We start from the raw sequence: 72089 nt of genomic DNA, 5'->3' as shown, positions 1-72089 counted from the left end.
AGTAAACAGCATACCCGCTTTCAACTACATTAGAAGCCTATGACCCTTTCAAAAAAAAAAAAAAAAACCCTTTCAATGCCACCACAAATCTAACATAATTCATCAACTTTTGTCAAAAAGAAAGTTGGTCTAAGCACTCAAACAAAAGCATGAAATATCTGATAACCATAAAGAGGAAACACATAGGAAATTGAAAATATTAAATGTATATATAAAATAGTATAAAGCGTAAAGCAGAACTCAGACGCATGGGAATCAAATTAATTACAATTTGAAACAAGGAATTATAAGTAAAAATCCCAAATCTATGCTGATCAGTTGATAAAAAAAGTTGGGAAAATCCCTAACTCCCCAATCGATGCTATACACATTTGAGATCTCCTCATCTCAGTTCTGAGAGAAGATATCTAATCATATATCGCATACAATGTTATGACTCTGAAAAGCCAAAGCTAATGCAGTTTTTCAGACGTATCATGAAAACCAATGAGAAAGACATACGCTGAAAAATCAGCAGAACCAGTGGCAGCACGTAAAGCATTGGTGTCCAGGCAACAACTCCAAACTGCGCCTTTGTGACCTTCAAATGTACCAATCCAATCGCCAGTTTCTCCATTTCTGAGCATGGGATTGGAATCTGAATGGGGCAAGAAAAGCATATTTCAAAGGCAACCCATTAAAAATAAACCGTGGATCATGCTTCGAGCAGACAACCAAGACACATGGGTTTCAACAAATCTTTCATCAAGAAAGGCTAAAATAGCAATACCCACATCTAGCAGCACAACTATCAATTAAAGTCAAAAGGACTGACACTGAACAAGAATGATCAGAAATTCATAATTCATATCCAGAAACTTTCGCGATTAATAAATTCAAATCTAAAATGCAAAAGAAAAAGAAAAAGGAAAATTGATATTTTGAATCATACCCTTGCTGGCACTGATGAGGAAGAATCCATCGGGCGTAACAGGGCTATAACATAGATCCACAACCGGTCGAGAATGGCCATGGCAAACGAGAGGAATAGCCACTCTCTTCTTATCCATGTCTCACCAAAATTAAACTACACACTACAGTTGTATAAACCTAACCTAAAAACTTCTATAGATTTGTTCTTTTATTGATTCCGTTTAAAGGTGTATTTGAAGAACAAATAAAGGAAATCAAAACCCTAAAGCCGCAAATCTTCACAAATCCACAACCAAGTGTAAGCAGAAAGACGGCGATCAGTTAAATCAAAGGTAAAGCTGTTTGAATTGTGATCGAAGGAAAATTGGAGCGAGAAATGGCGGTATATGACACAGGTGATAGACGCTAACAACAAAGCTAACACCCACACACCTCCTAACCCTCTGAAATGGCTCTGGTAATATCAAATTCTAAACCTCAAAATTACAGAAAGACGAAAATTTTCAAAAAAGAAAAAATGAAGAAAAAAATTACAAAAACCTTAAAAAGGAAAATCTAACAAAACAGAGCTTCCTAGAGAAGGGCTAGGCGCAACCATAACTGGCTTCAGACCTGATCTTATATAACGTCAAATTACTTTTTTTTTTTTTTTCTTTTTTCTTTTTTCTTTTTCTTCTTTTTTTTGGGCTGAACTTCAACTTGAGGCCGGCCCATTAAGACGCTGAGCCCGTTCTGAAAAATTAGATCTAGCACTTTTTTAGTTTTTATTTTCAATAATAGACATATTATTAAAAAAAAAATTAAAATACCATTTTCGTCCTTATACTTTTAAATTTGTCCAATTTTAGCCAATAATACTTTTAGATGTTCAATTTTAGTCTATTTATTTTCAACAAATCTTAAATTTAGTCCCTTGAAGTTAATTTTTATCAAAATTGATTAAATAATCATAATAATTTGATGCAAAGAAACACAATTTGTGAACCGTTTTGAAAATTTATAGTAAAAACTCTAATAAAAATAAAGAAATAAAGAAAAAATCTACACTAAATTAGAAGTAAGGACTAAATTTAGGATTTATTGAAGGTTCGACGACTAAAATTGGACATTCGAAAGTATAGAGGCTAAAATTGAACAAACTTCAAAGTATATGAACTAAAATGGTATTTTAAAAAAAAAAAATCATAATGATAGTATCTCATGCCAATTGAGAGTAAATATTTTTCAATTAATAATTAGGAACCACCTGATGCACCTAATTCTTTTAAGATCATAATTGAGAGTAAATATGTTCCTCATTCTTTTACACAAAAACAAAATAAAAAATATATATCTTTTTTTAAAAAATAATTAACACATTGCAATTTTTTATTGGAAAGGTAACTAGCCTAGGCAACAATAAGCTTTTTTTTCTCCCCAATATACCAAGAATGCCCAAAAATAAGATCTTACTTCCAAATTCTGTTACATTGTATTTTTTTTTAATTAAATGATAAATCTAAATATCTATTTGTTTTTAAAATTTGAACGATTTTGGCTAATGCAAAACGCTAAAAGTTGTTGGTTTCAATACATGAACTAATTTGGAATAGAATATGAACAAGAAATAAATATTTGATAAGCACATGCATAAAAATAATCTTATAATGCATAGATAAACTAGAAAACCTGATATTGTTCATGCCTCTTGCCTCATGGAAAATGCTTACAAGGGAATCTAGCATATAAATTCATAATCTCTAATAAAATTAAGATTTTAGGTTGTTATTCACACTGTCTACAAATGGAGATTCTATTTTTCAAAAACAAAAAAAAGGAAAGGAGATTCTATCCCATCACATAGTTTGTTAGGATTATAAATGAGTGAAAATCGGTTTGAAGTATCGGTATGATTAGATTTATCATAATCTATTAACTTAAGTTTTTGGGTTGAATAGTGATATATCATGGTAGCTTAAAAAGAGATGGTCCTCTTCTCAAACCTGGTAGCTTAAAAAGAGATGGTCCTCTTCTCAAACCTTTTTAATAAATTTTCTCTCCAATTAATATTGATTTTATTTGATGGGTTTTTTTACCAATTTTAAAATTCACAATAGATGGAGAATGTTAAATGTTAAAGCAATGGTTTAATTAAATTTATCACAATTTATTAACATAAGCTTTTGACTTAATTAGTGATTTATGAAGCACAGAATACGGATATGATTGGATACGACGATTCCAGTTACACGATACGGATATGATTGGATACGACGATTCGTCAATTTCTAAAAAACTAAAATACGGATACATATAAGGATAAGTCATTTATATATATATATATTTCTAAAAAAACGAGGATACTATAATTTGAAGATACATTTTCTTTTTCTTAAAAAAATCTAGAATATAGATAAATTTAGTATAAATAAGAATAACATAAAATAGAATACAAACACTGAAATACAATACAAAAAAAGTAACATCTAAGATGCAATAGAAAAGTGATTCATATTATAAAGAATAAGAAGATTAGAGGGAGAAGCATGAAGATAAACGAATAACTTCTTCATTAAATTGTTGAAGATATCCAAATGGTTTATATTTTGGTGGACTTTGTGGGGACTCAAATGTGAAGATGTAGATTAGATGATTCTAAGGTTTGATCTTTTATTTATTTTTTTTCCTTTTAGTTTTGGACTTGGGTAGTGAGTTTTTTAAATAAGTTGCCTAGTTTTAGATTGTAAAAGATTAGATGAGTTGCTTGTCTTTTTTCTTTAAAAAAATGTATGCATAGATACGTATCTGAAAAGTATCTGATACGTATCTGATACGGATTTTTTATCTCACATGAAGTATCTGTGTTTCATAGTTAGTGATAGAAGCAACTTAGAATCTGAAATATGTTGGAAGAAAAGCCGTATATCTTGATCTGGTTTGCAAGAAATTTAGGGTCTGTTTAGATTGACTAGAGGAAAAAAATTATAAAATTATTTTTATTTAAACTCCTTTAATAAAATCAATTGAAAATGAACTTTGGAGATGTTTTAAAAGTTATTTTAAGTAGTTGTCAATCATTTCAATTTTTTCTAAAATAGTCCATTTTTTAAAATTAAACACTTAAAAAAATCCAAATCAGACTAATTGATGGTGATGAGCGGTGTAAATTACTCATGTTTCATAAATGTAACTATTTTATAATTCAACTTCTTATGTTCTTATCCTTTTTAAATAGTTATTTGAGTAGTCGTTTGGAATCGAGTTTGGAAGAGTAAAAAATTATTTTGAAAATAACTTAACTTATTTGGTAAATATGATTATTTATTAATTTATATAAAAGTCACTTTTCAATTTAAAATCACACTCATACAAGCTTTTGAATTAGCTTCCTTAAAAGTCTGCTTTTCTAACTCAATTTAGAAATTTTTAAATATGTCATTTTCTTTTTGTCATATACATTGTCTAATATCAATAAAATTTGGATTAATCCAATTCTTCTAACAATTTTTTTTTGTTTTAACTTTGATCAAATATTTAGATTAAACAGATTTATTTTCCATTTAAAGCATATAACTTTTTGAAATAATTATCTTATAATACTTATAATGATTTTGATATTAAATATTCATTTAAAAGTATAATGATATTAATCATTAATATAAAAATAATTGAAATAATATGTCTATTTTGTTCAATAGCTTTATAAAAAAAACTATATGTCTACTTTTATCATTATAGTTAAATCACAAGAATTTAGCATTAATTTTACGCTTTCTCTAAGTTTAAAATTGAAATTCACTCGATGTTATTTATAGCTGATTTTTTTAAAAGTACGACAAAATGTAATTATTTTAAAAGCAACGTCAATGTAAATTATATCCAAATATCTCTTCCTATCTTCCGCTTTGAATCTTGCAAATCTACAAATTTTTAAAGAAATCTTGGAATTTTTGTTCACCTGTGCAGGTTCATCTAGATGGAAAAATTATGTGAAATGGTTTCTAATTCTACTGTCATCTTTGGCAACGATCACTACCGGTAGTCAACTTCGACAGCCATCGTCACCGATAGCCAACTCTGACCAACACTACCACCAACGGCCAATTTTTCTATAACTACCTCTGACAATCACCACCACCAATTTCTGCGACTATTGTTTTAAATTATTAGTTCATGATATTTTATAAAATGAAAATGAATTTTTGAATAATATTTTTTTCTTTCTAGTCAATTCAAACATATTGTTAAATCTGTTAAAGTTACGAAAGGGCAATTCTCATCTGCAACCAAAGGTAACACAACATATGCAAGAATGTTGCTTTCTTAACTAAGTTGATCTTCATATAAACGTTGACCCTATTAAATATATATCTCCTTCACCATGTGCACTTCAGATAGAGCTATTATATGAACAACACAGGAAAAATATAAGGGCTGAACCTAAAACCAAAGTCGGAAAAGTTTATGGAGCTTTTAGGGACGATGAGTTGAGATATAATGTTTCAAATACATATATCTGTAAAGTTCATACATCTATGATTGGGATGCAGAGTTGAATTCCAGGATATCTGGGACAATTTTTTGAACTCTAAAACCTCATTTGGATCTTGAAAATTAATCTATTTTCTCTCTATTTCTTACCATGATTTTCATTTTATCAATTACGATTGTTGAATTCTTAGTCAAATTTCGAAAACAAAAACAAGTTGTTAAAAACTATTTTTTTTTAGTTTTCAAATTTTGGCTTGATTTTTTAAACTATTGGTAAAAAGTAGATAACTAAAGAAGAAATTTGGGAGTGGGAGCAATGTCTAGGCTTCTTGTTCAAAAACAAAAATAAAAAACCAAATAGTTACCCAACAGTCTAAATAATCTATTTTTATGATTACTATTTTATATATAAAAAAAAATTTTTATTTAATAATTCCACCCATTTTTTCTTTGAATAAAATATGAATTGTATTTTTTTTATTTTAAAAAGTTTTTCTTTCGTTCTATCTTTCTTTTTTCTTTTTGTAATAATGAACAACAATTAACCCACTACATTTCTTGCAGAAATATGGTTAGATATAATAAGAAGCTAAACTTTTTATTCCTAATTTGTCTCCATGAATTTCACATCTTCTTCTTGTTCTTCTTTTTCTTGTTGTTACTCTATATTTTTCCTCTGTCATTAACTTTTTAATTGAACCTTCCTTATTATCTTAGCAGCCAATGGAGTGCCACCAAATTTATTTTCAATTCCTCCAAATTTGGAGGATCATCAGAGAAGGAAATGCCACCAAATTTCAATAATTTCATGTTCAATTCCTCCAAATTTGGAGGATCATCAGAGAAGGAAATGCCACCAAATTTCAATAATTTCATGTTCAATTCCTCCAAATTTGGAGGATCATCAGAGAAGGAAATGCCACCAAATTTCAATAATTTCATGTTCAATTCCTCCAAATTTGGAGGATCATTAGAGAATAAATCTTTATCTTTTACTAATTCTTACCATCAAATATCTCATGAAAAAAACATCATTTATGGGTTTTTTTTTTTGTTATTTGTTACATATTTTTCAACTACAAACATACTTTTTAAATATTCTTAACACTAATTTGATATGTGAATTCAATCAAATAAAAATATATTTTGCAATTTTTTACATATAAATATTGCACTTAACGTTGACAAAATACTATTATTTATATAATCAACAACCCTATAACATGCTTTGACAATCATCGATTTTATAATCGTTGGAGGTGGTTGTCAAAGTTGATTATCGAGGATGATTTTTACCAGAGTTTATAGCGGACGTGATTGTCAGAGTCTGAGGTTGGTTGCATGAATGTGGTATTGGAGTTGGTTGCCAGAGTTTGTCGTCGAAGGTTGTTGTTGAAGCTCGAAGTTGGTCATATGAGTTGACCGCAGGAAGGTGGTTGTGGAAGTTGATCATCGAAGATGATTTTCGTCAACATTTGTAGTCGGAGGTGGTTGTCAGAGCTCGAAGTTGGTCACATGATGGTGGTATTAGAGTTTGTCAACAACGTTTATCGTTGGAGGTGGTTGTCAGAGCCCAAAGTTGGTCGTTGGAGTTGGTCATGGGAACATGGTCCTCGAAGTTGATCATCGAAGATGATTTTTTTACCAAAGTTTGTAGTTGGAGATGGATGTCGGAGACCGAAGTTAATCGCATGAAGGCGGCCTATTGGAGTTGGTCGCCGGAGTTTGTCATCGGAGGTGGTTGTCAGAACTCAAAGTTGGTTATTAGAGTTATTAACGAGAAGGTGGTCCTCAAAGTTGATCATTGGAGATAATTTTCACCGGAGTTTGTAGTCAGAGGTGGTTGTCGAAGTCCAAAATTGACACATGAAGGTTGTCCTGGAGTTGTTCATCGGAGTTTGTTGTCAGAGGTGTTTGTCAGAGTCCAGAGTTGGTCGCATGAAAGTGGTTGTCGAAGTTGATCATGATCATTGAAGGTGATTTTTGTCGGAGTTTGTAGTCAAAGGTGAGTATTGGAGGTCATAGTTGGTTGCACGAATGTGGTTATCGGAGTTGGTCATCGAAGGTGGTTGTCGAAGCCTAAAATTGATCGTCGAAGTTGGTAGCACGAAGGTGATCATTGGAGTTATCATCAGAGGCGATTGCCAAAGCCCAGAGTTGGATTGGAGTGTGGTAACGGTAGTTGTCGACAGTGGTCAATTGGTGGAACCATTGAAAACATTGAAAGAATGGAGAGTTGGGGTAAGTTAGTAAAATATACCAACCTAACTCCACCAACATTTAAAGTTTGTGAGCCAAACATTGAGTTGGTATATGTTACAAATTCGACTCATGTTGATGAGCCAAACACCCTCTATATCTTTAGATGAGTCAGTTTCATTGATTAATCTTAAACATATTAATTATTCAACAAAATATTGAATTTTGTGGCTAAATGAAATATTGAACTTTTCATCTTAGGTTCAAATAGGTTCATGAATTTTATAAAATAGCTTATGAGTGAGTGACTTATTAGACTGAGTTACAACTCCAAGATGTTGAATAAACATATATATAATTGAAAGTTTATGGACTTACTTAACACAAAATTTGAAGTTTAGTTCGCATCAGACACTTAAAAATCCATACACCTAGTTGACACAAAATTAAAAGTATAGGTCCATTTGGTAACTATTTGGTTTTTGTTTTTGAAAATTAAACCTAGAAACACTCATTTCACCTCTAAATATTTTGATTTGTTATCTACTTTTTATCAATGATTTTAAAAACCAATCCAAATTTTGAAAATTAAAAAAATAGTTTTTAAAAATTTATTTTTATTTTTTAAAATTTTACTAAGAATTTAACTCTCATAATTAAGAAAGATACAAATCATTATAAAAAATTGAGAAGAACATGCCTAATTTTCCCAAAAAAAAAAAAAAAAATAGTTATCAGACGTGGTGTTAATAAAGAATGCTCACCTTTTATATCTATTATCTATTACTAATTTGCACGTGGTCATGATTGATTTGAGAAAGAAACGTCCATGTATAGGCTATGAAGAGGACTATCAACAATAATTAATCATTGTTAGGTCTTATCAACAAATTATGCAAATAGAAATAATAAAGTTGGGCACTTGTTGGCAACAAAGAAGCATAATGATTCCAAATAGAGATTTGTTTGAGGCACTATTAGAAAACTTACTCAAGACTTTGAGGTGATGAAGAAGCATAAAATAAGTCCGATGGGACATGTAACTAAAATGCAAATTGTTTTAAGTTGTTAGTTTCAATTCATGGACTAATTTGGAATATAATATGATCAAGAAGTAAAGATTGGATAAAGCATACATAAAACAAATCTTACAAAGACATAGAAATTAGAAAATATGATTATGTTCATGCCTCGTCTTAAGGCAAATGCTTATACAAAAATTTAGCGTAGTTAAGATCTTAGTTCTTAACCACTTAAATTTGTTCTATCCTTAAAACTTTCAAGTTTATTCTAGGTTGGTCATTAAACTTTGAAAATGCCTACTTTAAGCTCTATAAGCCTTTGGAAAACTACCATTTGGTCCTTGCTATATATTTGTTTTCTACCTTAAATTTATTTTACCCAATGTTCATTTATAACTTATTTGACTTGAAATCATGCTTGTATTAACATACTAATACACATATTTAAAACTATATTAAAATGAAAGTAAGACCAAAATAGTTATCTTTAAAAGTTTGGTGATTAAAACAAATATTTTAAAGTTTTGGAGACTAAAATTGGAACAACTTAGAAGTTTAAAAACTAAAATAGACATATTAAAATTATAGAGATTAAAATAGAATAAACGTGAAAGTTTAGAATGCAAAATATGATTTAAAGGGTGAGTTGATTAACATTGGATAAAAACTAAGGTTGTGGCCTTTTATTCATCTGTGTAAGAGTGGACTGGTTCTATTATAGTATATTAAATCAGTTTCAAGTGCCTATCAGAAACAAAGATTCTTCCAAATTAGAAACCTACTGAGGTTGAGCATTGTTGAATAAGAAATTTCGGCTAATCACAAGTTGTCACGTTATCATAAGGAAAGTCTAAGTCCATTGTGGAAATTATAAGTTGGATGGGGTTGAGTAATTAAAGTTGCTCGGATCTATAGTTCAATAAAATTCAAGTCCATTGTGAAAATTTAGGCCAAAGGAGGCTTAATTTAGCCCAAGCCCATATAAGATCCATGGGAAATCTCTATAAATAGAGGTCTTACTCCCTTCATTTAGAGGTAAGGGGATTGGAAAAATTGAAGGCTAAAGCTTTGAGAGACTGAAATTTCAAAGTGAAACTTTAAAGATCTGGAGAACACAACTCCCTTAAAACTTTGAAGATTAGAAGACATACTAAAGCTCTGAAGATTAAAGCTATGAAATTCCAAAGTCTGAAGCCTCGCGATCTGAAGAATTGAAAATCGAAACTATTAGAAGTTTCAAAAATTAGAAGACTTCAACAAATTGACTGCACCTTCACAATCTACAAGTTGAAAATTTAATTTTCTCAAACTCAGAAAAAAAAAACTCACAAGTTGATTAACAAGTTATTGGGATTAGTTTATTAAATTTCGTGGATCTTGTAGTTTGTAATTTGTAAACACGAATTATTTATTTAATAAAATAAGATGTAATTTATCCGATATTTAGATTGCCCTAACTCAATCCAATGAACTAAGATCCGAGATTATTTAATGTAGCTTGAACGATATGTGGTAGACATACAAGTGGATCTTGTTCAATAACCTAAAAGGTCTACAGTATATGGATAATGTTGGGTGTCTTCTCCTAGTGACACGATGAATATGACCCACTTTATAAATGTTACAAGAATTGTAAGTGTTATGAATGATTTGATCCAAATCGTTCACATGGAGAAATGTGAGTGGAGGTATCATGTACAAAGAGTTTGTATAAGACTGAACCACGAAATGATTAGTCTCTCTTTATAACATAGTTAATTGAAGAGATTAACATAGCATAGGATGACCAAAGGTAACTCAATCTCAATTCTAAGTGAGATATGGACTCCTGTCTATGAGGCCAGTTCTTTGATTTGTACGAGTGAGAATGACCCGTGTAGTTGACTCAATAAACCTACCATTTTGGGGATTTAACTAAGTAGGGAGTTGGGAACATAGTTACACAAGATGGAGATCTCTCCTTCCCACTTTTAGGAAAGTAGATTAATTACTCCCTTAAGTGTTGATTATGTGATTTGAATAAGGAGCTCTTCCCTCTCATTGGCCCGAGAGGCATTTGTTTATGGTAGGACCATAAACAGGTTATTTACTAGAGGATCATTGGGAGTTAAGAAGTAAGAAGTAATTGCAGAGGTAAAACAGTAATTTGATCCATACAGGAACAATTATGAAAAGTCGACTTACAGGTGATTGGTTATATCCATGAACACAAAAATATATCTACAGTGCGAAGAGTGCAGGTGGGTCTTTAGTGGAGTGACCCACACTTAATGAATGTTGGTTAATTTAATTAAAGAGTTTAATTAATTTAATCTCAAATAATTAGAACTTCTAATCTATAGGTCCACTAGGTTCTCCTACTAGCTTACTAAGGATAAAACAAGGAATAAGTAGTTTTGGGATAATTTAAATTGTTCAAATTATTTAAGAGAAATAAATATATATATTAAACATATATGATATGAGAGAATAATATTTGAATAAGATTCAAATATTAAAGTAATATGAATTGGATTCATATTAAATTTCAAAGTAAAATTAATGTGAATAAAATTCATATAAAACTATAAGATAAGAAAGAGATGCATTTCTATATATGATTTAAATGTATAATTGTATAAATATGTGATATTTAAAATTAATTAACTAATTCTTAGTTAGTTAATTATTATGGTTATTTATTTAATTATATATATTAAATATGATTATATATATATTAAATTAATTAAAAGGAAAGGTAATTCCCCTATAGTTGCACAGGAGTGAATAGTGGGGATGAGGGGAGTTATTCCCATCACGTAACTTTCTCTTTTAATTATGTATTTGATACAGAATAGAATAACACAAAAACCTGGAAGAGTCTACAATGCACGTGCGGAAACAATCAAGATTCTAAGCACTCTAACTACATTAATTTTCGGATTAAAACATACATGATCAAAACTTGGAGAAATAGGGTTTTGAGAGACAACCTTTGAAGAACCTCCAAATTGATCCAATCTCTTCAATACTTATGATCCCGAACAGTTCGTGAACCACTGCTAGAGCCTTCCCCGCTATTTTCCAACCTTAGATCGGGTTGTGGGATCCGAATTGTGATGAAATTAAAGGGAATTTTGAGTTTAGGAGAGTTTAGAGCTTAATTCTTTTAAGAGAACAAATTCTCTTCAAATAATCAACTTGTATGAACTTTTTTTCAGCCATATTTTATTTTATTTAAAGAAGATATTCATGCAATCAAATTGCATGAAATGTTGACACCAAATCACCAAAAATTGAAGTGGAAGAATAGGTGTTTATAAATAGTGGAGAAAGTGGGAAAATCCCACTTTAACCCTAATTTCATTTTTAAAATAGAATTTCACAAATCCAAATTAAAATGAAATTTAATTTTAAATAAAATCAATTCAAATAATTAATTTTAAATAAAATTCATTTCTTAATTAAAATTTAATTTTTTAAAAAATAATTATAATAATTAATAAACAACTTAATAAAATTAATTTAATATCAAATATTAAATTAATAAAGCACCAATCTTAAACGTGAATCCTCATTCATGTGTACATTATTTAAATCAAATTTAAATATTTACAACTCTCCAATTTTATTTAATTCAACAATTAAACTATATAAATATGTCAATTATATCGCATATAATTAACGATAATTCCAAAAACTGAATTTGAACGTTTCAAATTCTCTCATCACACTACCCTGAGGTTTAGTCTAAAATGAGCTAGCAAGGGAACCTAATGGATCTATAGATCATGAGCTTTAACGATCCAAAATTAATCGGCTAAACTCTTTAACCTAATTAATCAACATTCGTTAACTACCAGACACTACACTAAAGCCCAGTAGCTGCACTTTCCTCACTGTAGATATCTTTCAGTCCACTTAGTTACCATAACTAGTAAGTCGATCCTTCATAGATTGTTCGTAATTGATACTGGGATATAGAGTATGCCCTAGTTTATTGTATATTGTGCTTTTTTTTCCATGTATTGTACATTAGTCTCCCGAGGCATTAGGACAAGTGGGAGATTGTTGGGATTGGTGTCCTAATTCTTCCAAAGTCTCGTAATTTGTAAACTTTGTACACATTATTATTAATAAAATATAGTTATTTTATTTTCATTCACGCATATCCAATAAATAAAGATCCGTGGTTATTTTATGTAAACTTAAGCATGTATATGAGATATATAAGTGGATCATGCCTTAAGTAATAACCTAAAAGGTCTGTAGTATACGGATTAAGGAGAAATACCTTATCCTGGTGACACTACAGATATGACCCGTTTTGTAGAGGTTTACAAGTGTTGTGAAGTACTACAGATGGTCTGATCCTGACCATTCATGTGGAGACATGCGAGCGGGGGTATTCTATATAAAGAGTTTGTATAAGACCGGACCACGAGTTGATTAGTCTCTTTATATAATACTGTTGATAATTGAGACTTACATCTCACTAAAACGATTGTAGGTGACATGACCTTAATCCTGAGTGTTTTGGGAACTCATGTTTATGTGGGCGGTCCTTTGATTAGTATGGGTGAGAGTGACCAGATTGTCAACTCAACAAGCCTACCTTTCTGGGGATTTGTCTAATTGAGGAGCTGAGAACTCAGTTACACAAGATGGAATTCACTCATTCCTCGAAGCAAGGGTAAGTAGATAGATTACTCCTTTAAGGGCTGATTCTAGGTCTTGAACATAGTGGCCACATCATCTTTTTCAAAGAGAGGACCCAGTCATAGTAGGACTATGACTTATTATTCATTAGAGGAATCAGTGGTACTTAAGGAGTTAGATGTAACTATAGGGGCAAAACGATAAATTGGCTCGGTTGTACTTACAAGTAATCTGTGAAAGGTTCTCGCATTGTTGATTGGTTGATATGGACACAGAAATATATTTGTAGTGGGAAGAGTGCAACTGTCGATCTTTAGTGGAGTACCTGATAGTTAACGGATGGTGGATCCTGTGACTAAAGAGTTTAGTCAGTTATTTAATACATCAAGTGGAAAACTTAATGTAAATATGATTTACATTAAGTACCATAAAATAGAAAAGGAACTATGATTTGTATGTTTCATAAGATGAAATATTAAAACTATAGGTTGTAAATATAATATGGTAAGTTGGTTATCATATTTATTTATAATATATTAATTATATGATAATTAATTATTTTTCTCTAATAAAAAATTGATTGGGAGGTTATTGGTGGTTTTATAGTAACTATGAGATAAAAGGAAAATGATTTTCCTAAAATTAGAAGTTACTTCATTCGGAAAGAACTCACGGAGACAAACTATCAACTGAAAGAGTTTCACGGAGCGATAGCTGTTCAGAGACTAAACGATCATGTAGAGTTGATTATACAATAGTCATTCAGCTGATTGTAGCTACACAATCGAGTGGCTTAGTCTATACGATAGGCTATCATTTACTAAATGATCAAGCACATCGTCAATATGATAGACAGTGTATTATCTCTCACTTGCTCAATCATCTACACGATCGTAGACATCCAGTCTCTTCCTCAAGCCAAGATCAGATAGAGCCCACAACTCTTGGATTCTCACATCGAGAATACCAAGGTAACCATTATGGTGGTGTCCTCACTCAGTTCGTGGATCAAGTTAGACTCGATTGGGTTTGAGAAGATGTTAGTCGTTCGTTGTGTTCGTGTTCGTTGGCTGTACGGTCGTTGCATTTGAGTATACTATTCTTGGACGCTTGGAGATTGATTGTGGGATTCGTGAAGAATGGTTCTTCAAATGTATGCATCCTCTATTCTTTGTATCATCGTATAGCATGCTATAATTTCTAATTGTGCATGATCTATTAGTTTCCATTTTTAGACTGTATTTGTTTGTGCTCAATTTGAATGGAATTTAGAACGATCCCTTCCACTGCTCATGAAAATCCTCATGTTTGATTTCCTTCAGTAATTACATATGGGTCAATATTATCGTTTTACCCTGTAATTATATCTTACTTCTTAAGTCCCACTGATCCTTCAATGAATAATTGGCTTGTGGTCCAACCACCAAATTGAGTTTCTCTCAGGTTAATGAGAGGGTGGGGCTCTTTGTTCAAGATCTGGAGCTAGCATTTAAGAGAATAACCTATCTACTATTCCTACATCAAGTAGGAGTGAATTTCATCTTGCAAGATTATATCCCCAGCCATTTACCCAATATTATCCCTAAAATGGAAGGCATATTAAATCAACGATGTTAAGCCATTCTCACCCATGCAGATTAAAAATAATCCTGAATAAAAATTATTTTTTAGTTAGCTCAAGATTAAGATCAAGTTATCTAGGTCATCGAATTGAAATAGTCAGTCTTATCAGTGAACAACGTTATAAAGTAAAAGTGATTATTTCATGGCCCGATCTTATGCAAACTCAATGCATATGACGCCTCCACTTACATGTCTCCGTATGAATGATTCAAGATCACATCGTCTATATCAAATATAAAGTGGGTTGCATCCATAGTGTCCTCAGGTTAAGGTACCCAACCTTATTCTTATACTATATATCGTTTTGGCTATTAATCGAACTTAATCCACTTTTATGTCTCTACATAAAGTTCAAATATTCATGTTATAGCCAGGGATTCTTCATTTATGGGATTTAAGGTTAAAAGGTGTAATTCACATATTTAATAATATTTTTTACTGAATAACCTCACTTGGATATTTTTAATGGCAATCCATTGATCATAACCTGGATTGTACGGAAACCTACTAACAATTCCCACTATATATCATAAGTTAGGTCGTGTACATAACATGGCATACATTAGACTACCAACTGCTGATGCATAAGGAATACGTTTCATATCCTCAACTTCTTGAGGTATCTTAAGACACTGTTCCTTTGACATATGAATTTCATGCCTAAAAGGTAATGAATCCCTTTTAGAATTCTACATCTTATATCTAAACAACATTTTGTCTATATAGGATTCTTGAGACAAGGCTAACATTTTGTTCTTGCGATTCCGAACAATTTGGATTCCAAGAACAATCTAAGCTTCTCCCAAATCTTTCATTTGGAATTGCATTGCTAGCCACTGCTTGACGTTAGTCAGGTATCGTATATCATTCTCAATGAGTAGGATGTCATCAATATACAATATTAAGAATGATATAGTTATGTTGATAATCTTCTTGTAGACATAAGGTTCGTCAACATTCTATTTAAAGTCATAAGATTTGATCGCAGTGTCAAATCTTATATTCCAGGATCTAGATGTTTGTTTCATCCCATAAATGGATCGTTTTAGCTTGCAAACCTTTTGCTCTTGACCCTATTCAATGAACCCCTCTGGTAAGTTATATAGATACACTTATCAAGATTGTCATTCAGAAAAGGTTATCTTGACATCCATTTGCCGTATCTCATAATCATAAAAAGTGACTATGGACAAGAGTATTCTAATCGACTTTATCATGGCGATAGGAAAGAATGTTTCGCAATAGGAGAGAATGTTTCTTCATAGTCCACCCCCTCTTTTTGGGCATAACTTTTTTCTACTAGTCGAGCATTCAAGGTCTATACTTTATCGGGTTGGTCTTGTTTCCTCTTGTACATCCATTTACAACTAATAGGTTTTACCCCATTTGGCTTATCTATAAGTTCCCAAACCAAATTGGGCTTTGATCCACTAGTCTCGATCTACATCTTCCATTGCCTATTTAAAGGTCAATGGATCCTCAATGCCATCATCAAGTATGAAAACCTGAGTTTCTATTAAACTCATGTAACGGTCAGGCTATTGAACAACCCTCTCACTACGTCGAGGCTCAACTCTTAAGAAGGATATGACTGACCAAAAGTACCTGCTCCATCAACAAATATTTTAGAAGGACCGGCCTGATCAACAACTTTTATTGGTTAATTTGTAGCTTCTTTGGAAATTTCATTCAATACTAGCTTACTGCGAGATTGATGATCTCTCATATGGTCTTCCTCGAGAATGTAGTGTTTACTAATACAAATACTTTATCATCTTGAGGATTATAAAACTAACCACCTTTCTTCTCTTTGGGGTATCCTACGAATAGGCATAATTTTGAACGATTTTCCAACTTTTTTGGATTTTGCACCAACACATGTGTCGAGCATCCCCAAATCCTGAAGTGACGTAAACTGCCTTTACGCCTTCTCCATAACTCATAAGATGTTTCAGAAACACTTTTTGATGGAACCATGTTCAAAATGTATACTACGACCTCTACTGCATATTCTCAAAACGAATTAGGCAACTGAGCATAACTCATCATTGAACGAACCATGTCTAACAGGGTTCTATTTCTCCTTTCTGATACACCATTCTGATGGGGTGTACTGGGTGCATTGAGTTGTGATTGTATTCCATGTTCTATCTTTAAAATTCAAGTTCATATACTCACCACCTCAATCTAATTGAAGTGTTTTAATCGTTTTACCTAATAGGTTCTCAACCTCAACCTTATATTCCTTGAAATTTTCAAGTGTTTCAGACTTATGATATATTAGGTAAACATAGCCATACCGTGAATAATCATCAATAAAACTGATGAAATATTCATACCCTCATCATGCTTTGATATTTATGGGACCACAGAGGTTTGAATGCATGAATTCTAAGGGCTTTTTGGCTTTAAGACCTTTTCCTGAAAAATATTTTTTGGTCATCTTACCCTAAAGACAGAATTCACATGGAGATAAAAAGTTATCTTCTAACTGACTTAGGAGTCCACTCTTGACCAATCTCTCGATCCTATTGAGATTAATGTGTCCAAGTCTCAAGTGTCAAAGATAGGCATTATGAGAAACTTTTACCTTTTATTCTGAGTCTCAACTGTTTTAAAATCTTAGTATTCAAAATAGCTTTAGCCTCGGTTGGTTTTAACATGTATAAGTTGTTTTCTAATTTTGCAAAACAGATTTGAATACCCTTTGAAGTAATAAACACTTCATTTATTTCAAAAGGTACTTTCAATTGTTTTAACAAACAAGAGATAAATATTAAATTCCTTCTCATACTAGGAACATAAAATACATTTTCAAGTAAAATGAATCTATCTCTAAACAATAACTTCAAGTCTCTCATTGCTTTAGCTGAAACAACCTCTCTTGTTCCAACTTTGAAGGTTGTCTCGCCTTTTACAAGCTGCCTCCAGGAACTAGTTTCTTGAGCATAAGTACAAATATGATTAGTGGCCCATAAATCTAGTATCTAGGTCAATGTATCATTCTCTACTAAACATGTTTCGACAACGAGTAAATCATATTTATCTTGTTTTGCTTTCTCAGCTTTCTTATCTATGACAACACTATTTATATCTACCCTTATATCTAGAACATATTTTGTAACAAAGATTCCTTCCTATATGCGATTGTTGTGAACCTCCTTGAGAGTATCATGCCTGATAGATGAGGACGGTTGTCCAAATACTACCTGCAACGAATCCATGATCCCCTTAGTAGTGACCATGCTCTCATATTTCTGAGTTAAAACATCTAATATGCTTGCTAAGATATAGGCTCGGGCTTTTTCATTTGCCCTAACCCATCTGTCACAGGCATCCTGATCATTTCGGTTTGCTAACAAGCTAGGAGTCAGAGGACATTCCTCTTTTAAAACGAACTTAAGATCATAGATCACTAGTATCGTCTTCAAATTTCCAAGTTACATAGTCATTTCTGTTTAATTTATAAGAAATGAGTAGTTGAATGATTGAGTTAGACATGTTGAAAAAGTAAACAAGTTCTATTAGTGAAAAGCTTTTAAATCCAATCAAATTTTAGCAAAAATAACAAGGTATCTATATCTCATTAATTTGCAGCAATACTTTAGTGAGTCAAAATAATGACTATAGAGGAGCAATCAATTACTCCTTCACTGAACCAAGACATTCTTGACTAAATACTAATAGCAGAATAACTCTTATTCCTATAGCATACTGTTGTCGCTTTTTGGTCAAGAACTTACTAACGCTAAGTAATTCTTGTAAGTATAACCCGCCATTTTCAGATCTCAGAGATCGTTATTGACAAGCTATTAAGTGGCAGAAAATGCTGAAGACGGACCTAAGAGACCCTACCCATTTCTGGAGTTTTCATTGTAATGATCCCAAGTCACAACCCTCTGAATGGGTGGTCGCGCTAAAACAACATGCAGGCGAAACATGGGAATCTCACGCTGCAACCTAATGGAGGAGACTATAGAATGTGTTGACACACTTCCTTCTCCCACTTACTATGAACAACTTCCCCTATTCACCTTACTATTGACCCATGCAAACACTTTTCGAATAGTGGTCATACCTAGAATGACACGAAGTCAGGCATGAATCTCACGGTGTGAACTCTTAGGGAAGTGAGAGCTAAAAACTATTTTTCTCCTGCTGAAGTGTTCTAGATGGTGTGTGTAAACTTTTCCTTAGGTATATTTTGGCTAATTAAGTACAACTTAAGTCTAGGTATTGATCTGAATATAACTTTTAGACTGGATTTAATCTACAATGTCTAAACGATAAACTATTTATTACCTCACGTTGCTCACACATGTTCATAAAACCAGGTTAACCAAACTCAAGAATTGACTCGATCCCCAGGCAGTAGTTGTTTCATAAACCGTCAATTTAAGTACCTCCAGCCTTAGACAGGATCTTGTCGGGTGAGTTTGTAACCGAAGTTTTACAAAATAATGATCTATTTTAACTATTAAAACAAGTTGTCATTTGTCAACCCTAAGTGAACATGCATTTATCTTTGTTATAGATTTTAAATTTCTAGTTCATTTTATAACACTGATAACTTAGATATTATCCATAACATACATCATGTTGGGGTTGATGCCCTAAATCACGTAGGGTCTTATAGTTTGTAAACATTATTTTTGCGATATTGAAGTAGACAATCATGTTAAGAACATGTTCTCTCACTAATTGGCCTTCCTTCATTTGCACATCATAAACTTACATGAGGCCTCGTGCCAAATCCGAGATGCATTGTCCTTTTTCTAGTGGTCATAAGAATCCCTCAATGTTTGGATGCATTTCGAGCGAGGATAGGAGGACATTCCTCTGTTAAGACAAACCGTAGATCATCTATAACTAGAATCATATTCAAGTTAGATTTCCACATCGCATAGTTTTCACCGGTTAATTTTTCGTTCTTAAGCAAAGAAATTAATGTGGAAGACATGCTAAAACGAATAATAAACTATTGACCGTATTAATTTCCTTTGTCTTAACTCATTACACAAAATACAATTATCTAATCAATTCAATAAAAAAAAATCAAATAACCTTAATTAAATTATTGATTTAGTTTTTGCAACGATACTTCAAAGGTTTAAAGCAACAACCACCGAAGGGTGATCAACTATCTTTTCCTGATTTGAGACAATCTCAACTAATTACTAATACTAGAATAACTTTCCTATAGTTCTTTGCTAACGTTTTTCGGCCAAGGATTCATTAACTAGCTTAATTCATCCCATAAGTGTGACCCTACCATTTTTGGATCCCAGCTACCGTAAGAAAAGACAATTGTTGAAGATTAACCTAAGAACCCTATCAATTACTGGAGTTCGTGTTGTTCTAAATCCTATGATCAAGCCCTCCGAAAGAATGGTCACTCCAAGATGACATGCAGGAGGATCATAGGTCTCACGGTGCAACCTAATGGAGGAGACTGTAGGATACATTGACACACGTCCTTCTCCCACTTACTATGAACACTTTTTCTATTCACCTTGGTATTGACCCATGCAAACGTTTTTCGAAAGGGAGTCCGTACCCAGGGCGACACAAAGGGGAGCATGGATTTCACGTGTGAACTCTTAGGGATATGAGAGCTAAAAGTTAATATATCCTATATACCATTTTTCTCTCACTAAAATGTTCTACCGTATGAAGCATGTATCGTACATTGAAAATATGTTATAATATGTTTATATTTAGGATTTCATGTATTTAATATAATTGTTATATTAAATTGTGGAATGCTTGGTGTATGTTATAATATGTCTAAATTTTTATAAAGTGTTATAAAATAAGTTAGACATTTAAAATTAATAATAAAGATAAGTAGCATGTTTAATTAGGATTAACAAATAACAACTTATTTTAATAGTTAAAATAGGTCGTCATCTTGTAAAATTTTGGTTACAAACTCAATCGATCTACAATCCTATATAAGATTGGAGATACTTAAGTTGACGGTTTACGGAGCACCTGCTACCTGGGGGTTATAGCCGAATTATTGAACATTGATAACCCGATCTCATGAGTATGCGTGAGTGATGTGAGGTAATAAAATGGTTTGATCACTTAGACATCAAAGGCTAAAATCCAAATATAGACGTTATACTTGGATAAACCACATAGACTTAGAATGTTTTTTAGTCAAAATATACTTAAGTAAAAGAATTTACTCATATAATCAGAACACTTCAATGGGAGATAATAATATATATGATAGATTATTTTTAGCTCTTACGTCCCTAAGAGTTCACGCTGTGAGATCCATGCTTGGCTTTGTGTCGCTTTTACTGCAACTACTCCATTCAGAAAGTGTTTGCATGGTTCAATAACAAGGTGAATAGGGGAAGTCATTCACAATAAATGGGTGTAAGAAATGTGTCAGCATACCTTATGGTCTTTTCCATGAGTTTGAACCGTGATCTTCTTATGTTGTGCCTGCTGTTATTTTAGGCGGCATTAGCTTGTCGCTTTTCGTGACAATCCCTCGGAGGGTTGTAACATAAGATTTAGAACAATTCAAACTTTGGAAATGAATAGAGTTTCTTAGTTCCGTCTTCAAAATTGTCTTCCAATTCAGGGCTTGTTGATACCGTTCTATGAAATCTGAAAATGAAAAGTCACACTTACAAGAGTTACTGAGTATTAGCAAGTTCTTGACCAAAAATAGTAACTAAATAACTAATAGAATAAAGAGTTATTTTGGAATTAGTGTTTAGTCAAGAATGTCTTGCTTCAGTGAAGGAGTATTTGACTGCCCCTCGGTAGCATCTATTCTGACTCATTAAAGTATCATTGCAAATAAATAAAGAAATTTGGGTACTTTATTGTCTTTGCTAAAAAAATTGGATTTAGATGCATTTTTCTGATAGAATTTATTTAGGTTTCAGAATATCGAACTCAATAATTCAACTTTTACTTCCGATAAGTTCAACGGCGAGGGTTATTCAAATTGGAAATCAAACATAAATATGATACTAGTTGTTGATTACCTGAGATTCATTTTAACGGAGGTATGTCTTCTTCTTCCCATTTTAAATGCAAACCGAAATGTTTGGGATGCCTATGACAGATGGGTAAGGGCTAATGAAAAATCCATAGCCTATATTTTAGCAAGCATATCTGATGTGCTTACTAAAAAGCATGAATCCATGGTCATCGCTAAGGAGATCATGGAGTCATTATAAGGGATTTGGGCAGTTGTCCTCATCTGTTCGACACAATGCTATAAAATAAATTTACAATACCCGTATGAAGGAAAGGACCTGTGTTATGGAACACGTCCTGGACATGATGGTCCACTTCAATGTTGCAGAAACGAATGGCATTGTCATAAACGAGAAAAGTCAAGTCAGTATGATCATGAATCTCTTCCAAAAAGCTTCCTAACTTTTCGCACAAACGCTGTGATTGGTTATAATTTAACAACTCTTCTAAATGAACTCCAGACTTATCAATCATTAATGAAAAATAAAAGTTAAGAAGGGGAAACAAATGTTGTTATCCAAAAGAAGTTTCACAAGATTGACATTTGGTATGAAACCTTCTGAAAAGAAGTCTAGTCCTTCAAAGGATAAAAGTATCCAAATGAAGAAAAAGAAAAAAAAAAAAGGGAAGAAGAAGGCTCTTGCTCAAAAGAGCAAGACAAAATTTGCGAAAGGAAAACATTTCCACTATAACATGGATGGGCTTTGGAAACGAAATTATCCAAAATATCTTTTGCAGAAAAGAAGGTTAAGAAGGAAAATCAAGGTAAATATGATTTACTTGTAATATAAACATACTTAGTGGATAGTTCTCATTTGACCTGGATACTAAATTCAGGCACCGGTCATCATATTTGCACTTTCTTTCAGGAAACTAGTTCCTAAAGGCCGTTAATAGAAAACAAGATGACTTTCAAAATGGGAACAGGTGAAGTCATTTCGGCTAAAGTAGTGGGAGATTTCAAGTTGTTTTTTGGAGAAGCATACATTTTGTTAGAAAATGTGTATTTTGTACCTATGATGGAAAGGAAATTAATTTGTCTCCTATTTATTAGAACATATGTAAAAGTTAATTTTGATATAAATGAAGTGCTCATTAGTTCAAAAGGTGTTCAAATATATTCTGCTAGACTTGAAAATAACTTGTATATGTTAAAACCAACTGAGACAAAATCTATTTTAAATATAGAGATGTTTAAAACAGTTGATACTCACAATAAGAAACAAAAAAATTCTCCTAATGCCTATCTTTGGCACTTAAGACTTAGACACATAAATCTCAATAGAATTGAGAAATTAATAAAGAATGGACATCTAAATCAGTTAGAAGACAATTCTTTACCTCCATATGAATCATGTCTTAAAGGAAAAATGACTAAAAGTTCTTTTTTAGAAAAAAATTTTAGAGCCAAAGAGCCTCTAGAACTTATACATTCAGATCTTTATGGTCCAATGAGTATTAAAACTCAAGGAGGATATGAGTATTTCATTAGTTTTATTGACGATTGTTCAAGATGTAGCTATGTTTACTTAATGCATCATAAGTCTAAAACTCTTGAAAAGTTTAAAGAGTATAAGGTAGAGGTTGAGAACTTATTAAGTAAAAAGATTAAAACACGTCGATTAGATCGAGGTGGTGAGTATATAGATTTACAATTCTAGAACTATCTAGTAGAACATGGAATTCAATCCCAACTTACTGCACCTGGTACACCACAATAAAATGATGTAGCAGAAAAAAGAAATAGAATCCTATTAGACATGGTTCGTTCAATGATGAGTTATGGCTAGTTACCTCGGTCCTTTTGGGGATATGTAGTACAAACTGTAGTGTATATTTTGAACATGATTCCCTCAAAAAGTGTTTCAATAACACCATATGAGTTGTGGAAAAGACATAAAGGTAGTTTAAGTCACTTCATAATCTAGGGATTCCTAGCACATGTGTTGGTGCAAAACCCTAAGAATGTGGAATGACGTAAAAGTATGTCTATTTATAGGATACCCCAAAGAAACAAAAGATGGTTTATTTTATGATCCTCAAGAAGACAAAGTACTTGTATCAACAAATGCTACATTCTTAGAGGAAGTCCACATAAAGAATCATCATCAACCTCATAGTAAACTGGTATTAAGTGAGATGTCCAAAGAATCTACAGATAAATCAACAAAAGTTGTTGATCAAGTTGTTCTTCAACAAAAGTTGATGACAAAACTGGTCCATCACATTCGTCTCATGAATTGATCAGAATACCTCGAGGTAGTGGGAGGGTTGTTCAACAGCTTGGTCGATATATTGGTTTAACAGAAACTTAAGTCATCATACCTGATAATGACTTAAAGGATCCATTGACCTTTAAACAGGCAATAGGTTGAGACCAATGGATAAAAGTTGGACCTTGAAATGGAGCAATGTCCTTCAATTTTGTCTAGGAACTTATAGATAAACCAGATAGGGTAAAATCTATTGGTTGTAAGTGGATCTACAAGAGAAAATGAGACCAAGTTGGTAAGTTACAAACCTAAAATGCTAGACTCGTGGCAAAATGTTTTACCCATAAAGATAGGGTCGACTATGAAGAAACCTTCTCTTCTGTTACCATGATCAAGTCTATTAGAATACTTTTATCCGTTGCTTCCTTTTACAATTATAAAATATGGCAAATGGATGTCAAGACAATCTTTTTAAATGGCCATCTTGAAGAAAGTATTTATATGTCTCAACCAGAAGGGTTCATTAAACGGGATCAAGAGCAAAAGATTTGCAAGCTTAAAATATCCATTTATGGCTTGAAACAAGTGTCTCGATCCTAGAATATAAGATTTGACATTACGATTAAGTCTTATGGCTTTGAACAAAACATTGACAAATCTTGTGTTTACAAAAAGATAGTCAACAAAACTGTAGCTTTTCTGGTACTTTATGTTAATGATATCCTACTCATTGGGAATGAGATAGGATTCCTTGCTGATGTAAAGAGATGGCTAGCATCACAATTTCAAATGAAAGATTTAGGAGATGCTCAGTATGTTCTTGGAATCTAAATAGTTCGCAATTGCAAGAACAAAACGCTAGCACTATCTCAAACATCTTATATTGACAAAATGTTGTCAAGATATAATATGCAAGATTCCAAAAGAGGTTTATTACCTTTTAAACATGGAATTCATTTGTCTAAGGAACAATATCCTAAGATATCTCAAGAAGTTGAGGGAATGAAAAGAATTCCTTATGCATAAGCAATCGGGAGCTTGATGTACCTTACGTTGTGTACAAGCCCAAACATACACTTTGCAGTCGGAATAGTCAGCAGGTTCCGGTCCAACCCTAGACATAGTCATTAGATTGTCGTTAAGAACATCCTCAAGTATCTTCGGAGAACGAGGGACTATATGCTTGTGTATGGCTCTAAGGATTTGATCCTTACTAGATACACTGATTTTGATTTTCAAACAAATATAGATTCTAGGAAATTTACTTTGGGATCAATATTCACTCTCAATAGATGAGCTATAGTATGGAGAAGCATCAAACATAGTTGCATTGCTGACTCCACCATGGAAGCTGAATACGTTGCTATACGTGAAGCACTAACGAAGCAGTGTGGCTCAGAAAGTTCTCTGCCGATTTGGAAGTGGTTCCAAATATGCATCTGTCAATCACCCTGTATTGTGATAATAGTAGAGCAATTGTCAACTCAAAAGAACCAAGAAGCCATAAACGAGGAAAAAACATCGAACGAAAGTACCATATCATCAGGAAGATAGTACACAAAGGAGACGTGATCATCATATAGATAGCCTCGTGGGACTAGAACTACGAGCTTCATACTAGGGCAAGTAGGAGAATTCATGAGTATATAGAGATGCTCTAGTTTATTGTATTTATTCTCTCATACTCAACATTGTATATTTGTATATATTCAAAACCCACTGGAGTTTTAGTCCAAGTGGGAGTTTGTTGGGAATGTCCTAAAACTCGCATTTTGTAAACATTTAACATATTCAATTCTCAAAGTTATTATGAAATTTCTATCAAATAAGGGTTTTGTTGAATAGCATTCTTTTATAAATCCAATAAACTAACTCATGGCTATAATATGAATACTTAAACTTTATGTAGAGACATAATAGAGGATCAAGTTTTAGTATATAGCCAGAAATTTCTATAAATATATGGATAAGGTTGGGTATCTTATCCTGGGGACAATATGGATGTGGCCCATTTTGCATATTGATACAAACGATGTGACCCGAAAGTCGTTCATATGAAGACATACGAGTGGAGGCATCCTATGTAAAAGATGTTTGCATAAGACCAGACCACGACATAGTCACTTTTCTTTATAATAACCGTTTACTGTTAAAACTGATTATTTCAATTCGATGACCTAAGGTAACTCAATCTTAATCATGAGCTAACTATGAATTCCTGTTTATTCGAGATTATCCTTTAATCTGCATAGGTGAGAGTGGTTTAACATCACCGCTTAATAAGCCTCCCATTTTAGTTTTAAGACTGGATAGATAACTGGGGACATAGTCTTACAAGACGGAATTCACTCCTACCCATCTTAGGGTCAGGTTAGCAGATAGGTTGTTTCCTTAAGTATTGACTCCTAGTCTTGAACAAAGGGGTTCGCCCTCTCGTGGTAGAGAGAGACTCGATTTATTAGTTGGACTATAAACCAAGTGTTCGATAGAGGATCGGTGGAGATTTAAGAAGCAAGATGAATTACAAGGGTAAAACAATAATTTTGACCTAGTTGTAAATACAAACGACCTGCGAATAATCGACTTATTGATTATGGTTAAATCAAATGAATAGAAATATATCTACAGTGAGAATAGTGCAACTACTGAGCTATAGTGACATGTCTCAGTAGTTAACGAATAGTGATTAATCCGATTTAAAGAGTTTAGTCAATTAATCTTAAATCATTGAAGCTCATGATCTGTAAGTCCATTAGGTTCTTCTACTAGCTCGTAAAATGATTAAACCTTAGAATAGCATGTTGAGAGAATTTGGAATATTCAAACTCAGTTTAGAGTTTGGATTATTATTGATATAATAGATGTTTAATTAACAAATTAAACATTAAGATTCTAGAGAGTTGATAATATTTTAATATGATTTAAATATATGATGAGATGTTATATTAATTTAATATTCGATATTAAATTAAATTAATTAAAATTGGTTTAATTAATTTTTCAAATTAATTTATTAAATTTTGAGTTTATGAAATTCAAAATTATGAAATTGATTATTTGGATTTTGGATTTATGAAAATCAAAATCATAAATTTATTTAATTTAAGTTGAATTTGAAATTCAAATTTAAACAATTATTCAATTTCATAAATAAAAGAAAAAATGAAAATTGGAAATTAAATTGGAAGGGGGAAAACCCATAATTTTTCACTTTTAATAACACCCCATGCCACTCAAATTATATGCAATTTGAAGTGGCATTATCTTGGTTAATCTGATTTGCATGATTAACTCTTATAAATTGAAGTTTTGAATTGATTTTGGAGCTTCATGCAAACTGATTTTCTGAAGGAAAATTTTTATGGGTTTTCCCTTCTGTCCAACTCCTAAAACCACATCAAATTCATCTTAATTTTAGTTCCACCACTCAATCTAAGACCTGAGAATAGTAGAGAAGACTTTGGTGGTGGTCTACTGCAGAGTTAGAAGAAGATTTACGTGAAAATTTCAAGCAATTCGGTGGTTTCATCAAATGTATGATTCTGAAATCCTAATAGTTAGAAAACTATGAACATGCATGTTAATCATCTAAAATTGATGTACTTAGAGTGCTTAGATCCTTAATTGCTTCCGTTTGTTGATTGTCAATTCCATCAAAATCATCACATTTTATATACTAAAGATGGTAATCCATGCGACTTATAATTTTTTAAATGGAAACAGAATAATCTTTGCACAAATGACTTAATTATAATGCACAATAAAATAAAACAAGTAAACTATATTTCTAAAAAGGTTGAACACTATTTTTTTTTTTTTTTTTTTTTTTGTTATTGTATGTCCAAAGAAATATATAATATATATTTTAAGAACATTAAAAATTAGAAACAATTGCCCGACCTCCTATTAGGATGATAATTTTTTTTTAGAAAAAAAAATCTTCTAGAATAACAACAACAATATGTATTACAAATAAATAATTTGAAAGTACCCAAAAGAAATATTGATATATCTATAAAATTTTATCGAAGCATTTTCGTTTTGCAATGATGCTTAAAATTCAAACCTATATATATATATATAGTTTAGCTCCATGTGAGCTATCACACTCCACCATCCTTCCATTTCCTATGTTACACTTAAAGAAATGATAACATTTATACATTGAAGAATAAAGATTGAGGAATAAAAAATAAAACTAATTGAAGAAGAGACTCCATGTTAGTAGAAAAAATCAAGAAAAACGTTTATACATTAGTGAAACTTGGTATAAAACTTTTGACGTTTCAAGTTTTTAAAATTATATTATTAATTATAATTAATGTAAGATCATTAACTTTTAATTATTTTTTAGAAAGTTAATTAAAAAGCGTTTTACCTTCCATCTTTTCACAATTCACATACTTTAAGTTTTTTTTTTTTTTAATTTAGGAATTTGGATGGATATAGTATTTATGTGCTTGAGAGAGAAAAATAGAGAAATTTATTGATGATTAAGGAGAAGAAAAATATGGGATTCAAGAAGTAATGGGAGAGGGAGGCTTCCATAATTAATTATAATACAAAAAAAAATGGAATTGAAAACAAATTTACAATAAAACAAAAAAAAAGAATTGGAAAACAAAACTAAACATAAGGGCGTAATGGTGAGAAAAAGTTTGGTGGCTTTCATATATACTAAAGATAGATGTTTGATGTACGGAAATGAATACATTTGGCAATTGATAATTAAGGCTTTTTCCTTCAAAAAAATTAATTTAATTCATATGAAATCCTTTTCAATTGAAAGCTGATTACCAAAAAAAATAATTAGTTAAGTATACATTCTTTACTGCAAAGTTTTTAATTTCAAATCTTCATCTAACTGCAGTAGTTAACTTTATTATTTAGATTATATTCAAATTAGTCACACTTTATTGCTCTTTTTTTAATGATTTTTTTACAATGAAATAGAAATATCTATACACCTCTAAGGTTTGATATCAAACCTATGAAATTATTAAAATATCGATGAAAATGTCAAAATGACAATTTCAAAAGAAAAATAATTGAGCAATTTCATTCTCTATAACCATAAAAGAGTAGAATAATCTTTAAATTTTAGAATACTTTAGAATTATAATTGTATATTGTCATTTCAAAACTAATGTTCATTTTTTAGAAACTAGATTAAATTTAAGAAGAATGTTGTGAAATACTTATATGGTCATTTAAAAGTTCAATCTTATCCAGTTTTTTCACTAATTTTAACGATTAACATTCTGCTTATGCATTAGGTAAAATTATTAGTATAAAAAGGTTGCATCTTGCCATCTTTAATACATCTATAGGTGACCATCACAATTTATGGCTTAGAAGCTTGAAATAACAAGCAGTTAATAGAAAGACCAAACATTTTTCAACAATGGAGAACAATATTTCATGAGGCAACAATTTGATTTGAATATAATTAGTAATCTTTCATTGAATGACAATGCTAAAACATCACTAAAATCATTCCCAGCAACCAACACTAAACTAATCACTTTTGTATCGAATCAATTTCAAAAGCGCTCTGCCAATTATGAATGACTTTTACTTTTAACTCGATTCATCGCTTATAAACCCTCAACTTAAATCCTAGACCCTCAACTCTAAACCATCAATTCTGAAAACACCTCCCCAGTCCACAAGCTGGATTATATCCCTCACCTAGTCTTCTATCATTTGCTTTTCAAGATTTCATTGGACAATAGGCAGTTGCTCAATCGCTAAGAATGGAGAAAATCTTCAAACAGCAAGCAAACTGCAATAGTTAACTTTGCCAATAGCAAACTTCAACCAATAATGATTGGAGATTTTCTGTTTGTGTCCTAATTTTACATCACCATCTGTATGGTATAACACTTTCTTCCCTCATAGTAAATCTCTTAAAATTCTACAAAACTGCAATATCGAGTATCCTTGTAAAGTGGCATCACTCTTTCAAGCTGAGATTCCTTTGATCCTAGTAATTGTCCAGCCACTATATCCAACATGGAGCATATCTCTATCATTTCCGGATGAGATGGATCCCCAACAAGAAACTCGTGAACAATGCCATCGACCTCGATCGAACTACACCCAGGCATCTTTTTCACTCCAAGTTCTTTCATTTTCCTTCTCACTTTCTTTGCATCTTCCCACCTGTCGACAGAAGCGTATATACTCGCAAGAAGTGTGTGAATGCTAGAATCACATGATTCAATGCTCACCAATTTTTTGGCTAGTCTTTCACCCATGTCAACATTGTTGTGGATTTTGCAAGCACTGAGCAAAGCACCATAGAGTGGAACCACAATTTCGCCATTTTCATTCGGAATCCCTTGTATCAGTTCCTCTGCTTCATCCAACAGCCCAGCTCTACCAAGGAGGTCAATTACACACCCATAGTGTTCCACCTTCGGCTCGATTCGGTAAACCTTTTTCATCAAGTTGAAAAACATACGCCCTTCCTCAACCAATCCACCATGACTACAAGCACTTAAAACACCAATGAAGGTGATATCATCAGGTTTGGCCCCCACAAATTCCATCTCTGAGAACAACCTAAGTGCTTCACCTGTCTTACCATTCATGGCGAGACCACAAATTATTGATGTCCAAGATGCCGTGTCCTTATTCTTTAACTTATAGAAAATTTCTAATGATTTATCTACACATCCACATTTGGAATACATTTCAATGAGTGCAGTACCAACAACAACATCCATTGTTATTCTGTTCTCATCTAGGTATCCATGAATCCATTTCCCTTGTTCTAGAGCTCCCAACTGAGCACAACCTGTGAGGAGAGTGACCACTGTGAACTTATCCGGTTTTACCCTTCGAATTTGCATTTCACGAAACAGGGCCACAGCTTCATCAAAATGGTGGAACTGCACATACCCATTTATCATAGCTGTCCACAAAACAACATCTTTAACTGGACTTCTGTCAAACAAGTCCCTAGCCTCTCTTAAATCACCACAGTTTATATATCCAGAAATCATGCTAGTCCAACAAATTACATTTTTCACAGGCATTTCATCAAATATATTGCGGGCAATATTTAAGCACCCACATTTTGCGTACATATCTAACAATGCGTTGTTGATTATAGTGGTAAAACCAAGCTCCTTTCTAACATAGTCGTGAATTTCCTCGCCAAGCTCCAGATTTTTCAGTGCTATACAAGCAGAAAGAGTGCTAACTACTGTAGCTTCATTAGGTTTCTCATTGCTCTCCTGCTGCATTTCCCTAAATGTACCAATAGCATCCTCAAATCTCCGACACCTAACATACCCAGAAATCATAACATTCCAAGAAACTGAATCTCTCGTTGTCATTTTGTCAAATAACTTCTTAGCATTCTCAACATTGCCCAATTTAGAATACATATCCATAAGTGAATTACAAACATAATTATCAAAATCCATTCCTGTCTTCACCACAAAGCCATGAACCTTTTCACCTTGCCTCACGTCCCTTAAGCAACCAATAGCTTTCAGAACAAATGGGTAAGTAAAATTATCGGGCCACAATTCATCTTCCCTCAACTGTTGAAATAGTAAAATGACTTTACTGAAAATTCCCCTTTTGGCATACACTTTAACCATCACATTATAAACCAACAGAGATGGCTCTTGTATGTAATCAAACATCCTCTCTGCATAGTGCAAGTTGCCAAGGGATGAGTCTGCACAGAATGTCATAAATTTGTCTATTGTGTCTTGGTCTCCTTCGAGACCAATTCGAAAGATCTGACTCTGAATTTGTTTGAGTTGATCCATGGACTTGCAGTTCCGAAGATACTCGATGCATGATTTCTTTGTTAGTTTGGAGATTCGAAGTGGAATTGGAACTAAATGCAGACTTGAAGAAAAATGGCGGGAAATAAACTGGACTCTTCGAATCATTGATAAAGGAAGCATGTGCGAGCTTTGCGAGTGTTTGAAGAATTGGAAGACCTAAAATAGATGCACGTTAGTTCTTAGGATATTATCTTATGCACAGGGGTGTGTGTGACAAGAATGTGATAAATTTATGCCATTAATAAGAGCATGCTTAAGTTACCTCGGAAAAAGCACAGGCACGATCAAAGTCCTTCTGCTCAAATGAGTGCAGTACATCTCCAGGTTAATGCATCCCATACTTTCCTATAAGTTTAACCACAAATATGAAGGATCCCATTAATGATTTCAATCTTCATCATTGTCCACGAAATCACTTGAAAGAAACGTTCAACTTCCCCTTCAAATAAAGTATTATTTATTTATTATTATTTTTCTACTGGTAAAATAGAAAGGCAAAAGCAAAGTCTACAAGGTTACTGTATCTTTAAAAACAACTTCATCCACCCATGGAGAATCCAAACACTAGAAAATAAAGTATTATTTAACAAACAATATTTTGTCATCAATATAAGAAATATGAATAATCAATTTCCACAGAACTTCAATAAACTCCACCCTATGGCTAATCGAAGTAAAAACTGTGTGTGTGTGGGTGGGGGGTTGGGGGGTAGAGGAGACCACAGTGACTAATTCTGCCAAAAATCCACAGTGAAAAATGCACTAGCAAAGAGCATGCATCTGATGCAGTTATAAATTAAGCATAGGCAGTAAGTATTAGCAAAGTTTAGTAAGTTGATTGGTAGGTCAATTTGACCATTGTACCTGATGATTCAAACCAACTAGTTTCTAACAGTCAGAAAAAGTTTCAGAACCCCAAACCACAACAAAGTTTGTCTTAGTAAATTCTGGTTATTTTTGTCAAAAACGATAGTATTATTTTACAACTCTGTACCATAATCATAAGAATGAGGCAAAAATAGTTTAATATACATGGTAACCAAGAAAGCATTTGGGGAAGGCTTCAAGCCTGCAGACCATGTCCAATAGCACAATCGGTCAACAATCCCCATTTCCCATCTATGCTATACTCATGAAAAGCTCCTCCTCTCACTTATTAGAGAAATTTGCTAATCATATGCTGCAACTAATATATGACAGTTCTTCAAACGAATAGTGGAAACTGGAAACCAGTGAAAAAAAAGACATCCACTGAAAAATCACCAGAATCGGTATCGGCACATAAAGCATTGGTATCCAGGCAACAACTCCAAACTGCGCATATTCAAATATACCAATCCAATCGTCAGTTGCTCCATTTCTCAGCATGGGATTGGAATCTGAATGGCGCAAGAAAAGCGTACTTCAGAGACAACCCAGAAAAATAAACTGAGCAAACAATCAAAACACAAGGGTTTCAACGAATCTCTCATCAAGAAACGCAAAAATAGAAATGCCCACATCTACCACAGCAATCGACTAGTGTCAAAAGGACTGAGACTGAACTAGCACAATCCAGAATCATTCAACACTAATAAACTGACGATGATAAAAAACTAACAGTAAGCAAAAACTTCCCCGGATCATAAATGGAAGACTAAAATGCAAAAGAAAAAAGTTATCTTGAATCATACCCTTGCTGGCACTGATGATGAAGAACCCATTCCGACATAACAGGGCTATGTAATAGATCCACAACCGGTCGAGAAGGGACATTGCATACGAGAGGAATGGTCACTCTCTTCTTATCCATCTCTCACTATAAACTACTCGACAGTACTACAAACTTAATCCCCTGTTTGGAACCCTTGAATTTGAGAAGATTTAAAATCATATCTGATTTTAAATCATTTCTTTTGTTTGGATGGTTAAAAAAATCATAGAATTTAAAATCAGTTGGGATTTTAAATCGTGTTTTTTAGGGGAAAAAATTTCGTTTCGAGCGGCAACGTTGGGCCAAGCAATGAGCGACGACGGTGGGCGGAGCTTTTGATTCAGCAGCGGCAGCAGGCGTAGCTTCGAATGGGAGCAGCGTCAGTTTCGATTTTAGCAGAAACGGCAGCGGGAAAGAGCAGCGCTAGCGGCGCGCGAGAAAGCAAAAGTAGGGGTTTTTTTTNAACTAATGAAAAAAAAAATTATTATAAATAGAAAAATGTAAAAAAGAGTGTAAGGTCCCAACCCAAGAAAGTATAAATATTTTTAAATATTTTTTTATATTTAAAAAGATCAAAAAAAAAAAAAGTCAACATATATATAATTTTGATTCTAACATCAATCAGGGTAAAACATCTAGGGTTTGTTTTCATTTAACTTTTTCTTTAAAAAAAACTAGTTTTATTTAATTATTTTTAATATAAACATGTAATAAAACATGGGGAAAATGAAATATGAGGGGTATTGTTTTTTTTTTAATTTTCTTTTCTTTTAATACATATAAGAGTAACAATTGCAATCATAGTTGTTTTGTTTTAAATATCTCAACAACAAATTTCATTTTGTACGGTTGAAATCGCTACCATCCAATAGATAGAAAATGACAGCAACGAACGATCATGAACCGCAGTAGTCAGAAAATGGAACCTGCAAAACAGAAATTTGTTACAGGCTGAGTCGCAGATCTCGCTCTCTTTAAGATGTTTTGCAGCTCTGCCCAAATGTGCAAGCAATTCTACGAAATTGCCATGTCGTCCCTAGGATAAAACAGACAAGAATATATAAAATTGTCTTAATTGGAGCTGCACTATACTCGACCAGAAAACTCAAACCCTTCAAGACTAAGATGGTCGGAAAACCAAAGCAAAAAGTGAAGAAATTAATCGAGAGAGACTGTGAACGTGCACGTAAGACGTGGGTGGAAGACTAGAATGGAAACGCGGGTAGAAGACTGGAATGGTTGGTGCCTTTTCTTTTATTTATTTTATAAAAAATAAAATAATAATTTTTTTTAATAAAAAAAAATAATCACACATGCACCACTATCTATTCAATTGAATGAGGGCACATGCATGTGGGATGTCCACCATACCCACACTTGGGTATCTCCTTACTCCCTCTAAAATATGGGTACCCCTTAAGGCCTATACCCACAACTCAAAGTGGGAGTATAAGAAAGAGATTCTATTCCCTAAACTAAGCACTGTGGGATTCTCAAACAAGCCTTTTTTTTCTTTAAAACTTAAGATTTTCACAAAAATCTCCCACTTGAAAATTTAAAAACATAAGAAAAGAATTTTTCATCGAGCAGTATTGGTTTATAAAATATTGTGCATAAGCAATAGTATCTTACAACTTGAACCTTTACGTAGTGTAGATGATTTAGAATAACTCTTGGTTTTGAACTCTATCTCTAACAAAATTTCACACACAACATTACTAAAGTGTAGTTCAAAAGTCCGTGCTTTAAGGCCTAGCATATGTATCCTAATTTAGTAAATGCCCTAAAGAGTTTGCCTAAAACTCCATAGGAAGTGACCCCAACTTCCACATTCATATAGGTGAGTCTATCAAAAGTACTCCTGTAGCTAGGTACCCCACTTGATATAAAGTATAGATCTCATTAAGAACTAAGTTCATGAAGGAAATTGGACATGAGGGTTTTCATGAGCAGCGGAAGGATCATTCTAGATTTCAATCGTATTCGAACAATAATAATTATAGACAATAAACGGAAACAACAGACTATGCATAAATCGAAATTACAGCATGCTTTTCTAAACGATCAAGGGAAAGAATTAATATACCTTTGAAGATTCATCTTCAACATCCTTGATCACGAATGCTCGAACAGACTCCAAGACTGCAACACACGAACGCTCGTCCACCACGACTGCAACACAGCACGATCAACAACAAACTCGAACACCACGATCTCCAAGATTATGAACACAGGGGACTCCACACAAACACCACGAACGACCTCTAAATAACCTCGACTATATCGAGTTGAGTATGACACCACCACAATGGCTACCTTGGTATTCTCGATGTGAGAATCCAGAAGTGTGGGCTCTATGTGGACTTGGTTAAAGGTAGAGACCAGAGGAACAATCATGTGAACGGTTGAGCAAGTGGGAGATGTCAAAGTCTATCGTATAGACGATGCCCAATCGATTAACAAAATTGTTTAACAAACGTTATGCGGTCATTTAGCAAAAGCTATGCGATCGTTTAGCTAATCGGCTAACTGAGTGTCTATCATATAGAACCACTCCACAATCGTCCAGTCTCTCTTCAAGCTGTCATTTAGAAAATCCAGTTCACTTGATAGCCGCCGTGAGTAATTTTCGAGAATGGAAATCTCAATTCAACATTACTTCTAAATTTAGGGAAAAAAATTTCTTTTTATCTCACGAACACCATGAAACCACCAATAACCTCCCACTCAATTGGATATTAGAGAAAAAGAGATAATTATCCAATAATTAATATTATTATAAATATATATGATAACCAACTTACTATACTATACTTATAACCTATAGTTTTAATATTTCATCTCATGAAACATATAAACCATAGCTCTTTTTCTATTCCATGGTACTTAATGTAAAAATTATTTACATTAATCCTCCAGTAGATGTATCTCATACATCATACCGATCATATCCTCCCCTCCCCCCCTTCTCCTCTTTGGAATCATTAAAAATAATAATTAAGAAAAATTTAAAACTACATAAATGTTTCCCTTAAAAACATGAACATAAATTTAGCACAACTCCCCCTAAAATTATTAACACATGCTTTCCATATCTCCCCCTATCAAAATGCCTTCTAAAAGATTTACCAAGTAAAATTATAAAATCAAGAGGCATCATAACGAATAATATCGAGCTCAAGCCTATTTTTGCAAAAGTTTTCTTCATTTAAAGGCTTGGTAAAAATATCCGCTAATTGATTATTAGAGCCTATAAATTCAAGAGTAATATTATCATTTTACATATGCTCTCTAATAAAGTGATGTCTAATATCAATATGCTTAGTTGGTATTCACTCCTTTCCCAAAGCAGGGATAATTAAAGAGATTGCTCCAAGGGCTGATCCTGGGGCTTGAACATAGTGGCCACAGCTTCTCTTTGGAAGAGAAGACTCAGTCATAGTAGGACTATGACTTATGTTCATTAGAGGAATCAGTGGTACTTAAGGTGACAGATGTAACTACAAAGGTATAACGGTTATTGGCCTAGCTATACTTACGAGCGATTTGTGAAGGGTTGTCGCACTGCTGATTAGTTAAAGATAGAAATATGCTATAAATTTGTTATGATTTTGATTGTATTAATTAGGAGGAGAATTTATTTTTTTGAGTGAATTTCAAGAATGATCTTTATGGTGATATGTTGAATTTTATTATGTGCTACATATGGTTTACATGTATTTCAAGCCATTTTTCTTGAATGGTTTGTCATCATCAAAAAGGGGAGATTGTTGGTTTTTTGGCCCTTAATCTCAAATTAATTAATTAATCAATGTTTTGATGATAACAAACACAATTTTTAATTACTGAAAATTTTAGTGTTTTAATATGTTCATAGCATAGAGCTCGGAACAACGATTCCAACACCTCTTGAATCACTCAAATCGGAGCTAAAACGAAGACGATATGATTGAAACAAATCTATAGAGAAAATACCGTGGTGGATGACGTGGCATAACCAGACCCTTTGTATGTAGACATATGGTAGCATATTGGTTGAATGGTGGATCATTAAGAGATTAACATATGATGGATTTTTTATTTTTTGATTGACTTTAAAAAGAATGAATTTAAAAAAAATGAATTAAAAGGAAAATGAATTTAATATTATTTTATGTTCGTGTCTAACGGCTAGTTTTTACACATGGTATGTTTTTTTTTTTTTTGATTGACTTTAAAAAGAATGAATTTAAAAGGAAAATGAATTTAATATTATTTTATGTTTGTGTCTAACAGCTAGTTTTTAACACATGATATGTTTTTCTATTTTTTGGATTAATTTTAAAAAGAAAATGAATTTCAAAAGAAAAGGAATTTAATATTATATTTTGTTTGTATCTAACGATTAGTTTAGTTTAAAATCTCGACCATTGATTTTTTTTTCCAAATCCAATGGTCCAAATTAATTGTGGTTTCCAAATTTTTTTTTTTCCTTTCCATCTCTATATAAACCATCTTCTTCTCCAAATTTTGAACGAACAAATTTTACATTTCATAATCCTCCAAAACTCAAAAGTTTTCATTGTTGTTCTCACTAAGCTCCCAATTTTTTTCTTTTCATCTTATTCTTGAAAGAGTGTTTTTGTATTATGAGGATAAATTTGTTGAGTGCTTAAACTTGTAAATCCACTCCAGTGAGAGTTGTATTGTGTTCTTCAAAAATTCCAACATTTGTAACGGTTTGATCCTAAACCGTGGAAAGGATCGGGTTTGCTCTTGAACCTGTAAAAGGAGCGGTGGTGTAACGGTTGGGCTCTAATCCATGGAAAGAGTCGGAAAGATTTTATTCAAATTCCCAAGAGGCGCTTAGAGAATGGAGTAGGTCGAGTTTGATCGAACCACTATAAAAATTACGGTGTCTTCTTCTCTAACTCCTTCCTTTTTATTTTTGCAATTAATTTAAGCAATTTATTGTATGTTTTAGTTTGTTCTTATTTATTTGCTAAAATTTGATAGAATTAAATTATCACACTTTTTGTCATCTTATTTGTTGCATAAATTGAATTTTTCTTATTATTTATAAAAAGTGTATTAATTAGTTTAATTGGGTTAATTTAGAAAGAAAAAAAGTTTAATTAAACCTCATTTACCCCCCTCTAGAGTTGTCATATCGATCCAACAAAAACTAGCATGTGTTGGTACTTTCTAAACTTGGTTTGCATGGAAAACATGTTTTAGAATAAGCTAGCATGAGAATAAACTTTAATTGAAACATTCAAAACATTTATAAAATGTTTATAGCCACCCACAGCCTTGGTCAATCCTCCTAGGGTTGATAAGCTTCTCCTATTGATGTCAACCCTGAGAACATAACAAGAAATTTTAGCTACTAGCTATGGTATCCCTTTTGAGACTAACTTTCATACTTTAAACTCATAATCTTCCTCACATAATGACCTTACCTTCCAACGCCAACCCTCTTGGGATTGAAAACTTAGAATAACTCTAGAAATCAGGCTTGGCTAGGCGGCCACACTAGTGTCAACGCTTGCCCTTCCTTCGGCCTTCCTTGTCTTAGGCGTCTACTTGCTGCATTCTAATGCCTAGGCCTTCCCTTGAGCTTCCATGAAATTTATGGTAGCCTACACTACCCAACGCATAGTCCCAATGCATGCAAAAGCTTGCTTCAGCCTACATGCATGCATTTGACCTCAAGTTGCTACCTTGTTCAACTCAAGCAACTACTTGCTTGTTCATAGAATTCTAGATTCAACTTTCTCGTTTAATAACTTATCTTCAAGAGCTTTTCTCAAGAAACTTTCTTCTACAAACTTGCTTAAAGATTTCTTTAGATGCTTACCTCAGTTTAGCCGAAAACTTCAAAAATCTAGAACTGGCCCTGGATTACCCTAGAGTTTGACCTTTTTGTACTTTCTTCAAATTTAAAGCAAGTTCCTGATGGTTTCTTCTTTAGGCAGCCCTCCACCATCAACTAGACTTCTTTAGCTTTCAAATGGCTTTGAAATCTCTTTGAATGCTTGAGTGGTTTGTTCAAAACAGTTTTTTGAAGTCAGTTTTCCCCTTTATACTAGAATCTGCCAGCCATTCATCCTTAATAGGCTGCCACAACACCCACTTAGTGGGTTGATCCCACTAAACCGACCCAGCTGCCTTTTTAAATGATGCTTAAGGCTGATCGCTCACACAAACTTAATGCTCATGGCATTTACTCGATGGTATTTTAGTATTTACTCGATGATACTTGATGGCAAACTTGATGCCTGATCCCTTCCTCACTCACGCATATTTGATGCACGATCCTTTCCTCATTCATGCATACTTGATGCACGATCTTTTCCTCTATCATGCATGACTTTTACTCAATACACAATCCTTTCCTTGATCATGCATGGCTTTTACTCGATGCACGATCCTTTCCTCGATCATACATGGCTTTTACTCGATATACGATCCTTTCCTCGATCATGCATGATTTTTACTCGATGCTTGCCTAGTGTTTACTCGATGCTCACCCACCATTTTCACAGCCAACACTTAGCCAAAATTTTCTTCTTGCTAGGCTAACTTAACAACACCCGAGAGCCAAGTCTCTAATACTTAAGCATTTTCCTTCTTCATTTCCTTATTCTTTACCTATTTCCTTACAATTCCACATTAACTCAAATATTAAATCCCTCATCTTACTCATCTCAACAATAAACATATTTAAATAGGGAAAGTAGGGTTCGGATTTCACATAATGCGGTATAGATTGCATTGTTTTCAACATTATTTTGTCAACATGTTTGCGGAATATTGTTGTATCATGAAAGTGTTATAAAACTTGTTTGTGACATTTTAGGTTTTGGGTAAGTTGAGACACTTGTGTCAAAACAAACCTTTACTGAAAGTAATGTTCAAAAGATACCTAAGTATTTCTTTGGACATTCCAAAGTAAAATGATGTATTTGTGTAACAAATATTGATTTATTTGGAAAGTTGAAGGGTACAAAGTGTGTTGATGAATTTATTTCAAGTACAACCACGTAACAGTTATCAAGTGTTGTTGACCATTTGTTTCATTTGGACATCAATTTCTGATTGTTAAACAGATAAGTTTTCATGGTAGTGGGAGAGTTATGAGATAACTCGACCTTTACGAAAAAGCTTACTTGAAGTCTTTATTGTCATATAAGATGACAAAATGAAAACTTATAGATCTTTCAGTAGTGGGAGAGTACTTATGAATCTTTCAGTAGTGGGAGAGCCATGTGATGATTTAACCTATGCTATGACTTATTGGAAGTCAAAGTTGTTATACTAGATGACATGTATTGAAAGAAGTTGACAAATGTTATTAAAGTCATAATTATGAGATGAAGCTTAATCTCAATAAGCTTTTTGTAGACTTTAATTGATGGGGCTACCTCATAAGATATGCAAGGGTCTACGAAAAGAAGGCTTGAAAGTGTAGTATTTGGAGATATAAGTCTTCAAAGAAAGACTCTTGGCGTTAAGTGAAATCCCACGCTAGAGCTGTTGGGTGAAAATGAACTGTAAATCAATTTTCTACCTAGTTTTTGAAAGAACCAGTGAAGGTCCTTGAGCGGAACATGGGATTGGACCTAAACCCAAAATTTACATAACATAAATTTTATAGCAAATAAAACAGATTATGCATTTAAAAGATAATTGCAGCATGCTTTAAAACAAAGGTTACATAATAGAAAATGGGTTTAAGAAACCTTACCCTTGAAGAACCCTTCTTTACGAGATTCCTTCTTCAAATCTTATCACGTACAATCTCGAACTCTAACCGTTAATGAGGATACCACCACGAATATTACCTCTGTATTCTCTGGGTGAGAATCCAGGAGTTTAGAGGGCTCTGGCTATTTTGGAAAAGAGGGATTTTGAGAGAGATAGGAGGAAGTAATGGGATTTAGATTATCTCAAAACTTTTTAGTGGATCTCTCGTCTTTTTATGAAACTGTTGGGGTTGATGCCTTAAAGTCTCGTGTCCTGTAGTTTGTAAACAATATGTACGAACACTTGTGTTGTTAATATATGATATTTACTTCACATCTTGTATTTTGCTCAGTTAATTATTTTATTTGCTTTACTACAAACCAATAAACATAAAATCTCTGGTTATCTGTATGTGACTCAAGCATGTATGTGGTGACATACAAGTGGATCATGTCTTGAGTGATAACCAAAATGGTCTGTAGTAAATGGATAAAGGAGGGAAACCTTATCCTGGTAATGCTACGGACGCGACCCGCTTTGTGGAATGGTCACAAGTGTTGTGACTTGATACAGATGGTCTGATCTTGATCATTCGTGTTGGGGACATGCGAGCGGGGCATGCTATACAAAGAGTTTGAATAAAACCTGACCACGAAGTGTTAATGTCTCGTTATATAACACCATTCATGACAGAGACTTCACTTCACTAGGATGACCATAGGTAATATGACCTCAATCCTGAGTAAGTTGGGAACTCCCGCCATTGAGGGCGGTCCTTTGATTTGTATGAGTGTGAGTAGCCAGGTTGCTGATTCAAACCTACCATTTTAGGGATTCGTCTGATTTGGGAGCTGGGAACTCAACTACACAATATGGAATTCACTCCTTCCCCAAGGCAGGGGTAAGTAGATAGATGGTTCCTTTAAAGGCTGATTCTGAGGCTTGAACGATATGGCACCATACACCTTCTCTTGGCCTGAGAGATGTTCACATATAGTTGGACTATGTTGTATTATTCATTAGAGGAATCAGTGGTATTTAAGGAGTGAGATGTAACTACATGGGCAAAATAGTAAATTGGCCCAGTTGTACTTACAAGCATCTGTGAAGGGTCATCGTACTCATGATTGGTTATATTCGATGGACATAGAAATATATCTGTGGTAATAAGAGTTCAGCTGTTGGTCTTTAGTGGAATCACTGACAGTTAACGGATGGTGGATCTCATGGCTAAAGAGTTTAGTCAGCTATTCATGTACCGTTGGAGCTTTGAGTCACAGGTCCATTAGGTCACCTGGGTAGCTTGGATAAAGTTGATAACCAGTGTTTGGGTTAATTTGAAATGTTCAAATTGACAAGAGAAAGTTCAATTATATATGATATAATTGGATTGGTTAATTATATATGATATAATTGGCTAAATATATGAGATACATTAATTTGGAGGAAATTAGATATAAATATGATTTGTATCAAGCAGAGGAGAAAATACTATAGTAGATATGTGATATCAAACTATAGGATATAAATATAATATTATTGTATTTATTGATTAAATTAATTGATTAATTATTTGATAATTAACGTATCTACGTTCAGACGTGGGAACTGGGTTGCGATGGTTCTGGTAATCGGCAGATTAAAAATGGAAATCATTTTCATTTTTCACAATCGTGCATTCATTTTTTCGTCCGCGCCCAAAAAAATTCGTGAAAGCGATCACGAGAGCCTATATGATAGAAGCTCGTTCATCTAAACGATCGTCTGCCTCACATTTTCTCTAAACGATCGTATACGTTTTTCCTAAACGATCGTTCAGCCTTTCATACATGATCGTGTAGCTCTTCTATACGATAAGCATTTACCTTATACGATAGCACAATTTCATCTCCCACTTGTTTATCGTCTACACAACGTGTTGTCCTCCGTCCTCTACTAAACTCACCAAAGCCTACTCTTTGGGTTTTCACGCCGAGGATACCCGGGTTTCACTTGTGGTGGTGTCGTCCCCGCTACAGTGTTCGTGTACATTCTGATCGTGTTGTTGCAGTCGAATACTTGTCAGGTGCTGGTAGATCTGTTGGAGGTTTTCTGTTGCTTAGGATTCAGACGTTTGAAGAGAGTCTTCATCTGGTATGAACCCTTTCTTTGTTAATTATTGTATTCTGAGCATGCCGATAATTAGGTTTATATGCATAACTGTTTGTGTGGAATGTATGTATTTTGTGTTTCTGTCATTGTGAAATCGGAGCGATCTAAATCCGCTCATGGAACTCTCGATATGAGATCCTTCAGAAAAACCACTCTTCCTTACCCCACTATCACGTATTAAAGAGAAAAGAGGGGGAGAGAGTTACAACTCCCTCCTAAAATGATTTTTAAAATAAAATAAAATAAATTAAATTATTTTCATAAATCAATTTAATATATATTTATATGATAACTATCTTATCATATACTATATATTAAACTATATATTATATCAATTATAACATATCATAATCTATAGTTTATATTCTCCCACCAATGACATTTAATATGAATCCCATTTATATTAAATTTAATCATATGAATCAAATTGATATAATTAATATTTGAATCATATTCAAATATTTATTTTCTCTCAAATAAACTTTATATTATAATGTATCAATTACATTATAGTAATTATATCATATATAATTAGATTAAATTAATTACATCACATATAATTAATTCCCTCAATTAATTTGAACAATTTAAATTAATCCAAAATTTCATTATCATTAAACCCCGTTGAGCTACTGAGGGGACCTCATGAACTTGTAGCTTGAAGCCTCAATGATATGTGAATAATTAATTAAACTCTTTAATTAAATTATTCACCATCTGTTAACTGTTTGACACTCCATTAAAGACCGATAGTTGCATTCTTCGCACTATAGATATATTTCTGTGCCATTGGATATAACTAGTCAACAGTACGATGACTCTTCACAAATTGCTCGTAAGTACAACTGGGCCAAAATTACTATTTTGCCCCTATAGTTACATCTAACTCCTTAAGTACCATTGATTCATCTGATGAACAATAAATCATGGTTCAACTATGACCAAAACCCTTTCGGGCCAGGAGAAGGTATGGTGTCACATTGTTCAAATCCCATAAGTAGCCCTTAAGGGAGTAATTTATCTACTTACCTCAATGTTGGGGAAGGAGTGACTTTCTTCTTGTGTAGCTGTGTTCCTAGCTCCCCAAACAGGAGAATCCCCATAATGGTAGGCTTGTTGAGTTGGTGATTTGGTCATTTTCACCCATACAAATCAAAGGACTGTCTTCATAGGCAAGAGTTCACAACTCACTCAGGATTCAGGTCATGTTATATATGGTCATCTTGGTGAAATGTAAGTCTCTATTATAAACGGTGTTATATAATGAGACTAAACATTTCGTGGTCCGGTCTTATACAAACTCCTTTGTATAGAATATTATCGCTCACACGTCTCCACATGAATGATCAGGATCAAATCATTTGTAGCACTTTACAACAATTGTAACATCTACATAGTGGGTCATACTCGTAGTGTCATCAGAATAAGATATCCAACCTTTTATCCATCTATTACAGATCGTTTAGGTTATTATTTAAACATGATCCACCCATATGTCTGATGCTTAATTTTCATGAAGTGGAAATGTAGATGATATGCGTTGATGAAATTGCGTTGTGCACTCAAATTTTCTCAGCGGAATCCAAGTGTAAATTCCACTGAGTTTCCTGGTAAGTCTAGGGTCGAACACAGGGACTTGTGAAAATAGGTTGCGATGGTAATTTTTATGAAAACTTTGCGGTGGCCAAATAAATAAATTATTGGTTTGTTGATGATTGCATTAATGAAAAAGAACAAATGTGGCAGATTTGAGAAAATTCAGTTGTGTGATAGATGCACTGAGTATGCGATGAACGGGTTGAGAAGATCTTTAGCTAGCGTTACTTGGGAATGCGTCAGACTATGCGATCATGCGACAGTCATGTACAACAAGTCATTTTCTAATGCAAATGCGATGCTCCTAAGTCTAGGACGCATGTGTTGAATGCAAAAGTGTCCGTAGAGCTTATCCCTAAGTCTCTACTCTTGTCCTATGCGATGATGCAAAATGCATAAAAGCAAGGTGACCGCATACAATCATATCCTATCTCTAGGATACATGCGATGCGTTGATAACAAATAGTGCTTATTCCTAAGCTCCTATCTCTTGATTATATGTTCTAATCTGACTCTCCTAAGCCTAGACTCTAACCTGACCTTCCCAAGTCTAGATCCTGTCCTTAGACTACCCTCCCGAGTATCTCTAATGGACGAATGAAGCATATATAATACAAGATAATCACATGGAATGAAGATTCCCTAGTTGTGCTAGCTAAATGCTTCTCAACCCATTCAACTAATTTAGCTACTCATGCGTAAATAACAAAGAGTTAACAAATATAGAGAAGTAGATTCCATTTCAATAAATGAGTGGAGTACAAAATAACAATGGAAGTCAAAGGTAGAAAACCTGGTAGCAATTTCTTGCTGACCGAGGCTTTTACACTGTAATCTCTATTCGATTCTAAAGATGTTCCTACTTCTGCAGGCGTCGGCCCTTTCTCTGTCCTTGAAGTTTCTGGCGCTCTTCCAAGCTTACCAGAATAATCTATCGGCACAACCTTCTTTCTCGCGTCTGCCTTAAAACGAAAGAAAACTATGAACATGGGCCTATGAAACTTCGAACTAAAGAATGGTGAACTCCTTTTCTGAAGGATGCCTCTGGTATTTATAGAACATCCAGGGTGAAAGTCAGCTTCTCTCTCATGATTGTACAGATGGGACAGCTTTAATTCCTGACTGATGCGCCGAATATTTGTCACCGAAAAGCTGAATGTACTTGTGATCGTTATCGGCTGTCAACTTAATTCGGATTCGACTGTCATCAGCTTTTTGTCCCATCGCGATTAATTAGCCTTTCACCCAGATGTGCCCACCATATTGCGCTGACCAAGTTACGGCAATCCTTTCGGGCGAATGTTTGCGAGCACGATCATCGCAAAGTCTTGCGGTGAAGTTGCGCTCGATCAATGATTTCCTATGATTGCAATTCTTGCCTTGTGTCAACGCATTTTCTACACAAAAATAAAAAAATCAACTGTTCTAATACGATGAACGTATGCAGCTGCAATATTATGAAATTGATGCTTAATGGACGTAATTTAACATGTTCTATCAGCGCAAGGTAGCATTGTTTAATAATTTAGCACTATGATATCGTGCATTTCTGCCCGTTATTAATGTCTCTACATGCATGTTTAAGCTACAAGATATCCTTGGATGTTAGTTTATTGGTTTGTGGTTAATGCAACAAATTTTGAAATAAAACATCACATATTTTATTACATAAATAAAATGTTTGTACATTACAATTACAAACTATAGAACTCTATGAGATTTAAGACATCAACCACACAGTTTCTACAATAGAGTCTTAGTGCATTCATTACATATGAGATGTATAAACATGGATAGCTTCTTTTATGAAAAAGAGTTAAAAACAGCTATACAATTTCAAGAAATTTTTTGATATTGTATCATAATCAGTGACTTTAAGCGATGACAATATTCTTGTACAAACAAGAAAATGAAATGTGGATATTTATCTGTTCTATATTGATATTTTCTCATTATGAATGAAGTAAAAATCAATATACAAGTTTTGGTTATTCAACCAATTTCAAATAGTTGATTTGAAGTGATTTTCTATATTACAAGTCCACATACAGATGTTTAGGACACGTTGTTTAATTTGTCTCATGCATCTTACATTTACAAAGTAGTTTTTAATGTTCGATGTGATTGTTAAAGATGGAATGGTAATATACCAATCTACAATAACGTTGATATATCTAAGGAAAATGTTTCCTAAGACACCTCAAATGTTGAGGGGATATCAATTTTACATGAGACTTCGTTAACATTTAATATACAATTGGTTGGTTTAATCAGGGAATTCAATGGTATAGCCATTGAGTGTTGAAAATTAAAAACTTACGAATAATGAAACTTCATTGTATAAGTTTAAGATTTTATTTTTTTACGAGTTATACTATTTCATATTGGATTTAGGGAAATCCATGTGTTTATCCTAGATGATCTCTAATTTCATGAAATAAGCATGCAAATACATAATAAACCTAGTTAGGGTTTCAGGGCATAACCTTTGAAAAATCCTTAGATAGCTCCAATCCTTTGCAAAATACTTTAAGTATCCTTGATGTAGACAACCACAAGAGCTTATCCCCTATACTCTGGGCCTTAGATTGAGTCGTGGAACCCAAATTGAGAGGATGGAAGGGAGAAATGGAGTTAGAGAGTTTTTTTTTTTTAAGAAAGAACAATTTCTTTCAAATTTTCAATTTTGCATGAAAAATCCCAAAAATAAATTAAAATTAACAATTTATATAATGAGATCATGCAAAATAAAATAACCACAAAATGACACCTAGTCAAATAGTGGAATTATAGGTGTTTTAATAAAATAATTAAAAATTGAAAGTGGGAAAAGTTGGATTTTCTCACTTTCTCTAACTTTTAATTGTTAAAATGATTTTTACGTAAAATCGAAATTTCAATTTAAAAATAAAATTAATATTAGTTAATTTTATTTAAATAAGTAAATAAATTTAATTTATTTATTTTACTATCCAATATTAAATTAATAAAATGCCTATTCCATAAAATGAATCCTTATTCATATAATATTTAAATCAAATTTAAATATTTATGAATCTCCAAATTTGTTTAATTCAATAATTAAACGTTAATTATATCAAATATAATAATCCAAATCCTAATCCTAATTTAAAATTTCAAATTCTTTCAACACAATATTCGAAGATTTAAACCATTTATGAGCTTGTAGAGGGACTTAATGGATCTATAGATCATGAACTCCAATGATTCGAGATTAGTCGGTAAACTCTTTTAACCAAATTAACTAACATTCGTTAACTACCGGGACATTCCACTAAAGCCCAGTAGCTGCACTATCCTCATTGTAGATATACTTCTGTGCACTTGATTTAACCATAATCAGTAAGTCAACTCTTCATAGGATGTTCGTATTTACAGTCGGGTCAAAATTATCGTTTTACCCCTGTAATACATCTTACTTCTTAAGTCTCCACTAATCCACTGATGAATAATTGGTTTATGATCCTACCAATAAACCGAGTCCCTCTCAGTCATAGAGAGGGTGGGGCCTCTTGTTCAAGACTAGGATTCAACACTTAGGGAACAACCTATCTACTATCCCTGAAGTCAGGTAGGAGTGAATTCCATCTTGCAGGACTATGTCTTCAGCTATCTACCCGGTCTTACCCCTAAAATGGGAGGCTTATTGAGTGGCGATGATGAACCACTGTCACTCATGCAGATTAAAGGATAATTACAAATAAACAGGAGTTCATAGTTAGCTCAGGATTGAGATCAAGTTATCTTAGGTCATCGAATTGAAATAGTCAGTTTTAACAGTAAACGATGTTATAAAGAAAAGTGACTATTTCGTGGTCTGGTCTTATGCAAACAACTTTTGCATAGGATGTCTGCACTCGTATGTCTACACATGAACAATTTTGGGATCACCTCATTTGTATCATATACAAAGTGCGCTGCATCCATAGTGTGCCCAAGATAAGGTACCCAACCCTTATCCTTATACTTATAGACCGTTCTGACTATATACTCAAACTTGATTCATTTTTATGTCTCTACATAAAGTTCAAGTATTCATGCTATAGCCAGGGGTTCGTTAGTTTATTGGATTTAGGCTATTTACAAGTGCAATATACATGTTCAGTAACAACTTTATTGAATAAACCTCAATAATAACTTTATTGCAAAATATAACATGTTCAAAGATTACAAACTGCGAGTTTTAGGACATATAACCCAACATTATGTTAGTTGAATCGATGGTTAATTAATTTTACATTACTTGTGCAATAATCCATTAACCTAAGATCTAAGATTATTTAATGTAACTTAAACATGTATGTGGAGACATACAAGTGGATCATGTTTAAGTGATAACCTAAATGGTTTGTAGTATATGGATAAGGTTGAGTGCCTTATCATGGTAACACTACTGATACGACCCACTTTGTAGTTGTTACAATTATTGTAAAGTACTACAAATGACCTGATCCTGATCATTCTTGTGGGGACATGTGAGTGGGGGTTTTATACAAAAAAGTTTGTATAAAGACCAGACTACAAAATGTTAAGTCTCTATTTATAACGTCGTTGTTATAAAAGACTTACATTTCACCAAGATGACCATAGGTGACTTGACCTTAATCCTGAGTGAGTCTTGAACTCTTGCCTATGAGGGCGATCATTTGATTTGAATGGGTGAGAGTGGCCAGATTCGTCGACTCAATAAGCTTACCATTTTGAGGATTTGTCTGACTGAGGAGTTGGGAACACAGCTACATAAGAAGGAATTTGCTCTTTCCCTACAGTTAGAGTAAAAAGATAAACTGCTCCCTTAAGGGCTGATTTCGCGACTTGAATAATGAGGCGTCTCACCCTCTCCTGGCCCGAGAAGGGTTCGATCATAGTTGGACTATGACTAATTGTTCATTAGAGGGATCCGTGATACTTAAGGAGTTAGATGTAACTATAGGGGTAAAATGGTAATTTGACCCAATTATACTTACGAGCAATTTGTGAAGGGTTGACACACTATTGATTGGTTATATCCAATGGCACATAAGTATATCTATAGTGTAAAGAGTTCAGTTGTTGATCTTTAATGGAGTGACCTACAGTTAATGCATGTTTATTAATTTGATTAAAAGAGTTTAATAAATCAATCTCATATTATTGAAGTTTCAATCTATAGGTCCATAAGGTCCTCTCATTAACTCAATGAAGACTGATGGTAATCAAACTAATTTTGATGTGATTTGAATTGTTCAAATTAATTAGAGGGAATTAATTGGATAAGATAGAATTAAATAATGTATATTGATACATTATATAATATAAAGTATGTTGATACATTTTTATGAGAGAAATAAAATATTTGAATATGATTCAAATATTAATTATATGAATATGATTTATGTAAAAACTATATGTTAAAATTTAACGTAAATATGATTCATATTAAATTTATATAGTTTTATGAGAGAAATAAATGTTTGAATATGATTCAAATATTAACTATATGAATATGATTCATATAGGAACTATATGTTAAAATTAATATGAATATGATTTATATTAAATTTATATATTTTATTGAGATGTATTATAATTTGAATATAATTCAGTTATTATTTATATGAATGTGATTCATATAAAAACTATAGGTTAAAATTAACATGAATGTGATTCATACTAATACCTTAGGTTATTTGAGAGAATAATAACCAATGGTTTATGCTATATGTGATATAATATTAATTATAGGTTATATATGTTATATGTGATATAACATATAGTTTGTATTGTTTGGAATGGTGTTCTCAATCTCCTTGTAATCTCGTAGTTTGTAAACTTTGTATAAACATATTATTGTTAATAAAATAAGTGTTATTTTATAAGTATATATTCAATCAAATAAACTAAGATCTGAGGTTATTTCATGTAATTTAAACAAGTATATAGAGACATACAAGTGAATCTTGTTTAAATAATAACCTATACGGTTTGTAGTAGATGGATAAAGATGGGTACCTTATCCTGGTGACACTACGAATACGACCCGCTTTGTAGGTGTTACGAGTGTTATAAAATGCTACAAATGATATGATCCTGATCATTCACGTGGAGACATGTGAGCAGGGGTATCCTATACAAAGAGTTTGTATAAGACCGGACCACAAAATGATTAGCCTCTTTATATAACGCCATTAATAATAGAGACTTACATTTCACTAGGATGACCATAGGTGACATGACCTGAATCTTGAGTGAGTTGTGAACTCCTGCTTATGAAGGCGGTCCTTTGATTTGTATGAGTGAGAGTGGGCAGATTGCTAACTCAACAAGACTACCACTTTAGAGATTCGTCTGACTGGGGAGTTGGGAACACAGCTATATAAGACGGAATTCACTTCCTCCCCGATGCAGGGGCAAATAGATAAATTGCTCCCTTAAGGGTTGATTCCGAGTCTTGAATATAGTGGCCACACCCTCTCCTGACCTAAGAGGGACTTAGTCATAGTAGGACTATGACCTTATTGTTCATTAGAGAAATCAGTGGTACTTAAGGAGTTAGATGTAACTACAGGGGCAAAATGGTATTTTGGCCCAGCTGTACGTACGAGCGATTTTTGAAGAGTCATCGCACTATTGATTGGTTATATCTAATGGACATAGAAATTTATTTGTAGTGCAAAGAGTGCAACTGTCGGTTTTTAGTGGAGTGACCGACAGTTAACAAATGTTAGGTAATTTAATTAAAGAGTTTAATTAATTATCCGAGTACCGTTGGAGCTTCAATCTACAGGTCCATAAGATCCCCTTTGTAGCTCAACAGGGATTTAATCTTGGATTAATTTGAAGCGTTCAAATTAATTGAGGGAATTAACTATATATGATATAATTAATTATAATGTACATGATACGTTATAAATGAGAGGAATTTGAATATGATTCAAATACTAATTATATGAATGAGATTCATGTAATTAAATTAAATATAAATATGGTTTATATGGAGAGGAATTAAATATTTGGAAATGATTCAAATATCATTTATATGGATGAGATTCATATGAGTGGATTTAATATAAATGTAATTTATATTAAATGCCATGTATAGTTGAGAGAGAACAAAATATAGAGTTTATGGTAGATGCAATATAAAACTATAGGCTATATGTTATATTTGGTATAACATATAGTGTATATATATAATAAAGTAGTCATTATATATATTCTATTTTATTAATTTAATTGAAATTAATAAAAAGGGAAGGAGTTATAACTCCTCCTCCCATTCTCTCAAGTTAACTTACGTGGGATTCAAGAAGTTGAATAATCATCTTCTTGCTTAATTCTCTCAGAGAAGAAGTGTTCTCTTTAAGGAAAAAAACTCACAGAGAAGAAAAGATCTTCTCTTTCCTCTCCTCCTCTCCACATCCTTCCCTCTTCCAATGATTCAAGCAAAGCCCACAACTTTTGTTTGAATCCTTTAATCCCAAAGAGAATAAGAAGGTCCTCGAGTGGTGGTATCCGTGCATGAAGAAGGAGATCTTGAGGAAGGAGTAGTGTTCGTAGCTTGTATGAGGGATTTCTTGAAGAAAGAGTTTTTTAAAGGTAAGGGTTTCTAAAACCCTTTGTATTTGTTTTATAACATGTTGTAACTTTAAGAAAATGCATATCTTGTGTTGTTTTACTGTAAAACTTTATATTCAATAAAAATAGAATTTGGGACGATCTTTACTTCTGCTCAAAAGATCTTTTCCGAAAATTTCCTTCATGTATATATATTAAATTCAAAATTTTGAATTTGAGTTCAATAAAATTAAAGGGGAGAGAGTTGTAACTCCCTCACCCATTTGTTTCTCAAGATCTCACGTAACAAACTGAGTGAGAGGGAGAGAACCATTCTCTCTTGTTCTCTCTCTGATTTTTCTGGCTCTATGTGTTATACAGATGAGTTTTTACAGAGAAGAAAATTTCTCTTAATTCTCTTCTTCTCCCTCATGCCAATTTTAAGTCCAAGCCCACACTTCCACACGATTCTCATCCCTGAGAATAACAGGGAAGACCCTATGGTGGTGTTCGTGAGATCAGGAGAAAACGACTCGAATTGGAGAGGAACGCGAAGAATTGGTCTTCAAGGGTATGTGATTCTCTTTATTTCTTTCTTCTCTTTTTGATTAACGTAGCATATGATATGCTTAAGTTAATATTGTTCATCGTTTCCATCTCTCTGTATTTTTCTGTTTTGTAAAACGAAGTTTAGAGACCTATGCATTCAATTGCTTCTTCTGTAGGGGAATTTCAGTCCATTCACAGGTTTATTACAGTTAAAGCAAAGAAATTGTATCGTTTCTCTCGAGGGAGTTTATGCTTCTTCTGATTGTTCTAGTTGTTGGAACCACGGTTCTAACATTTCCTCTTGGTTCTCTTGGACTTTTGGTCAGAGGTGAATTTCCCATGAATAATGTTCACCTCCTCCCTCTGGTTTTGCTTCCGGGCTTCTTCCTTATTCCTCAGTCGGGTGATCAAACTCTCCAAGGAAAACTCCTTGGTTTTATGCCTCAAGGTGTTCTTGAAATCCTTCCACAAAGGAGGCAACTTATCAATAATAACGACAACTTAGAATAGCTCGTTTAGAGACATACCTTCACTTATTATTTCATGGGCTATCTTTCGTAGTTTATGAGATTTGGCCTCCACAGATTTTTCATCCGTCATCTAAAAACTAAGATAACGGCTGACGACATACTTTGTTGACCCGACCTCCTCGATATCATACTTCTTCTGTAGGGTGTCCCAAACTTCCTTTGCTGTCTTTATTGTGCTGTAGTAATCATATAGATCATCAGTCAAACCATTTCGTATGAATTTTTTACACAAAAAATCTTTTTCTTCCCAGTCAATAGCTTTTTTTATTTGTTGTTCAGTCGAATCTTCTTTCCGAACAATTGGTTTCTCCGTAGTACAAATATCGGCAACTTTTTTGACTATGAGGAAAAACAACATCTTCTGCTTCACCGTTTGAAGTTCGCTCCTTCGAACCGAAATGGACAGTTAAGGTCAGATGCCATAATGTTGTTCTAATTTGTAAGGGCCATCGCAACTATGGCAGATGAAACTAAAATTGTTGAAACCACTACCCTCTGATGGATAAAAAATGACAGCAATGAATGATCACGAACGATAGTAGTCAGAAAATGGAACCTGTAAAATAGAAACTTATTATAGGCTGAGTTGTGGATCTCACTCTCTTTAAGATGTTTTGCAGTTTTGCTTAACTGTGCAGACAGTACTACAAAATTGTCACGTCGTTCCCAGGATAAAACAACCCATAATGTAAAAAAATGTATCGATCGGAGCTGCACTATACTCGACCGAAAAACTCACACCCTTTCAAAAAACCAAAGCGAAAAGTGAAGAAATTAGAAGAAACAGAGAGAGACTATGAACGTGCACGTAAGACGTGGGTGGAAGACTGGAACGACGACATGGGTGGAAGACTAGAATGACTGATACCTTTTTCTTTTATTTATTTTATAAAAAATAAAATAGAAAATTAAAATAATAATTATTTCTTAATAAAAAAATAATCAAACTCACCTCACCGGCCGACTAGACGGACGACGACGCGTGTGGGATGTCTACCATAACCCACATTTGCCTATCTTCACATCCCTTCCAAAATATGGGTATCCCTTGGGGCCCAAACCTACAACTCAGGGTGGGAATATAAGAAGAAGATTCTGCTTCCTAAACTAAGCAATGTGGAGTCTCAAACAAGCCATTTTTTCTTTAAAACTTAATATTTTCACCGACGTACTGATTTAAATTTCATTAAAATCTATTTATTTTCAAACATATTCGAGGTTTTCAATTCATTTTCATCTCTTAAATCTAGTAATTTAAAATCATTACATGTAAGATATATATATTTTTTCTTATGATAATTATGATAATATTTGCGAGTTAAGTTGATTTTTTTCCAAAGATATTAGATTACATATGTGAGATGGGGAAATCTAACCTCTTAAAATATTATACTTTCTTTTTATTTATCACGAATAAGCAAACAATAAGTTTTAATTTAAGTGATTTCAAATAAATTTAAGTTCAATTGTAAATAAGAATTTAAATCAATTCCTTAATTTAAAATTCTTGAATTTGAAATATTTTTGTGCAAATCCTAACACCAAACGGAGTATTAATCAATATATCAATAGTACAAACTCTTTAATACATTTTTTTTTTAAAAAAGAAAACTCTTCAACATAAATTTATATCTACGTCTCAACCAAATTTCTTTGAGAAGATTACATCTTAACAAATTTTAGTGATTAAAGTGTTTTGTTAAAATTTTGATTAAAAAAATGAGTTTCTAAATGTTACTTTTTAAACATGCATAGACCAAAATAAAGTATATAGACTAAATTAACAAAATATTGAAAGTAAAATTCAAAATAAATATTTTAAGAGTAGAGAGCAACACACCAAGCAAGGAAAAATGTATATAAAACCTTAACGTGAAATGATTTATTTTTCTTTTATTTCAATTTTTTTGGATGACTAGACAAATGTCTAATTTTAAAATGAAAATTTAAAGAATATTATCACAAATATAATCCAAAAACTCGAATTTGCCCTAAATAAAAGGAATCAAAATCTAATACAATAATTCAAAATAAAAAAAAAACAAAGGAAGATTTAGTAGAAATAAATCAATTGAAATCATTAATTTCATGAAGTTAGTCAAGTATACAAAAATAAATAAATACCGTTTGAAGGTGAAAAACAGGTAAAAACAACGTATTTGTACAAATACATTATATGTGAATAAATATAAGAAAATTATTTCGAATGGTAAAATTATTGAAAATATTTATAAGATATAGCAAAATTTTAGAATTATCAATGACAGACGTTGATAGACACTGATAGACTATCAATATCAGTGTCTATCAACGTCTATAAATTTTAAAATTTTATTATATTTTATAAATATTTTATTTTATTTTTCTGTATTTAAAAATGACCCATAAATATAACTAAAATCAATATGAAAACAAACGAAACAAACTTCATTCAATATGAAATCATAACTATAACATTTAGTTTTTTTTTTTTGGAAAAAAATACCGGTTTGTATACCTTATGCCTCTATTAAGTAAAATAAATAGTTGTAAAATCAAAATTATAATTGTTAATAACAAAATAAAGCACCACCTCTACACATTATGCTAACAAATACACAATATTAGAAAATAAACAATGCCACTATATCTTCTGTCTTTGTGAAAAGTAACCAAAAATGAATATAATTTTTTTAAATATATACATGAACAAAAAGATCAAAAATTATTTTTAAAAATATAGAAATACCAACCATTAAAACTCTAACTAAGTACAATGTATGCACGTTACTAATTCTACACGTTCAATCCTATCACCCAAAATGTACACATATTTTTCTTGTAGCTTATTGGCGTGCACTCCTCCTTGTGCTTTTGTGTTAGTGTGTTGTTACAATGCGTAGAGAGTCTATTTGAGATATTGTCAACTACCCATTTTGTAAGTGCCTTCTTCCTAAAGTTGTTGTTGTCGCTTAGATTCTACCCATTGCAGCTCAGATTCATTCGTCTACTAAGCTTTTGGAGATTCACATCTTTATTTTTTTTTCCCTCAATTTGCTTTTTTTTAAATGCCATTTCTTTCTTCTTTTTTTTTTTTTTTAAAAAGAAATTAATCGCAAACATCTCTCTCAAATCTCAAATTTGTGCATACATCTCCACTACTTCTGCCTAAGGATGCTGGAAAAGGAGGGAATCACAGAGTGCTTGAAGTGATCGCGACGACTGGCGGCACTTGAGGCATTTAACCACTTGATCCGTATAATTATCTACGGTTGGAGTCATCGGGCACAAAGGATAATATAAATCTATATTACTAAATTAAAAATAAATATTTTCCAAATATTAAAAACCAATAAAGATAAAATAACTACAGAAAAATCTTTAAAAAAAAAAAACTATCAAAATCAAATTTTCTTTTAATATTTAGGAGAAAATGACGTGTAAATTGGAATATAGATAATTAGAAGGCAATTGGAGAAGAAACAATCAAACGACTGAACACTCATTCAAAAGTTTAGATATTTAAAAAAAAATATGTTAAAATAGACATTTTTCAAAACTACGCTTCAATTTTAGACATTTTCTAAAATTTATCTTTTTTCCATTTTGGGCCTGGACGGATTTAGTGGGCTTTGGACCGTGATGGCTTTAGCTTGAGGTCGGCCCATTAAGATGCTTAAAGCCCGTGTCATCGCTCTTTTCTTTGCCGAAAGCGCAAGAAACCAGGAACACCCACCTCCATTTCAGAACATTTTCTGTATTGATACAACGAAATCTCGTATTCCAGTTTGGTGATATTGCTTGAAATCTAGATCATCTAGTAAAACAAGTTCGATTTCCTAGGTCTCTTCCAATGGCGACAATGGAGGTCGACACCCAACAAGCGACGTCGGCGTCGTTAGATACTTGTTCGGCGAAACAGGCAACGAAACAAGGTGAGGGTCTGAGGCAGTACTATCTACAACATATTCACGAGCTCCAGCTACAGGTCCGTCAAAAGACCCATAATCTGAATCGTCTTGAAGCTCAGCGGAACGAGCTGAATTCGAAAGGTACCAATCAATTCTGAATTCTGAATTTTTTAGTTTACCTCCAGGGTTTGTAGGTTTTCTTGGGTACCTTCAAGTTTCATACTTTTTGTTTGCTCCTCTGAAGAATGGTTACATAATTAAGAAGCTATAAGAGTTGAACCCCGAGGCAATTTTAATGAGAAGAGTGAATTAGGGAAGGAAGGTAAAAACTTGAATACTTCAAAGGAAGATACAAGAACAATTAATCAGTTCTCTTTCATTCTTATAAATTTTTGTGGCTTTCCTTCCCATTATTTCCTTTCTTCAACGAACGAAGTGTTCTTGGATTTGAAATTCTATCTCTTCATGTCATTTTGTTCTAATTATAAATGATTGAAAGCCGCTTAGCGGTGCCTTAGAATCTGAAATTTGTTGGGAGAAGAGTTATATATTTCGATCTTGGACTCTTGGAATTAAAATCCCATAGGGCTGTAACCTAAAGGTGTCTTGAGGTTGGGAATCTTATTTTAGCCAAATAGATGTGGCGTTTCTCCTCTGAACCCAATTTTCCTTGGCGTAAGATCATTGTCAGTAAATATGACCCCATCATTTTGAGTGGTTGTCTAAGGGGATTAAAGATACTTTACGGAACTTGTGGAAGGATATTTCGAAAGAGCTCCCTTCTTTTGGTCACTTAGTCCATTGTGTGGTGAGGGAGGGGAGGTATACGTACTTCTGAGAAGATCATTAGGGGAGATACCTCTTTGTGTCTTATTTTCTAGACTTTTTCATTTGTCTTTTCTCAAAAATTGCTGATTTCCTTGTTTGGTTTGGGAGCTTGTGTTCATTATCTAGGAGTTCCACTCCTCTCTTTCCAATAGGGAAGTGTCGGATGTGGCCTCTCATTTCTTTACTCGAGGATCACTCTTTTAGGCGTGGGAGTAGAGATGTGACAATTTGGAGACCCAGTCCTTTGGAGGGGTTATTGTGTAAGTCTTTTCTTCCTAGTATGGTTAATCATTCTCCCTTAGGAGATTCGGTATTTACGATTCTTTGGAGGATTGAGATTCCTAGGAAAGTGAGGTTCCTTACATGGCAAGTTTTACATGGCCGTGCTAATATGATGGTTCGGGTTGTGAGGAACTTTCCTTTGCTCGTTGGGTCATTTTGTTGTATTCTTTAACAGAAGGCAGAGAAAGATCTGGATCACATCTTATGGCCGTGTGAGTTTGCAAGTTCTATTTGGGAGCTATTTTTCAAACTTTTGACATTTCACATGCTCGACGGAAGGATCCTAGCAATATGATCGAGGAGTTCTTCCTTAATCTGCCTTTTTGGGAAGAATGGTCGTTTTTTATATCTTGCTGGGTTGTTTACGATGTTACGGTCTTTGTGGGACGAGTGAAATAGTATGATTTTTAGAGGGAGGGAGAGGGACCCTAGTGAGATTTGCTCCTTGTTCACTTTCATGTTTCTTTGTGGAATTCGATCTCGAAGATCTTTTGGAACTATTCTATAGGGGTATTATTTTGTATAGTTGGAGTCTCTTCCTTTGGAGGGATTTCCTTTTTTAGGGCTTGGTTTTTTATATGCCCGTGTATTCTTCAAATTTTTCTCAATGAAAGCGGTTGTTCATAAAAAGAAAAATAATAATAAAAAAATTAAAAAAATACAGCAATTAAGTCTGATAATTACGAGTGGTTAAAATTATTCTCGCTTTTTCATATCCAACTTATACTCTATTAACTATTTTATTCTTGAACTCTTATGTTATTGTCCTCTTTGAATAACTGTGCAAGTAATCTCTGCGTATCTTAAGCTTTTTAGATCTTGCAGTTCTATTACTTTACGATAGAATCTTGGAAAAAATTTCTGATACTGGGCTCTATTGTTTTTAAGATGTTTGCTTATGGTTTCATCATGGAATATACTTCGTTACTTAAAAATAAGATGAACCAGAAATAGTGGATTTTTTTTTTTTAAAAAAAAAATAAATTATGATAACATAGAAACAATGGTTTTTTACTCATATAATGCTTCAAAAGGTATTATGTATTAATAGAAGTGTTTTCCTCACTTCAATTTTTAATCTGCTTAGTCTAAACTATACTTTTATTTCCTAGGAATTGGAATCCCAACATTAGTCCGTTTGACTTATGATCTCTTTGAGGTTATTGCATTATAACTCATATTAATATTTACAGTACGCATGCTCCGGGAAGAGCTGCAGCTGCTTCAAGAGCCAGGATCTTATGTTGGTGAAGTTGTTAAAGTCATGGGAAAGAACAAAGTTTTAGTTAAGGTGAGTGGCCTTTTTATTCTTTTTTTTAGTACAGAAAAAATAGTAATAATAATAAATAAAGTATTAATGCATTACCGATTTACCACTCCCTTTCTCTCCCTCACTCCCTCAACACCTTGGGATACATGTTGATATTTTATAAGAACTTCTATGGAAACTTTTGTTCTGTAAAGTTCAATATTCTGGAGTTAAAAGGTAAAAATGTGCTTAAGATGCATATCATTAAGTCCATGTTAAATAATACTGAGAATTGATTCTGATACTTGCTGGGAAATAGAACCTGACCATGTCGTGCTTCAAATAATGTGTTGGCATCCTACTATTATTTAGCAATTCAAATTTCTATGTCCATTGCAATACAATCTTAGAAGTTTAATTTTAAAACGCTCTATCTTAACTTGCATATTGGACTTTTTTTTTCTTTTCTTTTTTTCCAACTTCTCTTTGTTCACCTGCTCAGGTTCACCCAGAAGGGAAATATGTTGTTGATATCGACAAAAGTATCGATATCACTAAAATCACACCTTCAACTCGAGTTGCTCTCCGTAATGACAGCTATGTTCTTCATTTAGTCTTGCCCAGCAAAGTAGATCCACTTGTTAATCTCATGAAAGTTGAAAAGGTTCCTGATTCAACTTATGATATGATTGGTGGTCTCGACCAGCAAATAAAAGAAATAAAAGAGGTTTGTATGTTGCAAATCGTTTTCTTATTTTTGTCAATTACTAATCTCTAAGTTCTGAAATGTTAGTTCCAATCTGTAGGTTATTGAACTCCCCATTAAGCATCCTGAACTTTTTGAGAGTCTTGGAATAGCTCAACCAAAGGTAACACTACATGGGATGCAACGATGCTACTTTCTTTACTAGTTTCTTGATACACACGTTGGTCATATTAAATATATATCTCTCACCATACCCTTCAAATAGGGTGTCTTGCTATATGGACCACCTGGTACGGGGAAGACACTGCTGGCTAGAGCAGTAGCTCACCATACAGATTGTACTTTCATCAGGGTTTCTGGGTCTGAGTTGGTCCAGAAATATATTGGAGAAGGTTCTAGAATGGTCAGAGAGCTTTTCGTCATGGCCAGGTTTGTTCTGATGTTCTCTACCGTGTGTTTCATTATTAAGTCTTCCACTAGGTGTTGTCGACCCGTAACCTCCCTGCTTTTATGTATGTATGCGGATTCTTTTTCTTGCTGCCATTAATGACTTGAATCAAAATCAGGAACGGGTCTTTTGGTGCCATATTTTTATTTAGTGGAAATGGGTGGTCTAGGATTTCATTTTCCACCCATGAAAACATTTAACCAAACAGGGAAATCATGTCAGAAACCAAACCTGGAAGAGATTATATCTTTAGATGTGTCAGTGTCGGTGATCTAATCGTTTATTAGTTTTTATTGATCCTAGTGCAACTGTTTATTAATTTTCCTCTTCAGGGAGCATGCACCTTCTATCATTTTCATGGATGAAATCGATAGTATTGGGTCTGCTAGAATGGAATCTGGGAGTGGTAATGGTGATAGTGAGGTGCAGCGTACTATGTTGGAACTTCTTAACCAGCTTGATGGATTTGAAGCATCAAATAAGATCAAGGTACAATAACTAAACTCCATATGTGAATGATGGAAAATATGACACTAGCATATCTTATGATTAACATGGATTAGATCTTTCTCAATTAAAAAAAAAAAAAAAAAAAAGAAGAAAAAAAGAAGAAGAAGAAGAGGAAGAAGAAAAAAGGCTTAACATTGAATAGAAATGATATACTTTAGATTTTGTTAATCAACCAATGTTTTGAAAGGTTGGGTTAGTTGCAGCCTTGAGACTTATTATCTTGATGGGTGAAGTTTATGTCTTTTAGTGACATGGGGTATAACTTGTAAAGGTCTATTTAATCCAAAAAAATCCAGTAATTGAAGTGTATAGCCATCGCATACGAAAGGGAGAAAGTATGTCTTTTCTAAGATTTTATAGATTATTCTTAACATGATCGTATCATCCCTTAGGATCTACTTACTCTAATAATTTTTGTTTGTGCTTTTCTTGAATTGTAGTGATAAGAGTTGTGAAGAGTTAAATTACTGCAACTCATGTTGTAATTGTATTACGAACATAAGTAGATATTCGCTTTGAAGAATTGACTACATATTAATTCATTCCTCCACTCTTATACACAAGCTATAAAGATTCCATTCATTATTTTCCCAGTGCTTATGCTTAAAGCCTTGGGGCTGAAAATTGTACTCATTGACTCGAAGGCCCTTTAAAATATTGAAATATCTTTTCTTGTTTGTACTAAAGCCATGCAATTCATGGAAAGTTAATGAGGCACTTAAGGACTCGTTTGATAACGTTCTTGTTTGATATGTCTGAAAATTGTACTCATTCCATTCATTATTTCTTGTTTCTCATTTTGTAAGAAACTAACCTGTTTGATAACCATTTCTGTTTCTTGTTCTTAAAATTTGAGAAACGTTTAATTGGTGAGGAAGCATGTTTAAATCACTACTCAGCTTCATGGTCTTGAGATCAAATCTCACTCGAAACTTTTTTATTTTATTTTTCTTTCTTTCTTTTATATTTCTTTTTTCTCTATATTTTTTTTATATTTCTTTTGTTATTATCTTTCTTTTATTTATTATTTTTCTATATCTATATGTGTATTTAATTTTGAATTTTGAATTTTCAAATATTTGAATTTATATATTATTTTGATTTTCAAATTTCAAATTTTTAATGAGATTGTTTTCAAACATAGGAAAATGAACAAAAATATTTACAAATATAGCAAAATTTCACTGTTTATCAAGGTCTATCGCAGATAGGTTGTGATATTTTGTTATTTTTTGTCAATATTTTCAGTAGTTTTGTTATTTAAAATAATTTCCCTTTTCAATATGTGTATAAATATTTTTTGAATTTTGAATTTTAAATTTTGCAATATGCATTTATATATATATATATTTTATTTATATACGAAACCAATTATAATTTTACAATCATATAAATTTTGTTTACTAAGATATTCATTTAGGTTCATTTTAATATTTTTACAATCACGACATTTACAAAATAATATAATTAAGTTAGATTTGAGTCTATATCATTTAAAATTTAAAACAAATAACTTGAGTGATAAATAATATTGTAAATCAAATTTTAGCACATATGAATGATAGAAACAATTATGCTATTGATATTAATTTTCCATCTGGACTTATGTGTATTCGATAGTTTAAATATTTGATAATTATATTTTATATTTTAATGCATGCTATATATTTTTTTTATTTTATATAGTTAGATTATAATTTAACTATAAAATATGGAAAAAAAATTACAAGAAATGAGAACGTTATCAAATGGTCCTAAATGTCTCATGACTTCTAGTAATTTGTTGATTATAGGTATCTGGTAGTAGGATTTTTCATATAAAATTTGGTTCTAAGTTCTAACTGCTTGGACTTATTACAGGTCTTGATGGCCACCAATAGGATTGATATTCTGGATCAAGCTCTCCTAAGGCCAGGACGAATTGACCGGAAGATTGAATTCCCAAATCCTAACGAGGATGTAATTACCATTACTTGTTTCAGTATCTACTTCTGTTATTTAAAGAATATGATAGTAATAAAATGAATTTTCATGTTCTAACTTTGTGACTCTTGGCTTTAAAGGAAGCTAAATTTGTTTGAAATAGTAAGATAAAAGCCACAATTTTTCTGTTCTAATCTACATGCCTTTCTTCACCCCCTGATTAGGCTTGCAATTTATTAGCTGGTTGGACTCAGGAGTGGTATCAATCACAGTCGCTCTTACTATATTTGATATACTGACATTCAGTTCATATGGAAATGCAGTCCCGCTTTGATATCTTGAAAATACATTCACGGAAAATGAATTTGATGCGTGGGATTGATTTGAAGAAAATTGCTGAGAAGATGAATGGAGCATCTGGTGCAGAGCTCAAGGTATATTAATTTTTTGATCATGATGTTTTGAAAATAATCTGTGTGTGTTCGTTCGTGCATATCATTGTTCTTCATCAACTACTATTAACTGTAAGACTTTTTGCTCTAGCTTTTAAGTGAAACATTTTCTCTATGAACTCTCGGAGAAAAATGTATAAATAAGTTAGTCTGTTGAGTAGGATTAGCCAACCTTGTGATGGCCAAAGGACTAGACGCCCTCTACGCTACAGTGAAAAGGCTCTTGGATCTAATGCTTCTCTGGATATGTTAAATTGTTCTCTCTGTAAATTGCTAGGTTTATTACAAGATAGCATTGAAACAAATGCAATCTAGGTGAAACCGTCTAGGCTGGTTTAGGGATCCATAAGGGTCACGAAAACCAGTTCAAATCTATTGTGGGCTATCTAAGATTTAATATCCTACAAGGTTTCTTGGCATGCAAATTTTATAGGACAAGCAGACTTGTCTTGTAAGATTAGTTGGGATGTGCACTAGACAGTCCAGACACTCAAACACTCAGGGATATGAAAAAAAATGTAACCACTGTTAACAGTAGAGTGTTTATATACACTAACTACTTTTTGGTGCCATATTTGTGATTGAATGCAGGCCGTGTGTACAGAAGCAGGGATGTTTGCTTTGAGGGAAAGAAGGGTTCACGTGACTCAGGAAGACTTTGAGATGGCTGTTGCCAAGGTGATGAAGAAGGAATCAGAGAAGAACATGTCGTTACGAAAGCTTTGGAAGTAGAATGTATATGAAGCGGCCAAGGCATGGCAAATTCCGAATATTGCTTATTTTATTCTTGAATCTGTCTCCTCACCCGGGCTGTGCTTAAAGATTTGTTGAACTCAGTTTATCTACCTTGAATGATGTTTTCTAGTAGTCAACTCGTTTATCTTCACATGGATCTTGTAACTTAAAGCCTTCTCATGCCGCATTTCTTTTGCCATCTTCTCCAGATGTATTGACAAGTTGATGGTAGCTGGTAAGGATTAAGGAATCATCAATTGGAAATTATTTACTTGTTCCCATTCTGGCCATTGAAATTTGACATTCTTTAAGTGAAGCATATGTTTTGAAACATGTCTTATGTTGGGACTATAGTCAATGTGAACTTTAGACAAAACTAGGCAGGGGGAGGATTTCCATCTTTATGAATGTGATGGGTTAAAGGATTATTTTTATTTTTACTAAAAAATTAAAAATCATTTTGGTCCATTTGGTAGTCATTTGATTTTTTGTTCATATTTTTTAAAATTAAGCATTTCATCCCTATTTCTTGTAATAATTTACATTTTTCTTAAGTACTACGATTGAATTCATAGTCAAATTTTAAAAATAAAAACAACTTTTTTTAAGGTAATTTTTTTTAGATCTTAAAATTTGGTTGGTTTTTTAAACCATTAGTGAAAAGTAAATAAAAGAAGAAATTTGGAGGTGAGCGTTCAATCATAAGCTTAATTTTAAAAACAAAAAACAAAATGTTTACCAAATGGTATATGGTAATTTTTCATTTCAAGATATAATCTACCATAACATTCCTTCCTATAAAATTATTCAAATATCTACTTAATATATGAAGACAAGTGGCAGAGGAATCTGATTATTTTTTTTTTTTTGACAATATGTGTGTTAGGAGATCAAACTTTTAACTTAAATCTAAGTTGATAGTTTAAAGTGGCAATATATTCTAAAGGATTTATCTAAAATATTTCTTACTATTTTTAAAATCTTTAAAATAATTTCTCCACAATTTTCACAACTTCTTATTCATTAGAAAATGTTAAAAGCAAAATTCTTAATTGAGTCAAATAAATTCAAATACACTAATCTCCACCTAATACAATTTCAAATTCAAAATTACTAACTTCCCTCACATATCCCCAAACTCATAGACGTGTATATGTATCAGTAAAGATGATATTAATGTTTTTAAAAAACCCTCTTTCTCAGGTAAAAAAGATCTCTTCCCTATATCTCTCTATAATCCTTCTCTCAAACAATGAAGCCAAAATAAATGAAGAGAAATTCAATGGAAGAACCAGAACCAGAAGAAACTGCATTGATCGACTCTTCTTCTTCTTTCAACCATGGAATCCAATGGGAATGAGGACGTATATATTTATATATCTATAAAGAAAAATGAATGAGATTGGATATAAAACATGGATGTGTCTCCATTATATATGAAAATGATGTATAAGAGAATTGATCTTTTTAATAATTATATAAATTAATAATAGAGTATGAGAACCAAATTGAAATTATAGGAGAGCTCTCTTAAATTACATGAACAATAAATCTTAAATATAAAGTATCTTGTACCATGCTTCGATGACTAAATTGATACTTAACTTACCCAAAGACGGTTAAGAAAGGTAAGAAAAAAAATAAAAGTGCAAGGTTATGAAGGTAAATTATTCGAAAAGATATTTACATTGTGGTTGAGTATTTTACACGGTTAAATGTATGATGAAGAAACTGCAAAAATATTTGGAATTTGCATTTAATGGAAGAGCCACGGATTTCAATTATTGAATGAGGCTGTCACAATGTGGTTGTCTCTTAATAATTGTTAGATATAGATTCAGAAATCTACATATTCCATAATAATTATCAAATATAACTTTGAGGTATTTCTTTCTCATATATCAACTAATGAAAAATCTTTTAGCCACATTGTGACGGTCCCATCGAATAATTTTTCGAGGAGAAAATTTGATATGAATATATCTGAAAATCTAATCTTGGGCCCAAGACAGATGAGCCCATTCCCATGACGAATTTACGGATGAGGTGAGGCCCCAAAGAGGAAGACGATGAAAAATGGGCAACAATGAAGATCAATATTATGGGTAATTATGAATCACAATCATCGGCGCTGAGAATCGTTAAAGGAAACATCCCATCTGTTTTGCACTTGTAGAGATCCTTCTTCTTCAACATTTTTATTATACTTTACATTAGAATTCATCAGCATCTGCTGAAACTCCACTTCGAATCTTTCCTCGATTTCAGGTACTACTCAATATGGAGCTCTCTATTGTCTTTGTTTCTTTCTATTCTAATTACTTTGACCCGTTTTCCCATGTTAATTTGGATGCTCTCAAACCCCATCTTCAACCCCAAGTTATTGTTTTTTTTTAATGATTGACTTTGAAATATGTAATTCCTGTTCTGGGTATTGGTTTTCGATCTCTGAATTTGTGATTGAGTTTGTTTTAGGGCTGTGAAAGCTTCGGATTTGTGGGCAAGAAGATAACTAATGAAAGGGGAAGTACAATTGGAGTCATCAATTGGCCAAAGCCCTAGTGATTCTGATCCTCTGCTTGAGAATCAGACCGATTCATCATCTCACGGAGCCTCTGATGAGATTAAGGATGAGGATACTGAAGCTGGTTCAATTCCTTGTTGTCGTATTTGCTTAGAGAGCGATGCCGAACCAGGTGAATTTCGTTGTTGGGTTCTTTTTTTTTCTTGCAAGTTCTTTTTGGTCAGCTAAATTTCCATGTAAATATTGGCTGAATTCTGTTGAATTTTAGCTTCATTGTATATTGGAGGGTAATTCCTTGTTTATTAGTCTCTACTGGACTATAGCTTGCCATTCTTGTTCTTAATAGAATTGAAAATCCATTTGAATTTTGTTCTTCCTCAACCTTGTTTTTGATGCAAAGTGATTTTTGTGTTTGGTTTTTAATGCTTGTAAAATGATATAAGTTGTGTCTTCATTGCTCGGGTATTCTTCCACTTGGCTCAAATGCAATTTTCCATTTTACAGAAGATGAACTGATTTCTCCATGCATGTGCAAAGGCACACAGCAGTTTGTCCATCGATCTTGTCTTGATCATTGGCGCTCCGTTAAGGCAAATTTCTTTATTTTAGTTCTTCTATGCCGTTCCTGCTTACGATTATAAAAGATTTGCTTGTTTCCTATTCTATTTTCTTATAATTTTAATCAATCTGAAAGAATTCCCATATGTCTGCAGGAAGGGTTTGCTTTCTCGCATTGCACAACATGTAAAGCCCAATTTCACCTGAAAGTTTCCTTATTTGAGGACAACTCTTGGCGTAAAGTTAAATTCAGGCTTTTTGTTGCAAGAGATGTTCTCCTTGTATTTATAGCTGTACAAACTGTGAGTTGCCTTAAATTTCCTATCTGTCATAGAATTATTATTGGATATGCCTCGAAGAAATCCATCTAGGCTTTTTCTTTCATCATAAATATCATGAAGCTTGAGTTTTTTATCAAGAAATTTCATTAGTGTTCTGTTTTTCTGAATTGCAAGGGATGCGTTTTTAATTTGTATCAAAATGCTATGTGGTTATTCACCTTTTAGTTTTCCTTAGAACTTAAGGACATGGTTATACACCCTATAGATTAGAACCTGTCAAGTAAGCTGCTTGTTTAGCTTTTTGTTTTTCAAGCTTACAAGAACTTCTCGACTTTTGTATTTTCAAGATGATGGAGATTTTTTTTTTCATCAGCTACTCCCACCTTAAGGATTTGTGATCATTTATTTTATTTAAGCATGTCTTGTCCTTTAGATGCCAGTCAATCCAAAATAAAAGTAGAGAATAAATGTTTGAACATAAACTTATGGAGGATTTATCCTTTTTGTAGTTAATAGCGGCAATGGGTGGTTATGCATATATTATGGACAAAGATGGGGCGTTTAGGAATTCTTTCAGTGATGGATGGGATCGTATTCTGTCTAAACATCCTATTCCATTTTATTATTGTATCGGTAAGCTACTTTTGAATTAAACTGGTCAGCTGTTTCTTTAAGAACTGGATCTGAGATATGTCAGATTATCACAAGTACAATTGTTTTATTGATTATTCAAACCTTGCTGTGCATTGTCGTTCGTTCATGCTTAAGATAAAGTAGCATGGATGCAAAATCTCTCATTTCATTAGTGTTGAAAACTTGTTACTAGTTACTTACAGAAAATGGATTCTTCTTTTCCATCCCTCCTATCAAAATAGTCATTTTACTTTGGATCATTGATGTTGTCAAACACTCCCATTTCCTCTATAATGTATTTGTAGTCTCTCATTTAAATTGAGTTCTTATCAAAGTAGTTTCAGCGTCCATTTCAAATTTGATTCTGATGTCTTGTTATATGTTTGTTTCCTCCTTTTATATGAATAAATATCAATGTGGAAAAGGCCTATGTTTGTGCCAAGCTGGGGTTTGTGCTATTTTGTGGGGTTTGTGAGATGAGAAAAGTAATAGCCATCTTCAAGGGGAGAGAGTTCTTTTGATGATGTTTGGTCTCTGGTTAGATTCTCTGTTTCACCTGTATCGGACCTTTTTTGTATTTATTTGCTAGGTTTTATTTTACTTCACTGGAGCCCCTTTCTATAGTTGGCTCCCTATTGTGGGCTTTTCCTTTTAGTTTTTCCCCCTTTTTTTTTTTTTTTTTTTTTTCTCAATGAAAGGTTTCTCATTAAATAAATAAATAAATGTCATTGTTGCCATTTCTTTTTGAACATTTTTCTGTTGCCATATGTAATCGCCTATAGTATCAACTATGCACAACCAATGACTTGTTTCATGATTTTGATTTACTCATGTCTTTCTATGCTTATTTTTTTTCGTATGCCAGGGGTCCTAGCCTTCTTTGTTCTGCTTGGATTCTTCGGGCTCATACTACATTGTTCCTCCCTTAATAGCAATGATCCAAGAGTTGCTGGGTGTCACAACTGTTGCTATGGATGGGGAATCTTGGATTGTTTCCCTGCTTCAATGGAGGCCTGTTTTGCACTCGTTATTGTTTTCGTTGTTATCTTTGTAATCCTTGGCATAGCTTACGGTTTCCTTGCTGCTACTATGGCTATTCAAAGGATTTGGCAAAGGCATTATCACATTCTCACAAAAAGGGAACTGACTAAAGTAAGATTCTTAACCTGTTAGTGTTTTTTGTTAGTGGATGTTAATAATATCTGTTGGTGATTTTAATACTTCACTTCCTGGACTGTAGGAATATGTGGTGGAGGATCTTCATGGATGTTATACACCTCCAAAATTGGAACCAGAACATGAACAGCACTTGAAAATGCTACAGCTTCTGTAATGAAATGGCAAATGAAGTGGTTCAATTTCTGTCATTTTGTTTGTTATGTTCTTTTCTTTGAGAAAGATACAATGTGCATTTGCTTGACAACATTGTTATAAATGAGCAATGTGGAAATTAGATTTTAACTAATTTGTTTTCTGACCCCCTTCTCGCCATTCTCGGTATCTTTTCCAATTTTTAGGCATTGCTTCCCTCCACAACACCACCACCACCACCGCCCCCCCCCCAAAAAAAAAAGAAAAAAGAAAACACTCATTTCTTTGTCATCTTTTTTTTACCAACGATTTAAAAAACTAAGTCAAAATTCGAAAACTTAAAAAGGTTAGATAAATACTCAAATCTCAAGGATAAAATGGTAACATTTTGAAATTTAGGGATTAAATTGAACCAAACTCAAAATTTAAAGTCTAAATATGTAACATTTTGTAATCTAGTAATTCAATTGAAACAAAACCCACTAGACTAGATGTGTCCATATTTTGAAACACTCAAGAACCAAATAGAAAATATACTCAATACTTGGGACAAAAAATATATTTTCTCTATCTATTATTTAGTAAGAAGTGTAATCTTTCTTTTCTCTTTAATGAAATGATTTAAATACAAAACATTGTTTACCAACAACTGCAATGGGATAATATAGTAAGTATAATATTATTGTTTGCACGAGGTTTTAGAAGAGACTTGTTTTGTGAATTTGAACTTTGTGTATTTGGTATTAATTAGTGAAAGTATATTCGAGCATACACTGTTAATACAGTCAAAACCTTTTGATGCTTTCAAAATAAACTTTAACCTTTAAGTTGGTTGATTGCTTCGGATGATCGGCTGCGTGTGATCTTTATAACGTTGTAAGTTGAGGTTGACTCTCTTGAATATCGACCTTTGGGCTTGTTCATCTGAAAATAACTTCTTTGGATGAATTTGACCTTTAGGGACCGTCTTGATGAATCGGCCTTTAGGTTTGTTAATTCTTTTTGGATGATAGGTCTTTGATGATCTTTTTGGATGATTGACCCATTAGCTTGATGAACCGCTTGGGCTTATTGGATCTTCTTGGATGATAGGTCTTTGTGGTTTTGAGTCATCTTGGGAAATGATCTGACCTTTGAACTTGTTGATTTTTCTTGGATGATCGACCGTTGGGCTTGATGATCTTTTTTGAATATCGTTGGGTTTTGTGTCTTCTTGGATGATCGGCTTCTGGGCTTTGAATGATCTTATCCGAACATTTGACTTTGGTTGAATATTAGGGATTAAATTGAACCAAACTCAAATTTAAAAGTCTAAATTCATGTAACTTTTGTAATCCTAAGTTAATTCAATGAAACAAAACTCAACAACATAAGAACTAGATGTGTCATATTTTGAAACCTAAGAACCCAAATAGAAAATACAACCTCAAAACCTTGGGGACAAAAATATTATTTCTTTACTACCTAATCTATTATTAGTAGAAGATGTAATCGTTTTCTTTCTCTTATGAAATGATTTTAAATAACAAACATTGTTTACGCACACTTCAGTGGGATACTATATGTATATAATATTTGCTTGTTGCTACGAGTTTTCAGAGAGAACCTCTGTTTTGTGGAATTTGAACTTTGTATTTGTAATCTAATTTTATAGTATTAGTCTCGAGCATCAATCTCTAATACACAACCTTTGATGCTTTAAAATAAACTTTAACCTTTAAGTTGGTTTGATCTTCTTGGATGATCGGCTGGGCCTGTTGATCTTTAACCTTTGTTGGTTATCCATCTGAAGGCTTAGACTGATCGACCTTGTGGGGCTTGTTCATTCTTCTATTTGAGATGATTGTACTTTAGGCGCCTCTTGCATGATCGGCCTTAGTGTTACCGTGTTAATTCTTTCTGGGAATTTGATAGGTCTTATTTTGTGACTACTTTGGATGATTGACCCATTAGACCTTGAAACCGTTGGGCTTATTGATCTTCTTGGATGATAGGTCTTTGGGTTTGATGATCTTTTGGGATGATCGACCTTTGAATTGTTGATTTTCTTGGAATGATC

At 32.9% G+C, this 72089-nt stretch overlaps 4 protein-coding genes across 7 annotated transcripts in view; 2 read left to right on the top strand and 2 right to left on the bottom strand.

Annotated features, from left to right (window-relative positions):
* The window catches only part of LOC120071158 (serine-threonine kinase receptor-associated protein-like), a 5868-nt gene extending 4352 nt beyond the window's left edge, over nucleotides 1-1516 (bottom strand). The window contains exons 1-2 of the mRNA XM_039023261.1: nucleotides 932-1516; nucleotides 502-637 (exon numbers count right to left, since the gene is read on the bottom strand). Coding sequence (XP_038879189.1) covers nucleotides 502-637; nucleotides 932-1049 — 254 coding nt within the window. The 5' untranslated portion in view covers nucleotides 1050-1516. The remainder of the gene's footprint in view (nucleotides 1-501; nucleotides 638-931) is intronic.
* A 28007-nt stretch (nucleotides 1517-29523) lies between these two features.
* On the bottom strand, nucleotides 29524-34045 carry LOC120071908 (pentatricopeptide repeat-containing protein At1g31430). 4 transcript variants are annotated; one of them, XM_039024324.1, is made up of 4 exons: nucleotides 33570-34045; nucleotides 33160-33275; nucleotides 32159-32335; nucleotides 29524-32052 (listed from the first exon to the last, which is right to left on the bottom strand). In XM_039024324.1, the coding sequence occupies exon 4, from the start codon at nucleotides 32014-32016 to the stop codon at nucleotides 29995-29997; it is 2022 nt and encodes a 673-aa protein (XP_038880252.1). In that variant the 5' UTR covers nucleotides 32017-32052; nucleotides 32159-32335; nucleotides 33160-33275; nucleotides 33570-34045; the 3' UTR covers nucleotides 29524-29994. The 4 variants fall into 4 exon arrangements, with proteins under 4 accessions (XP_038880252.1, XP_038880251.1, XP_038880253.1 ...); XM_039024323.1 differs by having other exon boundaries at nucleotides 32159-32241; XM_039024325.1 differs by lacking the exon at nucleotides 33160-33275.
* A 23340-nt stretch (nucleotides 34046-57385) lies between these two features.
* On the top strand, nucleotides 57386-65042 carry LOC120071837 (26S proteasome regulatory subunit 8 homolog A). The gene is made up of 9 exons (XM_039024230.1): nucleotides 57386-57731; nucleotides 59894-59991; nucleotides 60452-60676; nucleotides 60756-60818; nucleotides 60921-61084; nucleotides 61436-61592; nucleotides 63474-63572; nucleotides 63860-63970; nucleotides 64580-65042. The coding sequence occupies exons 1-9, from the start codon at nucleotides 57533-57535 to the stop codon at nucleotides 64718-64720; spliced, it is 1257 nt and encodes a 418-aa protein (XP_038880158.1). The 5' UTR covers nucleotides 57386-57532; the 3' UTR covers nucleotides 64721-65042.
* A 1752-nt stretch (nucleotides 65043-66794) lies between these two features.
* LOC120070750 lies at nucleotides 66795-70196 on the top strand. The gene is made up of 7 exons (XM_039022625.1): nucleotides 66795-66991; nucleotides 67199-67419; nucleotides 67752-67837; nucleotides 67961-68107; nucleotides 68596-68719; nucleotides 69585-69871; nucleotides 69960-70196. Exons 2-7 carry the CDS (start codon nucleotides 67239-67241, stop codon nucleotides 70050-70052), a joined length of 918 nt encoding a protein of 305 aa, XP_038878553.1. The 5' UTR covers nucleotides 66795-66991; nucleotides 67199-67238; the 3' UTR covers nucleotides 70053-70196.
* Nucleotides 70197-72089: the final 1893 nt, after the last annotated feature.

Source organism: Benincasa hispida, chromosome 2 (assembly GCF_009727055.1).
Source record: "Benincasa hispida cultivar B227 chromosome 2, ASM972705v1, whole genome shotgun sequence".
NCBI lineage: Eukaryota > Viridiplantae > Streptophyta > Magnoliopsida > Cucurbitales > Cucurbitaceae > Benincasa > Benincasa hispida.
The sequence above is the reverse complement of the archived record's forward strand: the minus strand, read 5'-3'. Positions and strand labels throughout refer to the sequence as shown.

What these genes read in the sequence shown, in the direction of transcription:
- LOC120071908 (XM_039024324.1), bottom strand. Translation starts at nt 32,016, where the DNA reads ATGCTTCCTTTATCAATGATTCGAAGAGTCCAGTTTATTTCCCGCCAT.
- LOC120070750 (XM_039022625.1), top strand. Translation starts at nt 67,239, where the DNA reads ATGAAAGGGGAAGTACAATTGGAGTCATCAATTGGCCAAAGCCCTAGT. An exon ending in TATTTATAGCTGTACAAACT is followed by an intron (nt 68,108 to 68,595) that starts GTGAGTTGCCTT and finishes TCCTTTTTGTAG; the next exon opens with TTAATAGCGGCAATGGGTGG. An exon ending in CAAAAAGGGAACTGACTAAA is followed by an intron (nt 69,872 to 69,959) that starts GTAAGATTCTTA and finishes CCTGGACTGTAG; the next exon opens with GAATATGTGGTGGAGGATCT.
- LOC120071837 (XM_039024230.1), top strand. Translation starts at nt 57,533, where the DNA reads ATGGCGACAATGGAGGTCGACACCCAACAAGCGACGTCGGCGTCGTTA. An exon ending in AAGCATCAAATAAGATCAAG is followed by an intron (nt 61,593 to 63,473) that starts GTACAATAACTA and finishes GACTTATTACAG; the next exon opens with GTCTTGATGGCCACCAATAG. An exon ending in TCCCAAATCCTAACGAGGAT is followed by an intron (nt 63,573 to 63,859) that starts GTAATTACCATT and finishes ATGGAAATGCAG; the next exon opens with TCCCGCTTTGATATCTTGAA.